Below are 71,522 nucleotides of genomic sequence, written 5' to 3' on the forward strand. Positions count from 1 at the left end.
AACAATGCATTCCAGGCAAGTTATTTTTGCTTCAGTAGATCAAAGTGTTTCCTTTTACTGGACCAACAAACAAAGTGTCAGGCCCCCCAAGGTCCATTCTTTAGCTCTGAGGACTCTATCCTTGCTGGGTATTGAATTCTTGCCACTAAAACCAATACAGGTTTAAAAAGGCTTAGGAGCTCAGAGACCATTCAGGCACCACAGGGCAAGACCTAGCACATATTTCCCATCAAGTGCTGAGCCTTGAGTACACAAACAAACATGGGCAAAGCACATACTTGGCATAAGACACAGAACAGTATGTTCTTGCCCAGGGCACAGTACAGAAACTTGCACTCATGGCCTGGCTGGGGAACAGATGAACTTGAGTTTTGAAACATCTAACAAGGATCTAATATATTTAAATAGAAAACTGATCTACAAAAGTGTCAAGTCCTCTTTATGGCCGTTTGATGGGTCTTTAATTCAGACACATATATTTCAAAGTGGCTATAAGACTGAGATGTGTTTCAGCATCAATTATAAATGTGGTGGGAAGACAGGGGGAGTTTTCATTCATTTCTCTTTCTAGCAAGAAACTTAGGTTAGGCCTAACCTTCTCTCACTGAAATCAATAGGAATTTTGCCAGGATTTTAACAGGAGCAGGATTGGTCCCTATTGTAAACATGCAACCAGTCTAAGTTAAATACACACACACACGTACGTGTAAAGTAAGTGCTGAGCACAGGATTGGTGTTAGGCTTTTCTAAGGTGCCTCTTCCCATGTATGCTGGTATTACTGCATATTCCCTACAAATGAAATGTAAACCCTTAGAGCTAGTCTGGTTTCAATAAGTGATGTCAGTGAAATGAAATGCTGTGATTTAATAATAGGATCTAACTGCAAAGAGAAAGACAACAGATATTAAACCTTAAAACAAATCAGAGAGATATTTTAAATGCAGGAGCTTATTTTCCAGTCTTAACATCAAATTCCATCACCATTGTATTAAAGTGGGTTAATATACTTATTTTCAAAATAAGATATAAGATGATCCATGTATCTAGGTTCAGACCCATAGCACTGCTAAACCACTGGGGATGGCTGCCTCGACTAAGCTCTGGGTTGGAAAAATTTGCATTCCCTAGGATCACAGTTCAAAATCCTGGTGGAAATCAACTCAATACTCTGCCCTTACACAGCAGATAAAATCAGTTCCAAAGTTTTCTGTTAATAGAAGTCTTTCAAAGGAGACTTTAAATACTGAGTTACCATTAGTCACACCCACACACACTTTTACAGAACCTAGATTTCATAATGGTAGATAGATGTTGCCCCAGAATTCTTGACCAACTTCTCCCCCACATCACTGCTGGTTACTGCCCTCACCCAAACATACAGCTCCATTTCATGGGAACCAGATGGACTGTGTCTGGTTTTTGGGGTGATCAGTGTAAAACTAAGTACTTTAGTTAAAACATTGGCTGAGGGAAGAGCTTTGTGCTGACTTCAGTCAGAACCAGATGAGTGTCGATTTCCAAATTCTTGATTAGCATCCGCCACTTAGCTCACTTGATCTCTATTATTGATTGGCCGTTTTTTTCCCCCCAATCAGTAAAGTGGGTCAGGATAGGGCACTCTAATCACTTGCACTAATATTTGCCAAAAGGGTACTTACCAGAAACGTTATATTACAGTTATAGAGATTGGAGAGTCCCATTTGCTTTCAGCTGTACTTTTGTTTTCTATTTGGTGCTATACACATTTATCTCAAAGTGCTAAACATAGGCTGTAGCCTAAAAAGAGCAGAGGTAAAGAAGGCAGGTGTTGGTGGGATCAACACTACCGCACACAGATACCCTGAAACTGGAGATTATTCAACTGAGAGGGAAAATATTAGCCAGGACCTTTGTGTTATCCTCTTGTCTCATTCTGTGCCTTCTCCCTAGGTTCAAGCAGGAGAAAGGACCTTATATCCAGAACAAGAGAGGTAAGTTAGTAGGCTGCAGGTGAGTGCTCCATTAAGTTTTGCTTCAGAACCTTTGAAGTCAATGGGAGTCTCCAATGGGTTTTGGATCAGACCCTTGTCCATGGTAGTTACATTCCTACAATCTCAGTCTTCATATACAAGGAAACACGATGCTCAGCCCACCTTTTTCTCCATGTACCACTGGAAGGGCCACAAAAGAATGAGGGGAGAGGGAAAAAACCATCCTCCAAAGCCCCAATAGTCTACAATGAATCCTGACTCAACCCTAGGCCCCATAGGTATCAACTTGTCCTTGGTCCACTGCAAAATTGGAACCTTTGGCCAGATAGGGTTCTGGAACACTGCACATGGATGAAAGATTTTTAACCACTACACGTCTCAAGGGTGATGGAGAGGGGAGATTGAAAATATTGCCTCAGCCCGCTGTGATCTAATTGTAGCACAGGGGCCACATATTCTACTGTCGCGGTACACGATGGGAACCTGCACTAATGCAAGGCCCCTTCCTTGCGAGGGCCTGCTAAACTACCCTTTGCTAGACTAGACTGTGGTGGGCATACTGTCCCTAGAGCCGCCGCTAGGGGTAAGCGGACTAAGCAATTGCTTAGGGCCCTGAGCAGCTCAAGGGGGCCTCCTATTTGCTTATTATAGGGGGGGTGACTTCCTTCCCACCCCAAAAGGAACAGGGTATTAAGAAATACCATTGCAACAAACAGAAATTTCATAAGGGAAAATGTATTCCCTAGGAAAGTGCTTTTATACATCAGTTTTTTAAAAATAAACCACCTCAAAGGAGTTTCTTTCAGTGCAGTTAATTGTTACAGGGGAAACAGGAAAATAGTTTTGATGGAGGGGAAAAAAAAAATCAATCACATGATTTTAGAAGTGTTGTAAGTTAGTTTTGCTTAGAGGGAGAGAGAAGTGGGGGGAGGAGGGAAGATGTTGGATTTTTTTTATCGCTAGATAAGATTAACAACATTTCTTCTGCCCCCTGCTGCTCACAAAAAGGAATGCTACAGGCTTCCTTTAAACGCTAGTGGGCTCAATTCTCCATCAGCCTGTACCTTGTACAATCATTTACACCAGTTTAAAATCGGAAAGATGGTGTTTTGCACCAATGCAAAAGACCAAATCTTCAGGACAAACCTAGCATTCCAGTCCTAAAAAACCTCAAAGACTTAATAATATTGGGACATTAACAAATCTAGTTTGCATTTCCTACCTGTGCAATAAGATAAAGTACTCCAAAGCAAATGAATGTATTTCAGATATTGAAAGTCCCCCACTCCCAGAGAAGTATGAATGGCTCTGTGGAGCTACCGTTTACACATTTCTGCAATGCCTATTCAATCAAACTACAGCACAGCATCATCCTGTAAATACAGTCACTTTGCTCAACAAGCTTTGGTTGAAATCCTACTAACAGTGAACTGAAAGTTTCCTTGCACTTAAAAAAAAAAAATCAAGATTTATAATACTTCTGTTAGCTCAGACACTGATCTATCAAAATTTCAACTGGACACAAGCGTTGTTTTTTTCCAGCCAGTAGAAACAAAAGACTACTCAGCTATTTTATCTAGGGTTTTATTCCATGACATCAATACCTTACTTATCCTCCAATAGTACCAACAGATTCAACCTTTAAGGCAAGCTCAACTTGCGATCCCTTCTATACCATAGTCCAGCAGTGGATAAATAACGGGCATGAGTGTTGGTTTGATATAATTGTGCCTTATCTGGATGCCACCCTCTCTTCAGGAAACATGATTCCATAGGAATTGCAGCAAGGAACCCTTTGGGATGAAAAGTCAGCTCTTTTTTGGGATCCTGGCATCTGTGTCTAGGAAAGTATCAGTCAGCTTGGCCCATGAAGAAAAACACAAATCCAAACATACTAGCTCATTAAACATGCAGAGGTCCTTTACTGTTTTGCTGTCAGGGCTTCTATTTCTAATTAATAATAGTTAGCTTCATCCTTTCACAAGCAAACAAAAGAAGTTTCCACTTAGTTATTTCCCCAGAAGAGGGAATATATATATAAAAAATTATAGCCATGCTTCAGTTTTTCCCAGAAGTCCGTTTAGACTAAGGAGAAATCATTCCAAGGACAAAATATTTGTATCCTAAAGTTGTATGTGGTGCAACTGTCCAATGAAGATCACTAATTCTATTTCCACATTTAAGGCTGCACACCAAGAAGCTGAGCTGCAAATGCCAAACAGTGGAATAGAATTGGAAGGAAGCCACTGTGAAATACATAACGCTCCATCTTTCCCCACTGTTTCAGTTTTCATGACTGAACAAAAAATGACTTCAGTAGGTGTTTGAGACAAGTTTATTTTTTAAAATAATCCTCTCTCCTGATGTTTTTCACCCAGTATTTTGAAGGTAATTTCTTTCTCCTTTATATATAAATACACTTGGTATTTCCTGAATCCTGGAGGGAGTAGGGGGAATGGTTCGACATGTTCATTCCCCTCTGTTCTCTTTGTCAATAAGATTTCACTGAGATCAACACCATGAAGGTTTAGCCAACAGCTAACAGGTACTTAGTGGTGCAAGTGTGGGGTTTGTTTTTTTTTTTGTTTTTTTTTTTGAAGAAAAAAAGCATAGAATAGAAGATAGAGATGAAGATGATGTAAAAAATTATATATATTTATATATATGATTCATATCTATTTACAATGTGGCTGGGACAAACAAACAGCAAGACATTTGAGGAGATTATACAAGACACCAGTAGCTTTTCCCCCAACCTTCTCAGATTGCTTTGGAACCTGGACATAAGGCATGAGGAGACGGAGACTAAAGAATGAAATTACACATTTACAAAGAAGGAGTTCCCCACTCCCGCTAAACCCGGTCTCCTTTTCACTCTGGTGAAATTGACTTTTTATTGACCAGTCTCTATGAAAAGAAAAAAATGGTTCTTTACAACCTCAGAAACATGGATGTTGATTTGTACGATGTGTCAGGCTTGGCTTTTTACTTCTTTTTTGAAGCAGGACTCTTAGGAATACCCTGATTAGCTAGATGCAATACCATGCTTTCCCATTTAGAATCATCAGCAGCAAAACATGGTCAACTGAAACAGACCTTTGTATGAATTACTTGGTAATTTTTAGTCCCTAAAGTAAGGCATAGTAGAGAATGTATGTAGACAAAGCTACATCAATTATGGAGTTTCAAGTGTTAACTTTCACTTGGTTTTCTTCACCTTGATAGGGTATCCTATAGAATGAACTGACTCAACAGATTCCCTCCCCTGTCCCCAAAAACAAAAAAACAAACCCAAATCTTTAAATTCTGGACTTAAAACAGAGATTCATGTTTTCTTTTAGCACAGCAAGCTGCATGCTGAAATCTTAAAGTCATCATTCCAGTGAAACACCTTTTAACCCAATACACTATTGCATCTCTGCTAAAATATTCCTTAAGATGATAAATGCAGTCCGATCCTCTGTTCCCAGTGAAATGCTGTATTTTCTATGCCACACGAAGACCATATTTGACATGCATTATCAGTTGTGATCTTGCATTCCACAGGCTGCATCCATTGAATCAACATGGTTTTCAGGCCTGAAACAGACACAGGCAGGAAAAACAAAACAAAAAACCAAGCTACTAATGTGTTATGTCATTAATGCAAGTTTGCTTTTATGCTTCTTTCCACTCCATCCTCTCAGGTGTTTTTTGTTTTTGTTTTTTTAAAACAGGCTGGTGACCTTCTATCCTGAAATCCTATATCTTCAAAGAGAATTTCCTCTTCCCCACGCATCCTCATGTGTTTAGAAGGGTCATAATTATTGTCCCATTTTTCTGAACTACAAAAGCCATGTTTGCTTTACACTCTTCCTAATCCTTTCCAACAGACTTAAAAATATTTGTATTGGTAACAGGCTGCAGTGCAGAGTTAGTTATTCTGTAATTTCAGCTATTAGTTAAGGGGCTAGCCTAGGACTCAGAATTATGGAATCTATGAATGAATCTAAGGTCAGAAGGGTCTACTGTGATCATCTACTCTGACCTCGTACAAAACATAGGCCATAATACTTCCCCCAAATAATTCCTAGAGCAGATCCTTTAGAAAAAAACCTAATCTCTATTTAAGAAAGGTCAGTGATGGCGAATCCACCATAACCTTTGGTAAATTGTTCCAATGGTTAATTACTCTCACCGTTAAAAATTTACACCTTATTTCCAGTCTGAAACTTGGGAGATACAGGTTCAGTTCCTTGCTTGGCCTCAGTCGTCCTTCGTGACAATGAGCAAATCACTTAGTCTCTGAGCCTCAGTTCTCCATCTGTAAAAGGGGGATAATAGTACTGCCGTGCCTCACTGGGGTGCTAGGAGGATCAATACATTAAGGATTGTGAGGTGCTCAGATACTACGGTGATCAGGGCCATACGAGTTCCTGAGACAGAGCGATTTAGTCACAGGTACAAGTTCTGATTGAAGGTAAGCAGGTGGTTTTAAATGTTGACAATTAAGAACACTGGATTTTCAAAGAGGAAATCAAAGATTAAAAACCTGCTGATTCCAGGAAGTAGAACTTGAGAGTCTTCTGTCAAGAGGGCTTACTCTAATTTTGCCAAAGCACATTGGTTCCTGTGACTATGGAACAGTTCCCAATTTGCTCAGCCAAGCAGAATAGGAAATCTTGACATTTCTTTAAAAAAAACCAAACACACATTTTGCTGAATTACTTTCTGTATTCTCACTAATTTCTTGTTCAGGAGTTCCACTATTCATTTAGCTCAAGCATAAAACATATACCCATGGGCCACCTGTTTACTGGTTATCCTAGTCCTGGCCAATTCTCTGATTGCCTTCTGTACAGTCACCATACCTCTCAGTACCTTGGACCTAGTAGCTGAACGGCAAGAGGCCCCTAGAGTCTCAGGACTTGCATTCCAGTTGTGCAACCAAGCTGAGAGCCAATAGTGGACTGATCCTTTAGTGCAGTATTCTACTTTTATAAGCTTCCTTGCTTGTATAGTGAGGTGGCAAAGTTCAAACACTTCTGCTATAACTCCTCTGATACCTGAGGGATTTGAGCTGCATGCAAACTAAGGCAGCAAACTGACTTTGTATGGAAAGGATCCACTCAGCTGACTGATCACCAGCTGTAAAAATCTGCACACACCCAGGACTATAAACACATCTCACTTGCTTTTCCTTTTGTTTGATTACTGTAAGTATTTGAATAATTACATTAATTCCGATCATCCCAGCCCTATAATACAGTGAAGTTCAATCAGTTTGACACACACACCCCCACAAAAAAAAAAAAAAAACAAAAAACCCTCAACAACAACAACAAAAACAGAAGTGCAGGTTTACCCTGCCAGCTTGCTGGTTACAAGTGATGACTTTCTTGGTGGAAGATCTTGTGGTGTCGGGATATGGTCTCCTGTCACCAGGTTATTGTCAGGCCCGGTGCTTGGCAACTGCTTGTTCTTCATCTTTGCCTTGGCCATATTGTAGTCACCCGAGTCAAAATACTTTTGCTGAAAGAGGGACAGGATTTCAGGTTACTTCGGCAAAGTCTTAAGAAAATATACTGCCCAAAGACTTGTTGGAATACTGTGAACATACAAGACTTATCTAACCATGAATGTATTTTCTTGATTTTAGTAGTAGCTTGGTCAATGTACACCATTGTGTCACTGAATTTGCAGACTCGTTAGATAAGCCTAGCCTGCACTTAGAAGTTCCAGTAAAGCCATAAAACTATAGCTACCGCAGCAGAACCCTGCTACTATAGACAGAGGGCTTTTGCTGGTATAGTTCATTCGGGTTCGGTGCGCAAAATAAGCTACCCCAGCAAAAGCGCTTTTGTGCTGGAATAACCACATCTAAGCTAGGGTTTTTGCTGGCACAGCTATGTTGTAAACAAACAAACCCAAGCAAAATAACTCTCACACCCCTATCAGGCAAAGCTATGCTAGCAAGATTTATGTATAGCCCTGGCCTAAGAACAGGCACTAAATCCTCACTTTAAAGAAACAGTTACATAACACTTGAAGCCGGACAAGCAGGCTCCTTCCACACAAGGAAATCCACCTTCACATTTTATACACATACTTTTAAGTAAGTTTGTAACACAACCAGTCACCCCCAACGAATTTTAGGCCTTTCTGTAATACTTATTTTAAAGAAGTAAATGATCATGGTTATCACTTTACTAACGTGTACTGTAAATAAATACAAGTCACCAAGTACAACAGCAGTTGATAAAGCTTTAGAACAGAGAATCTCTGTTGTGTTTACTAAGTTCCTTAAAGGGACTTTTAAAGCCCAAACACTTGACCTACTGTCACATGGCTGGTTTCAGAGTAACAGCCGTGTTTGTCTGTATTCGCAAAAAGAACAGGAGGACTTGTGGCACCTTAGAGACTAACCAATTTATTTGAGCATAAGCTTTTGTGAGCTACAGCTCACTTCATCGGATGCTGTAACCCTAATGGGGAAAGACCCTGGGACCCAATTTTCATTCACACCATTCTGGTAGCATAAAAGAAGCCTTAAAGTGGGTGTAAATGTCATGTCTGCCAGAGCACCATAAAGGGGCTTTGGTGTAAATGAGAAGGGCCTGATTTTGCTCTCCCACTGGTGAGAATTAGAGGAGAATCAGGCCCTAAATATCGGATTTAAAAACAAAAACCCCAACTGCTTCCATGCCAAGAAATTAAATAATCATTATTTTTGTGCTTGCCCTGCAGGCTGTTACCTAAAACAATATTAGCAGAGTAACATCAACAGCAAGAGATAATGCTGGCACACAACCATGTTTTGGCAGGATGAAAGGCTATAAATAAAAGCTATAAAAGGAAAACAATGATGTTAATTCCAGTGAAGCAAAGCAGAGGCAGTGGGCAGAATCCCTGTGTTCTAAATGGGAAAAAAGAGCAAAATAGTTGCGTTTTCCCAGCTTCTCAGAGGATTTTTATACAACCTGAAGGGGATAAGACTGTACCAGACTGCTTTACAATAGCTTTGTAAAATATTACAGCTATAAACAAGATGCCAGGCTTTGCTTTACTGAATTTCAGCGAGGGCTTTAACAAATTCCTCAGACGGAGGAGTCATGAGGCCTAATATACCATTGCCTTGAACCTTGGCCAGTCGTACACCAGTCCGGAGTGGGTGTAAAATGCTGCCATTCTGAGCTGGTGGCATTTCTACACCCACTTTGCACAGGTCTAAGTGACTGCACAAGGTGCAGGGCAATGGAAAAATCAAGCCCACAGTTTCTAATTTTGCATCATTGTTCTTTAAGAGTTCTACTTTGAACCCACATATGAGATTTGGAACATCTGATCTGCCAGATCACTGGCTGGTGCACGACCAGCCCCACAGCGTTAAGGTAGATCCCAGGGAGAGGCCCAGGTGGCACAAGGAAGTCAGTGCACTAGTTTCTAAGTATCAGAGTCCAAAGCATGATGGGTCACAATGTGGAGAAATGGGAAGCCACTGAAACAATATTCACATAGCAAAATCCACCACACAAAAGACAGCATTGCTGTTCATGAAAGGCCCAAGACAAGAACAGCCTGGGATGATCTAGATCAGGAGGTGCAGAGCTTGGGAAACAGGGGAATGTGCCACACAGACATCTACTATGGCGACTTCAGTGGGTTTTAGATGGGGCCAATCCCAAAGAGCTTTAATCAGGTCCTACAGACCCCTGGCACAAGCTTGCATCATCAATAACATTCATAAGCACAAAGTCACTCAAGGTACAAGTAAACTCATTCATTCTGGACATTTACATCAAAATTACATTTGTTCCTACATTTGAATACTTTTCAAGTGGTCTTGTCCAACTTATTTCATGCCTGATATATCCCCAGGCCACCAATGGTAATGAATATAAACGGCATAACAACAAGTTCAGGTCACTGGCCCGGTTTGGTCAATAGATAGAAATATAAGCACCTTAGGTACATACTGAATCCAAATCTCTCATTCAATTCAGTCTTTACTAACAATGTCTAGACTACTTTAAATGCTACTGTCTATATCTTATACACTTTTCTTTACACCATCTAGTGATGATGACGCTTAGCTTCCAAGACAAGAGCATTTGAGTAGGTAAGTACCCCTTTCTGCAGTCTTTTCATTAGGAAGTCTGACCCTCCTGGCTTCTGTCCTAAATTAGGATATTTGGCTTTTAGTTTTGCTTCTTCTGCTTTCTCAGGGATGACTGCTTCCTTCTCCTGTGTATCCTGAAAAACAAGAAACGGATTAAAGCTATTCAACCCTATGAAAGAGGACACCTTTATTTTACCTCAGAAATCTAGTTATATAATGTTTGTCCTATAACTACAAGCCTAATGTTTCGCTAATTGAGGTGTGGCCCCTTAAATGCTTAAACATACTTTGAGAACACTGTAAACTCAATTCTAAACCCATAGGGGGAGTGGCTTTCTCAGAAAGCCTGTGGGAAAGCGGACAGATAAAATGAGCCAGGTGAGAGATACAGTCATTGATAAGGAGCCATCAGTAAGTTCAACCCAGGCAATGAGATTCAGCAGGGAGTCATCAGTTTCACATCAAGTCCCACCAGTTAAATGTGGCACCATCTCTAACTCTTCTAACCTTTCCACACAGCAGCAGCCAATTGGCTTAGCCAATATGGGTGATGGCTAGAAATTCAACCAAGCTTTTATACTCAAGCGCAAGCAACATGCCAGAAACAGCTCCCAGATGGGTCACAGAGATCAAGTTCTGCTGCTTCAACATGGAGTAGTTATTCACATGTATCCAATGCATCAACATTCCCCAGTGCCGTTTCCTAGCATTGCTTAAAGATAGTTGTTTTAAACAATTGAGCTCTCTGATCACTAAGAATCATTAAAAGGACAAGAGGCAAATCAATGTTTTTAGTGCATATTTTTTCATAAAGGGGAATTCCATAATGCTGAAGAGTGCATGTAGACAGCCCAGGAAGCCAGAAGGTCTCTGTATCCATACAGCACAGATCATATCAGAGAGGTTTACCCTGAGCCACCCCACCCCTGTGTGTGCCTCAGCCCTATGCTGAAGAGAAAACCGTTCCCGAGCAAGATGTTATTTCACCATCCAAGACTCTTTATCCTATGGACTGCGTTACACAGGTCAGACTTGCAGTCCTTTCTGGCCTTAAGATCTATGAATCTTTGGCCCCTCTGCAGAGATCCCCACCAATCCCTCAGGTGTGATGGTTTTTGCAACATGCACACCTGTCTACTAAGAATTGGACTGAGACTTTGCAACTTGTGTCGTAAAAACCAAACAATGCCGACTCAAGTCAGTTTCTACCAAGGCCAAATTCAAACTGGCAACTCCAAACCCATTATCGATCATCTATGCCATCCAGTATTGCGGACGCAGCAAGCTCAGCCCCAGGGGCAGAACACCACATACTATATATATCATATCTCTGGTTGATCAAGAAGTGGCATTGACTTGTTCTGTGGCAAGTTCCTTCTCATCCCCCTGGGCCCAAAGGCTTCTTGCCTAAGCACAGAGTAGATTAGGCAAGGTAAAAACAGGGTTGAGATTTTCCATGTCCTTGCTGGAGTCAAGGGGAAAAAAACAAAACACCTTTATCTTCAGCTTGGCATGCAGGTGTCAATATGGTCACGAAGAGAGTTGCTAGAGCAAGATCATGGAGATAGAAGAAACAGGATTCTGCTCAATGTCACTAGAGGGACCACGAGTTTGAGCCAGACTAGCTACTCCTATGTTCCGATTACATTTAGTTCCTCTTGCTAAAAGGGCAGGACAGAATCCATCCAATTAGACAATCTACATTTGATTTTAGTAAAGAGAACAGGCAAATTTCTGCCTTAACGGTTAGGATTGGGCACATTATTGTTGAGTTCAAGACACCTTTGCTCAGAAATATATAGATGGAACACTACTGAAACAGACATGTGAAACTTTAAAATTGGAAAAATTAACAAAAAAGAAATAAATCAGTATCCTAACCTAGAAAATTAGTGGAGGCCTGTAAATATCTGATAATGTAGACTGGTTTTTAAGTGACAACATCAGGACTATTGTAAAGAAGTTGCTGTACAAGAGCAGAAATTCTTGATGGCTTCAAAATTGATGCCATCTGCAACTATTTGTCTCAGCACAGTGGTAGAGGAGGTTTGAGGGCTGCCTTGGATGTATTACTCACTAACGCCCCTCCAATCACGTGCGGAAAGAGGAATAGAAGGATTGTCACACTTCTGTCGTCCAAGACAGTGCTTAACCCAGCCCTATTCTTTAAGCGGAGTTTGCTTAAGTAAAGAGGACTGTGTAGACATGAGTCAAGCAGAGCGTGGATGTCAGCAGAACCACAGAGTGACTACGTTTCTCAGTTCTTTCAGAATTTTTAAATACAGCTTTGAGAGCAGACTCAATGGTATAAAAGCCCTGAGAATATGAATTACCAAATACAGTAAATTCCATTTCCTAGAGCTATACTGCTTATTACACCAGAGGGTCAACAGTAGCTGGCCAGAAATAGAATGGCACAGTCCATCCTAAGAAATCTTGCTGTTCTGTTATTCTTGAGAAGTCAGCTGTTGGAAGGCATTTCAGTGGTCTCTAAGTTTTTCAAAGATTTAGAACAGAGGCCACTGGCCTGTTTAAGATCTGGATTTAGATGATTTTTCTCTACAGAGAGCAGCCTAATGGGCTGTGTCAGCTCTCTCTCCCTGCTGCATTCACTTTCTGGAAACCTCCATTCCTGCTAGTCACTATTGCCACCAATTCCAGAAAAGTAAGATCTTGCACAGTGAGAACTCAGTTCAATTTAGAAGGCCTGTGCAGCATATCTAAGATCCTCAGATTTTATTTGTTGCTGGCCTGCACCAACCTGTGATATTTGGTCCATTACCAGGCAACACACTGGAAGGAGAGGCAACATATTTCGAGAAGCCACTGCAAAATTAATAGATTAGCCAACAGAAAGTGAAGGCAGGCGTGCTCACATCTCAAAATCCACATCATCATAACTGTTCATTGTTCACTGTCTCAGACTGATCGAGCCATAGACAGACACTGAAAGCTCTCAGTCTTGGGTCTGGTCCTTCCAGGTAAGGAGAGAAGTACAGGAGGAAGTTGGTACTGCTGGTGGTACCAATACTGAATGTGTATTTTGGCAGTTAGAGTCCATGCTGGGTCGAGAGGGAGGTAGACTGATAGCATCCTGGCTGATAGTTGAATAGCGGGTTGGAGATAGGGGGTAGAAACCATGTTTCCTACCTGCGTAGGTATCTTATTCGCCAATCTATCAAGCATATGAGAAACTGGGATGGAGAGGCTTGGAAGCCAGGAGGCAAGATATGTGCCTGGCCCAGCACAGACAGGCACACTGGAGGATGCTCTGTGGATGACAGGTGGTGGCTAGTGACTATGTGTAGCCCAACTAGAAACATACAAGTTGGTATCTGGTCTATTAAAGGCAGTTGACAGCTGCTGAGAAGTTGGCTGTGGAACCTAAGCCACAAGTGTTCTCAGATATTTTCTGCTATAGTATTCATTCCAATGGTGTTAGGGTTAATGGAGATTTATCGCTCTGGCTGTCTTAATGAAGTTCTCTTTTCTAGGAAGTGGATACAGGTAGACAGATGCCACTCAGCCATCTACAACTCAAAGAGACACTGTCCCAAGAAATAAAGAGATTCTTTACTGTCAGAGAATTAGAGAGAGAAGCACAAGTTCCAAAGCGGTGTTTGGTGTCTCAGCAGGAATTCTGGCAGTGTTACCCATAGCCCAATAGTTCTTACCAGATACTCTCAATCCCACCTCCTCCGTTCAATTATTTATTTTTAAGTCATATCTCCATACATGGCCACAAAGGCTATTTCCCTCCCATTATCCTAGGTACGCGATCTTAAACTGCTGATCAGGCCCTTTACAGTCAATGGCTTTGTGCTTTACTCTACTTATTGGAATAAGATCAGTGGCCAACACCATAGCTGGGAAATTAATACCAATTAGCATTTTTCGGACAGCATGGCTATATGTGCAGCACTGCAATACACCTGAACAAAGAGACAATGGCACCTTTTCAAAAGTGTGATGCCACTTGCCTATCAAGATAGATTAAGCCACCAGGATCCACATAGGACACACTTATGTCCTGCCACTATATACAGACTGCCACAGAGCTGATGTTAATGTTTAGTCACTGTTCAAAATTAACGGTGATACACAGCTGCCACTTTTCCCAGAGGACGTGTATCACTGAACACATGTGCCCAGATGGCCAGCAGGTTTTAGCTGCATGACTGTTAGCCTGTATTTTAATACTGTAAGAGCCGGAAAGCCTATTGTTCTGACAGATCCCTGTTGTACTGGTGCCACCATAGTTTGGGCAATAACCAGTTTGGCTGAGAGCTGGCCATGTGTTTGTATGAGAACACCTGGCCTGTGCTAATCCTGCTCCAGTTCTGAAGCTTGAGATGGCAGCGCTGTGTATAGAAACTCTGAGACAAAACAGGCTTCAAGGTGTTCTTGCAAACTCTATTACCCAGAATGCTCTTCCGCTTCACAACTATTAGAGATGGGGTGAGAGCTCCGAGAAAGCATTTAGATGCGAGTGTTACAGGTGGTTAAAATGTTTCTTTTGTGTAGGATTTGTGTGCCAGAGTAGTAGAAAGATTTTAACCTCCAGGCTGCACACCATATAGCTGTTTGTGGCAGCACAAGTAAAAGGGTCAAAGATTTTCTGCATCACGGGAACTCAATCTTGTGGCAGTGATCTAGCAGTGGCCGTTAGTAAGTGGTTGGACGGTATCATTGCTGGGGTGAAAATGTCTAGCCAGCTGTCACAGTCCATTTACTTAGTATAAAACTTATTCTGGACCCTTGCAGGCACAAATGCAGTTCTCTTTTGCATAGCTTCCCAACTGGTCCTATATAGGGCCCGATCCACAGTCCATTGAAATCAATGGGAGTCTCCTACTGACTTCAATGGGATTTGGATCATGCTCATACACAAGCTTCAGAAACATTTAGATTTTTTAAAATTAAGTCTGATGGTGGAGTGGCATTTGATATTCAGGGTCCCCTGCAAAAGTCATTAAGAGAAACGATGCCTTCTGAGGTTGGGAAGTTACATCCTCTGTTGTACCCATTTTAGCATTTTAAAACGAGAGACTCTTTAGGAGCAAGTATTTCCCTATATTAAAAACCAAGAGTTAAAAGAGTTAATATTTAAAATTAAGGTTTCAGATTGGAAACACTTTCTCCCCCATCCCAACATATATGATTTCTAGGACAGACGATGCCAAGGCATTTTGGAAGAGACCATTTAAGTCACGTTTCTCCTTTCCCTAAAGCTACCGTCTCCTCTTTGGTTACCAGCCACTTAAAGAGAATCAAGAGAAAAGAACAATTGGAAAGACAACGCGTCTTTGATAGGACAGTCTTTAAATAAATATCCACTTTAAATAAAGTGGATAAGTCTGAGTAGCTGTTCCCCTCACGACACCGTGGGCAACACTCTAAGGATGTCGATGACTCAGGGGAGCTGCACACCATGAGGCAAAACAAGAATTTTTGTGCAGAAGGGTTATGTGGGATAATTTTAAATCATTACTCACTACAGTTCACTCCTGCAGTGTTAATACAAAACCTCCACTACAGTTTAAAACCACCCCCGAAGTAATAATTTTGCCTCTTCTCATCTACTGCAGCTGCATTTTCGGGCCGCCCCCCTGAATTCTGCTTTAGCCTAAGGAACTTTATTACCCTCAAATAAATCAACAGCTTGTGCATGTAACTACAGAATTGGCTACAACAAAGTGGTTGCTTTACTGCAAGCCTGAACTGGTATTTTGAGAGAAACATCTCTCCCCCTTAATACCAAAGGGAAATTCCCTTACTTCCTTTGAAGCAGCCGTTATTATATAATCCTAATTTACCTCCACCTCATGCAAACCTGATCTCGCCTTGCCTGAAAAATTATTTACGGAGAAGTCATGAAACTGAGGTGAACTGACATGATTTATACTGAAACCACCAAACCATCTGCTTTTAAAGCAACTCCTGCACTCTTAATGCTTCTTGTGGCTGTCAGTGGGCTGGGCAGTCAGCTTTGTCCCACCATCGGGGTCTTAACAGGGGGGAGAGGGATACTTATTATAAGCCATTTCACATATATGTTCGCAGAGTTGTAGCTGTGTTGGTCCCAGGAGACACGCATGGGTACGTGTGGTAGTATTTTTCACTGGACCAGCTTCTGTTGGTAGAAGATACAAGCTTTCATCTACAAGCTTTTCGATTCTTCAGATGACCTGATGGGGCAGGTGAGCTGAAGAAGAGCTCTGTGTAGCTCAAAAGCTTGTACCTTCCACCAACAGACACTGGCTGGTGCAATAAAAGATATTACCTCATCCATCTTGTTTCGCTCCACAACATGTAATCATGGTTTCATGGAGACCTGTAACCTTAGCCCTGCTCTACACTTAAAACTTCCACCCCTGAGCACCCTAGTTAAACCAACCTGACCCAGGTGAAGACACAGCAAAATCAATGGAAGAATTCAAGCCCCCCAAGCTCCAACTAACAGTGGAGCCCCCCATGCTGAAGTCCAAAGCCCAACCCAGCACTCCCAGATCCTCCCTCCACCATAATCCCCTGCCCCTAGTGGACCCACCCCGAGCCTGGATTCAGACCAGGAGCTCCCCCAAAATCACAATCTCCCCCCATTCCTCTGACCCTCTCCCACCCCATGGCTGCCCCCTTGCTCCAGAAGCTTCCACACCCCCCCAGTATCCCATCACCCTGCTCTGACCCAACCCTGTCCCGCCTCAGAGCTGCCCCACGCCCCAGAGGCCTCCACACCCCCCGCATCCCACAATCCACCACCCCTCACCCACCCAGACTCACTCTGCACTTAAGCCCTATCTACCCCTCGACTCACACCCCCCGGAAGTACCACCCCAGCAGGCCTGTAGCCAATGACCAAACACCATTACCGGGAGCGACGAATACGGCAGCCAATCACAGTGCGGCGGGCGCGTACGGGCAGTCCAAGTGGCCAATCGGAACCCAGAACGATCCCGCCGCGACTCAGCCCTCACCTGTTTCTCGTCGCCCGTCTGTTCGCACCGGCTGTCGGTACCGAGCTTCTCCGACATGGTGGGGCAGGGAAGGGAAGAGGGACGTCACTGAGAGAAGGGCCGGTGTTCTGCTTCCCACACTCTCCCCGGCTCCTGTCACTTTCACTCTGTAACCAAAATGGCCGCCGCCGCCGCCCCCTAACGTTTCTGCCTGGTAACTGACAAGCAGAGCAGCCAATAAGAAAGCTTCGGAGGCCGGGGTGACATCATAACCAACCAATCACAGCCCTCAGAAGACGGGACGAGGGGGGTGGGATACTGAGATGGGACAGATGGGGCAAAGGGCCAATGGAGAGTGAGGCAAGAGCAAACCGGGCAGGGCAAAACTTGGGAATGACGAAAACTGAGCGGGACCAATAAGAGGCGAAGAGGAGGCCGTGGGGCGGGGAACCAAAATAGGGGGCGGGGTGAGGCGGGTCCTGGCTGTGGCGGGGGAAATTTCATTGGCTGCCCTGAGCTCCGTGGCGCCCGGTCCAGCCCCTGGCTCGAGCAGTGGCCTGGGTGTGAGGGCGGGGACTGGCGTGAGCCCCGCCCCCTAGGCATGGGGCCCCGCCTCCAACCCCCCGTTCGGGACCCGCCGTCACCCACGGGGACCCACCCCCCGGACCCTCTGGGACTCACCACTGCCCCCCCGGGACACGCCCCCCACATCACCCCGGGATCCAGCACCGCCCCCCAGGAACCTCTGGGACCTGCACCCCTACATCAGCCTGGAACCCACCACTGCCCCCCCCCGGAACCCACCCCCCATCACCCCAGGACACGCCCCCCACATCACCCCGGGATCCAGCACCGCCCCCCAGGAACCTCTGGGACCTGCACCCCTACATCAGCCTGGAACCCACCACTGCCCCCCCCCGGAACCCACCCCCCATCACCCCAGGACACGCCCCCCACATCACCCCGGGATCCAGCACCGCCCCCCAGGAACCTCTGGGACCTGCACCCCTACATCAGCCTGGAACCCACCACTGCCCCCCCCCGGAACCCACCCCCCATCACCCCAGGACACGCCCCCCACATCACCCCGGGATCCAGCACCGCCCCCCAGGAACCTCTGGGACCTGCACCCCTACATCAGCCTGGAACCCACCACTGCCCCCCCCGGAACACACCCCCCATCACCCCAGGACACGCCCCCCACATCACCCCGGGATCCAGCACCGCCCCCCAGGAACCTCTGGGACCTGCACCCCTACATCAGCCTGGAACCCACCACTGCCCCCCCCCGGAACCCACCCCCCATCACCCCAGGACACGCCCCCCACATCACCCCGGGATCCAGCACCGCCCCCCAGGAACCTCTGGGACCTGCACCCCCACATCAGCCTGGAACCCACCACTGCCCCCCCCCGGAACCCACCCCCCATCACCCCAGGACACGCCCCCCACATCACCCCGGGATCCAGCACCGCCCCCCAGGAACCTCTGGGACCTGCACCCCTACATCAGCCTGGAACCCACCACTGCCCCCCCCGGAACACACCCCCCATCACCCCAGGACACGCCCCCCACATCACCCCGGGATCCAGCACCGCCCCCCAGGAACCTCTGGGACCTGCACCCCTACATCAGCCTGGAACCCACCACTGCCCCCCCCCGGAACCCACCCCCCATCACCCCAGGACACGCCCCCCACATCACCCCGGGATCCAGCACCGCCCCCCAGGAACCTCTGGGACCTGCACCCCTACATCAGCCTGGAACCCACCACTGCCCCCCCCCCGGAACCCACCCCCCATCACCCCAGGACACGCCCCCCACATCACCCCGGGATCCAGCACCGCCCCCCAGGAACCTCTGGGACCTGCACCCCTACATCAGCCTGGAACCCACCACTGCCCCCCCCCGGAACCCACCCCCCATCACCCCAGGACACGCCCCCCACATCACCCCGGGATCCAGCACCGCCCCCCAGGAACCTCTGGGACCTGCACCCCTACATCAGCCTGGAACCCACCACTGCCCCCCCCGGAACACACCCCCCATCACCCCAGGACACGCCCCCCACATCACCCCGGGATCCAGCACCGCCCCCCAGGAACCTCTGGGACCTGCACCCCTACATCAGCCTGGAACCCACCACTGCCCCCCCCCCGGAGCCCACCCCCCATCACCCCAGGACACGCCCCCCACATCACCCCGGGATCCAGCACCGCCCCCCAGGAACCTCTGGGACCTGCACCCCCACATCAGCCTGGAACCCACCACTGCCCCCCCCCGGAACCCACCCCCCATCACCCCAGGACACGCCCCCCACATCACCCCGGGATCCAGCACCGCCCCCCAGGAACCTCTGGGACCTGCACCCCTACATCAGCCTGGAACCCACCACTGCCCCCCCCGGAACACACCCCCCATCACCCCAGGACACGCCCCCCACATCACCCCGGGATCCAGCACCGCCCCCCAGGAACCTCTGGGACCTGCACCCCTACATCAGCCTGGAACCCACCACTGCCCCCCCCCGGAACCCACCCCCCATCACCCCAGGACACGCCCCCCACATCACCCCGGGATCCAGCACCGCCCCCCAGGAACCTCTGGGACCTGCACCCCTACATCAGCCTGGAACCCACCACTGCCCCCCCCCCCGGAACCCACCCCCCATCACCCCAGGACACGCCCCCCACATCACCCCGGGATCCAGCACCGCCCGCCAGGAACCTCTGGGACCTGCACCCCTACATCAGCCTAGAACCCACCACTGCCCCCCCCGGAACCCACCCCCCATCACCCCAGGACACGCCCCCCACATCACCCCGGGATCCAGCACCGCCCCCCAGGAACCTCTGGGACCTGCACCCCTACATCAGCCTGGAACCCACCACTGCCCCCCCCCCGGAACCCACCCCCCATCACCCCAGGACACGCCCCCCACATCACCCCGGGATCCAGCACCGCCCCCCAGGAACCTCTGGGACCTGCACCCCTACATCAGCCTGGAACCCACCACTGCCCCCCCCCGGAACCCACCCCCCATCACCCCAGGACACGCCCCCCACATCACCCCGGGATCCAGCACCGCCCCCAGGAACCTCTGGGACCTGCACCCCTACATCAGCCTGGAACCCACCACTGCCCCCCCCCGGAACCCACCCCCCATCACCCCAGGACACGCCCCCCACATCACCCCGGAATCCAGCACCGCCCCCCAGGAACCTCTGGGACCTGCACCCCCACATCAGCCTGGAACCCACCACTGCCCCCCCCGGAACCCACCCCCCATCACCCCAGGACACGCCCCCCACATCACCCCGGGATCCAGCACCGCCCCCCAGGAACCTCTGGGACCTGCACCCCTACATCAGCCTGGAACCCACCACTGCCCCCCCCGGAACACACCCCCCATCACCCCAGGACACGCCCCCCACATCACCCCGGGATCCAGCACCGCCCCCCAGGAACCTCTGGGACCTGCACCCCTACATCAGCCTGGAACCCACCACTGCCCCCCCCCGGAACCCACCCCCCATCACCCCAGGACACGCCCCCCACATCACCCCGGGATCCAGCACCGCCCCCCAGGAACCTCTGGGACCTGCACCCCTACATCAGCCTGGAACCCACCACTGCCCCCCCCCGGAACCCACCCCCCATCACCCCAGGACACGCCCCCCACATCACCCCGGGATCCAGCACCGCCCCCCAGGAACCTCTGGGACCTGCACCCCTACATCAGCCTAGAACCCACCACTGCCCCCCCCGGAACCCACCCCCCATCACCCCAGGACACGCCCCCCACATCACCCCGGGATCCAGCACCGCCCCCCAGGAACCTCTGGGACCTGCACCCCTACATCAGCCTGGAACCCACCACTGCCCCCCCCCCGGAACCCACCCCCCATCACCCCAGGACACGCCCCCCACATCACCCCGGGATCCAGCACCGCCCCCCAGGAACCTCTGGGACCTGCACCCCTACATCAGCCTGGAACCCACCACTGCCCCCCCCGGAACCCACCCCCCATCACCCCAGGACACGCCTCCCACATCACCCCGGGATCCAGCACCGCCCCCCAGGAACCTCTGGGACCTGCACCCCTACATCAGCCTGGAACCCACCACTGCCCCCCCCCGGAACCCACCCCCCATCACCCCAGGACACGCCCCCCACATCACCCCGGGATCCAGCACCGCCCCCCAGGAACCTCTGGGACCTGCACCCCTACATCAGCCTGGAACCCACCACTGCCCCCCCCCGGAACCCACCCCCCATCACCCCAGGACACGCCCCCCACATCACCCCGGGATCCAGCACCGCCCCCCAGGAACCTCTGGGACCTGCACCCCTACATCAGCCTAGAACCCACCACTGCCCCCCCCGGAACCCACCCCCCATCACCCCAGGACACGCCCCCCACATCACCCCGGGATCCAGCACCGCCCCCCAGGAACCTCTGGGACCTGCACCCCTACATCAGCCTAGAACCCACCACTGCTCCCCTCCGGAACCCACCCCCCATCACCGCAGGGCACGCCCCCCACATCACCCCGGGATCCAGCACTGCCCCCCAGGAACCTCTGGGACCTGCACCCCTACATCAGCCTGGAACCCACCACTGCCCCCCCCGGAACCCACCCCCCATCACCCCAGGACACGCCCCCCACATCACCCCGGGATCCAGCACCGCCCCCCAGGAACCTCTGGGACCTGCACCCCTACATCAGCCTGGAACCCACCACTGCCCCCCCCGGAACCCACCCCCCATCACCCCAGGGCACATCCCCCACATCACCCCGGGATCCAGCACCGCCCCCCAGGAACCTCTGGGACCTGCACCCCTACATCAGCCTGGAACCCACCACTGCCCCCCCCCGGAACCCACCCCCCATCACCCCAGGACACGCCCCCCACATCACCCCGGGATCCAGCACCGCCCCCCAGGAACCTCTGGGACCTGCACCCCTACATCAGCCTGGAACCCACCACTGCCCCCCCCCGGAACCCACCCCCCATCACCCCAGGACACGCCCCCCACATCACCCCGGGATCCAGCACCGCCCCCCAGGAACCTCTGGGACCTGCACCCCTACATCAGCCTGGAACCCACCACTGCCCCCCCCCGGAACCCACCCCCCATCACCCCAGGACACGCCCCCCACATCACCCCGGGATCCAGCACCGCCCCCCAGGAACCTCTGGGACCTGCACCCCTACATCAGCCTAGAACCCACCACTGCCCCCCCCGGAACCCACCCCCCATCACCCCAGGACATGCCCCCCACATCACCCCGGGATCCAGCACCGCCCCCCAGGAACCTCTGGGACCTGCACCCCTACATCAGCCTGGAACCCACCACTGCCCCCCCCCCGGAACCCACCCCCCATCACCCCAGGACACGCCCCCCACATCACCCCGGGATCCAGCACCGCCCCCCAGGAACCTCTGGGACCTGCACCCCTACATCAGCCTGGAACCCACCACTGCCCCCCCCGGAACCCACCCCCCATCACCCCAGGACACGCCTCCCACATCACCCCGGGATCCAGCACCGCCCCCCAGGAACCTCTGGGACCTGCACCCCTACATCAGCCTGGAACCCACCACTGCCCCCCCCCGGAACCCACCCCCCATCACCCCAGGACACGCCCCCCACATCACCCCGGGATCCAGCACCGCCCCCCAGGAACCTCTGGGACCTGCACCCCTACATCAGCCTGGAACCCACCACTGCCCCCCCCCCGGAACCCACCCCCCATCACCCCAGGACACGCCCCCCACATCACCCCGGGATCCAGCACCGCCCCCCAGGAACCTCTGGGACCTGCACCCCTACATCAGCCTAGAACCCACCACTGCCCCCCCCGGAACCCACCCCCCATCACCCCAGGACACGCCCCCCACATCACCCCGGGATCCAGCACCGCCCCCCAGGAACCTCTGGGACCTGCACCCCTACATCAGCCTAGAACCCACCACTGCTCCCCTCCGGAACCCACCCCCCATCACCGCAGGGCACGCCCCCCACATCACCCCGGGATCCAGCACTGCCCCCCAGGAACCTCTGGGACCTGCACCCCTACATCAGCCTGGAACCCACCACTGCCCCCCCCGGAACCCACCCCCCATCACCCCAGGACACGCCCCCCACATCACCCCGGGATCCAGCACCGCCCCCCAGGAACCTCTGGGACCTGCACCCCTACATCAGCCTGGAACCCACCACTGCCCCCCCCGGAACCCACCCCCCATCACCCCAGGGCACACCCCCCACATCATCCAGGGATCCACCACCGCCCCCCAGGAACCTCTGGGACCTGCACCCCTACATCAGCCTGGAACCCACCACTGCCCCCCCCCGGAACCCACCCGCCATCACCCCAGGGCACATCCCCCACATCATCCCAGGATCCACCACCGCCCTCCTGGAACATCTGGGACCTGCACCCCTACATCATCCTGGAACTCACCACTGCTCCCCTGGGACTTGCCCCCCAGGACCCACCCTCCACATCACCCTGGGATCCACCACCACCACCCCGGGATACGCCCTCACATCACCCCAGGACCCAGCCCCTCCATATCACCCTAGGACCTACTGGCATCCCCCCCCCCCCCCAGACCACCCCCCAGGAACATCTGGGACCTGCACCCCTACATCATCCTGGAACTCACCACTGCTCCCCTGGGACTTGCCCCCCAGGACCCACCCTCCACATCACCCTGGGATCCACCACCACCACCCCGGGATACGCCCTCACATCACCCCAGGACCCAGCCCCTCCATATCACCCTAGGACCTACTGGCATCCCCCCCCCCCCCAGACCACCCCACAGGAACCTCTGGGACCTGCCCCTCCACATCAGCCTGGAACCCACCACTGCTCCCCTGGGATCTGTCCCCCAAGACCCTCTGGGACCTCACGGTACCCATATCCCCACCACTGCCCCTGAGGACCCACCCCACATATCACCCTGGGACCTGCCTCCGCCCTCCTGGGACCCACCCCCTCAGAACCCCCTGGCCCCCCCATCACCCCAGGGCCTGCTCCCCGACCTCAGGACACACACCCCCACACCATATTACCTTGGGTGCCATACAGTTTGTGTCTTCTGTGGTGATTCAATGCTGAGTCCTCCTGTTCTTGGGAATTTGGGATGGGTCCCAACTTGGATGAAAATGATGTTTGCACAATTAGTGTGTAACCATGTGAATGGCAGTCGTTAACATGTTCTGATCCCAGTTTGGAGTGAGCAGCCTAGCTTGCATATGGTTCTTTAATCCAGCCATTCTTTATGCCCTTGGGGACAGCTAGAGCCTGAATTTAGGCCCAAAATGTAGATTTTTGTTCAGGTTAAGGGGAAATTTGCACAATATAATATAGCTAGAAATGGGCTCCTCCAGCTGCATTTAAGATCTGAATTTCAAACACACAATACTGAATACTGCTTGCAGATGTGGTCGCCCCATCTCAAAAAAGAAATATTGGAATTGGAACAGGTTCAGAAAAGGGCAACCAAAATGATGAGGGGTATGGAACGGCTTCCGTGTGAGGAGAGATTAATAAGACTGGGACTTTTCAGCTTGGAAAAGAGATGGCTGAGGGGGGAGATGACTGAGGTCTATAAAATCATGATGGGTGTGGAGAAAGTAAATAAGGAAGTGACTGGGCCTGGGAGTGGCTGGCTCATTACAAAAGCAGCTTTGCCTCTCCTGGAATTGACACCTCGTCATCTATTATTAGGAGTGGACCGCATCCACCCTGATCGAATTGGCCCTGCCAACACTGGTTCTCCACTTATTCCTTCACCCTCTCACTTCCCTGGTCCTTCTTGCATGAACAGAGAGCAACAATACCCGAAGTCCAAAGGTGCAAACAATTCAATGTTTATTGGGGTGACCTTCCAGCAAGCTTAAATCCAAGTTCCTTTTTCCTTATTTTTGAATCCCAACTTACTTCCTGTTTTCCCCTAATTTATATAGTAATAGTCTCAGCTATACCTTAACCAATCATTTTACTGAAATTTACCTAACCAGTCCTAACATACTGTAACATATTAGCTAACCAATTATATCCCACCACCTTAATTAGTTTACACCCAGCAAAATTAATTATACAGCAGGCAGAAACAATCACAGAACCAGACAGAGACCATGCCAATAAACAATAGTAAAGGGGGGACTATAATAACAAAACAATACAAAAGTAAGAATTTTACAACTACATCTATAAAGACATAAGGGTTTCCCAGCTGTGTCTATTAATAAGTGAGTTCTTATCAGACAGAAAACTATCAAACTAAATTTCCTTTTACATCTTCTAGGCTCTTCCCTTTCTCTGGAGGTAATAGATCGAATCACCTTTCCAATAGCCCCAGATTGCCTTATTTCAATATAACTAGTTTGAAATGTAAGAATGTGACCGTTTGCTTCCCAGCTTATGGCTGCCTCTGCTGCTTAGCCACAGCCTAAGCCTTAGCCTAAGACCAGGGCCTCAGACTGTCACAGTGAGAGAAGGCCCTTACACAGATTCTTTCTTTTATAACTGTATAACTAGCTAAATAATAAACATATACCTAAATTCTTAAGGTATAGGTTTTTACAAACAGGCTTAAATAGCTATATCCTAACACAAGGTAACTCCCTTCCCTTCATGTGTCATTATATAAAGCCTGCATCTGTAATTTTCACTCCATGCATCTGAAGAAGTGGTGTTTTAGTCCACGAAAACTTATGCTCAAATAAATCTGTTAGTCTTTAAGGTGCCACCAGACTCCTTGTTTTTGTGGATACAGACTAACACGGCTACCCCCTGATACTTGACACCATGCAAGGCACTACATTTAGCCGTATGGAGTGGAAATCCATCAACCTCAACAAAAAACTTGCACAGATACAGACAGACATCATCTTCCTCTCCAAGTGCAAACAGATGGACATCATACCAAATGGACTGAAGGTAAAAAATCCATTGCAATCGACATACTACACTGACTATGGTGAGAGACTGTGCCACACACTCCCAAAGAAACTGAGGAACCTCTTGATCAGCATCCTGTACAGCAGACAGGAGAAGTTCAAGAATGAGCTCTCAAAACTGGAGACTCTCATACAAAACCAACCTTCCACATGAATTTCTACGTGGCTGAACTTTACAAAAACGAGACAAGCCATTTACAACACACACTTCACTTCTCTACAGAGGAAAAAGGACAGTAAACTATCTAAACTCCTACATGCCACAGGGGGCTACAACAGTGGTACCCTCAACTCACCTAACAATATTGTTAATCTATCCAACCGCACACTTAGCCCAGCGGAGTCTGTCCTATCTCAGGGACTCTCTTTCTGCCCTACCACCCCCACAAACACGATACAGTTCTGCAGTGATCTGGAAGCCTACTTTTGTTGTCTCCGACTCAAGGAATATTTTCAACACACCACTGAACAGTACACTGACCCACAGGAACCCTCCTACCAACACTGCAAAAAGAAGAATTCTGTGTGGACTCCTCCTGACGGTTGAAATGACAGACTGGATTTCGACAGAGAGTGCTTCCGCAGATGTGCACAGGCTGAAATTGTGAACAAACAGCATCACTTGCCCCATAACCTGAGCCGTACAGAACGCAAAGCCATCCACAGCCTCAGAAACAACTCTGACATTATAATCAAAGGGGCTGACAAAGGAGGTGCTGTTGTCATAATGAACAGGTCGGATTGTGAACAGGAGGCTGCCAGGCAACTCTCCATCGCCACATTCTAGAGGCCACTATCCTCTGATCCCACTGAGGAGTACCAAAAGAAACTACACCATCTGCTCAAGAAACTCCCTGCTAGAGCACGGGAAGAAATCTACATGGACACCCCCCCAGAGCCCCGACCAGGGGTGGTCTATCTGCTACCCAAGATCTATAAACCTGAAAACGCTGGACGCCCCATCATCTCAGGCATCGGCACTCTTCTAGCAGGATTATCTAGCTATTTGGAATCTCTTTCCTCAGACCCTACGCTACCAGCACTCCTAGCTATCTTCGAGACACCACCGACTTCTTGAGGAAACTACAATGCATTGGTGATCTTCCTGAAAACACCATCCTGGCCACCATGGATGTAGAAGCTCTTTACACCAATATTCCACATGAGGATGGACTACAAACTGTCAAGAACAGTATCCCTGATGAGGCCACGGCACACCTGGTGGCTGAGCTTTGTGACTTTGTCCTCACCCACAACCATTTTGGATTTGGGGACGACTTATACCTTCAAGTCAGCGGCACTGCTATGGGTTCCTGCATGGCCCCACAGGATGCCAACATTTTTATGGCTGACTCAGAACAATGCTTCCTCAGCTCTCGTCCCCTAGTGCCCCTCCTCTACTTGCGCTACATTGATGACATCTTCATCATCTGGACCCATGGGAAGAAAGCCCTTGAAGAATTCCACCTAGATTTCAACAATTTCCACCCCACCATCAACCTCAGCCTGGACCAGTCCACACAAGAGATCCACTTCCTGGAAACTACAGTGCAAGTAAGGGATGGTCACATAAACACCACTCTATACCGGAAACCTACTCACCGCTATGCCTACCTACATGCTTCCAGCTTTCATCCAGACCACACCACATGGTCCATTGTCTACAGCCAAGCTCTGCGATACAACCGCATTTGCTCCAACCCCTCAGACAGAGACAAACACCTACAAGATCTTTATCAAGCATTCTTACAACTACAATACCCACCTGCGGAAGTGAAGAAACAGATTGACAGAGCCAGGAGAGTTACCCAGAAGTCACCTACTACAGGACAGGCCGAACAAGGAAAATAACAGAACACCACTGGCCATCACGTACAGCCCCCAGCTAAAACCTCTTCAACACATTATCAACGATCTACAACCTATCCTGGAAAACGATCCCTCACTCTCCCAGACCTTGGGAGGAAGGCCAGTCCTCGCTTACAGACAGCCCCCCAACCTGAAGCAAATACTCACCAGCAACGACACACCACACCACAGAAACACTAACCCAGGAACCAAACCCTGTAGCAAACCTCATTGCCTACTATGTGTAAGGGGACTGTTGCCCCTTACTAACATTCAGTGGGGGTGTTTTAGTTGCTAGTTCCTAGTACTAAAAGGGGAAGGGTCTATGGGAAACCAGGACCCTGAGACTGGTAGCCCCCAGGAACAATGGGGAGAGGCCAATGCTCCAGGTCAGCCTGAATGACAGGGCAGGCAGGCTAATCAGAGAGTCAGGAGGCCAGGGAGGTCCTGTCCTCCATGTGAGTTGGATTTGCCTGGGTCAGACAGAGTGGGGCTGAGCTAAGAAGAAAGCAGGGGCCCAAGCTGAGCTGGGGAGCAGAGCTGGGCCAGATCCCGAGGGACCAGAAAAGCAGCCCAGAGAGAGCAGACCCTGTCCTGGGAGCAGAGCTGCAGCCCCACAGCCAGAGGCACAGCCCAGAGAGAGCAGACTTGCCCTGGGAGCAGAGTTGCAGCAACCAGAGCCAGAGGGGCCAGAGAAGCAGCCCAGGAAGCAGGTCAGTGCTGGGAGCAGAGTCACAGAAGCAGCCTGCAGAGCAGACCTGTCCTGGGAGCAGAGCTGTAGCAACGAGAGCCAGAGGAGCCAGAGAAGCAGCCCAGGGAGCTGGAGGCAGCAACAGCAGCACCCGTGCAGAGACCGAGCGGTGCAGCTGGGGCTGAAGCAGTCTGGAGCTGGGTGCGGTGAGCAGCTGGGGAGAGCGAGGGGGACCCTGGGCAGTGGGCCCAGCACAGGGAGACGCCTCAGCCAAGAGGCTCTGCAGGCCCGGCTTGGATCGTAACCCCGACAGGGCGGGGGCGACACTGGGCAGAAGGGTCCTGCCACTTAGAGCCTAGAGCGTGTGGCCACCACCAGAGCAAGTGTCCAACCCACAGCATCCCTGCACCACAGCCAGAGCCTGAGAAGAAGGCCTGGGACTTACAAGGGACAGACTGGGAACTGCCCTGACGTTCCAGAGACACCGTTTGTGATGTTCCCTGCCACAGAGCAGGGTGATGTGTTTCCTTTAACCTTTCCCATTTTCCTTATTCTTTTTAAAATTAATTGTTGATTAAATAACTTGCATTTGCTTTAACTTGTATGTAATGGTCAGTGGGTCAGAGAAGTGCCCAGTGCAGAGAGAGTACCCTGGAGTGGGGACACCCTAGCCCCTGTCCTAGGTGACCACAGCAGGGTTGGGGGTCGAGCCCCCCAGGAATCCTGGGCCCAGCCTTGTTGGGGTTACGAGGACTCTGCCAGACAGGGGAGTGGAAGGGGAGTCCTCAAGGGCAGGGAGGCCACTGGGCAAAGGAAGTGAGAGCGAGGACTCAGATCCTTTCGCTAGCCCACTTCACCGGGGTAGTGAAGAAGCCAGGAAAGTTCCCTACAATAGCGGGACCATTCCCCTGCTTATGTATGTCCCCATATCTATTCTAGCGACACCATCAGAGGACCCAACCACATCAGCCACACTATCAGAGGCTCGTTCACCTGCACATCTACCAATGTGGTATGTGCCAGCAATGCCCCTCTGCCATGTACATTGGCCAAACCGGACAGTCCCTACGTAAAAGAATAAATGGACACAAATCGGACATCAGGAATGGTAAAATACAAAAGCCAGTAGAAAACTTCAATCTTCCTGGACATTCTATAACATTTAAAAGTAGCTGTACTTGAACGAAAAAACTTCAGAAACAGACTTCAAGGAGAAACAGCAGAACTAAAATTCATTTGCAAATTTAACACCATTAATTTGGGCTTGAATAAGGACTGGGAGTGGCTGGCTCATTACAAAAGCAGCTTTGCCTCTCCTGGAATTGACACCTCCTCCTCTATTATTGGGAGTGGACCACATCCACCCTGCTCGAATTGTCCCTGTCAGCACTGGTTCTCCACTTGTGAGGTAACTCCCTTCTCTTCATGTGTCATTATATAACGCCTGCATCTGTAATTTTCACTCCATTCATCTGAAGAAGTGGGGTTTTACCCACATAAGCTTATGCCCAAATAAATCTGTTAGTCTTTAAGGTGCCACCAGACTCCTTGTTGTTTTTGTGGATACAGACTAACACAGCTACCCCCTGATAAATAAGGAAGTGTTATTTACTCTCTTTCTCATAACACAAGAACTAGGGGTCACCAAATGAAATGAATAGGCAGCAGGTTTAAAACAAATAAAAGGAAGTATTTCTTCACACAACGCACAGTCAACCTATGGAACTCCTTGCCAGAGGATGTTGTGAAGGTCAAGACTATAACAGGTTTCAAAAAAGAACTAGATAAATTCATGGAGGAGAGGTCCATCAAGTGCTATTAGCCAGGGTGGGCAGGGACGGTGTCCCTACCCTCTGTTTGCCAGAAGCTGGGAATGGGTGACAGGGGGTGGATCATTTGATGATCCCCTGTTCTGTTCATTCCCTCTGGGGCCCCTGGCATTGGCCACTGTCAGAAGACGGGACACTGGGCTAGATGGACCTGACCCAGTATGGCTGCTCTTACGTTCTTACAAATGTTCAGGGATGTTTGGATCCAGGTTCTTCAGCTAAAAACAGGGATGAAATTGAAGGGGAAAAGTAGTGCTATGCTCCCAGGCTCCACCCTCAAACTAAGCCCTGCCCCTTTGAAGTGCCACAATGAATTGTGCAGCCCTTCCTAATATAGTTTTCTTTTTTTTTTTTTGCGCTCTGCAGCACAGCGAGAGGAGTTGATCATCATCCATCAACTTTCTTGCATTCTTTGCACAGCAGTGAAGTAGTTTGCAACATTGCCAATCAAACGATCACCATTAGGTTTCAGAGTCAACAGTCTACTGAGGTTAATTGAGGCAAGTGACATCTCTCAGAGTGATTGTTTCAGGCTGGCTGCAGGCTCGGGCAGAAAGCAGTGCAGCGGTTTACACTTGGTTCGCAGTTTGATGATTCTGTTTGCAACTAGAAGCTTAATTTTGGTTTGGAACAAAACTGGGTTTGTTGGAGAACAAGGTGACGAAAAAACTAGGCCAAACCAGCCCACTTTGATCCTCTTTGTCATCCTTGTAAGAAAAGTCGGTGAAAACAAATGTTTAAGAATCTTGCTCTGCAGGGTTACCATCTCAAACGTGGCCACCTGGTGCAAACAAGAAGAGGGTTAAACTCAGAGCCTACGAGTGACAGGTTCACCTTTGTGCAGCGCCGAGCGCCATGGGGCTCTGGTCCGCGAGTGAGGCTCCAAATGCGACTAGATCATTACTGAGAATAGGAGAATAGCAGCGTGTTTTGGTTGCTATTTCCCCCCTAGAGATCAGGGCAGCTCCTCCTTGGGCCCCTTTCCTGTATTTGGGCCAGGAACAGGGATGGGAGGGGAGGATTCTGGTGGCTTTATGCTGCTTTTGTGCTCCCTGTACTGTGAGGCTGTGCAGCCTCAGGGCTGCTCTAACTTACACTCTGCTCCCCATGGACCCTGGAGAACAGTCACAGTGCAGCGGGCCCCAGCCGTGCCCCCAGTCCACCCTCTGTACTGAGGGCTGGGAGCAGGACCAACGCAGAGGGCTTATGCTAGCTCCACTCCAGCCAAGGCAACACCCAGGGAGCCATTTCCACCCATTTTAAGACCCATTTATGCTGCTAAAGTGGCATAAACAAGGCCTAGCACAAGGCTTAGTCAAGGCCTTGGTATTGAATGGTGCAGCAGAAACAATCACAGGGCTGGCTGTTACTGTTATTTTCCCTGGAGAAGGGTATGATGAAGTGGGAATTTTGGTAATACCGTATATTTGTGAGTCCTGCGTGTGCCTCAGTTTCCCACTGTGCATCGCCAGGCACAGGGTGTAAAGAGTTAAAAAGCTGTTTTTGGGGGCACAGCAGGGGACAAGAGGTGATGTATCATGTACGGACCATCTGTGTCATTAAGGACAGGGCGGAAACCAACCCATATTACTGGAGAGACAATGGGAAAACCTCCCGCCTCCCTGCCAGGCGTTTCACGCTGACCAGCTACCACCTAAGAGGAAGGTATTTCCCCCCACCTCCCTGCAGGGAAGCAGGGCAAAGACCCCAGCTGGACAACAGAGGGGAAAGGTGTCGCTGTGAATACTCCCTGACAGCCCCGGGGCCTGGAAGGGGCCCAGTACAAGCCTCCCACAGGCGTCTGGTTGGGCTCGATTTGCTGCAGGGAGAGAGACCGGGAATGCTAGAGCCGAAGGCCCAGTTTCAGGCTTGGAGGACACAGGCCTGCTGCTGTAGGTCCTGGGGGCCCGGCCCACGAATGGGGTCACTCCCAAGGGACTGGTTATAGGCTGGGACACAGCGCTGACCTTGGGACTCCGGGAAAAAGGTTTAAAACACCTTTGGCGTCACTTGAATTCAGATCACTCCAACAGCAGCATTCGCTGCCTCTTCAAACACCCCGCTAGTGACATTCCTCTTTTACTAAACATTCAAGCACTCCCCATTGCTCCTTTTGATGTCTGCTACCCGGACGGCACCATGCCTCCGCCGGCCCCGTTAGCAGAGCCGTGCTGAATGCAAACCAACCAAGAGCTCGCTTAGACACTCCGTTGGGGATTTCAGGGATTCTTAGGGTGACCAGACAGCAAGTGTGAAAAATCGGGGCAGAGGGTTGGGGGTAATAGGAGCCTATATAAGAAAAAGCCCCCAAAATCAGGACTGTCCCTATAAAATTGGAACATCTGGTCACCCTAGGGGTTCTTCCTCTCTCTAGTGGCCTTGAGTGCCGAGTGTGACATTAAACAGCCGATGCAGGAGTGGCATGAAACAAATCAAGCTGGGAAGATGTGTTTAACCATCCAACTTATACCTGGCACTTGCAGATTATTTACAGCAGAGAGAAGGAGGACTTGTGGCACCTGAGACTAACCAATTTATTTGAGCATAAGGGTTCGTGATGCATCCGATGAAGTGAGCTGTAGCTCACAAAAGCTTATGCTCAAATAAATTGGTTAGTCTCTAAGGTGCCACAAATCCTCCTGTTCTTTTTGCGAATACAGACTAACACGGCTGCTACTCTGAAACCTGTTATAGCAGAGAGGTTCTTGTCTTTAACCAAGGCCCAGTTGTCCAAAGCACGAAGATCACTGAGCTTGTAAATTCTTTGGGGGAAGGGACTGTCTTTTTGTTTGGCGTCGGCACAGTGCCTAGCTGGCCCTGAGTGGAATTCCCGGGGTGTTACCGTAACACACACAATAATGTAACTAGAGAAATCTGAGCTGGGAACCCCTAGTCCCTCCTTTATTCTCCAGTCCTGTTTGAACTTCCCCTGGTAATGTGGCTTCCCTAATTCCTCTTCCGCTGCTCGGAAATGCTGCTCCCTGAGGTTCAGCCAACATTTCCCTTTGCTGAAGGACTCCAGGCATCTGAGGAAGTGGGTTTTTTACCCACAAAAGCTGATGCCCCAATAAAGCCGTTAGTCTTTAAGGTGCCACCAGGCTCCTCGTTGCCTGCGCTGAAGGGAAGCCACGCTCTGCAAGGCACTTGGCATGACACATTAGGGCCACTAGATGCCACTGTTGACACATTTTGCAGAGACTTTTACAGGCTTGGCTGAGGGCTGCACTGCAGTGGGGCAGCAGTACACATCTTCGCCAGGCATTCGGGGCAAGTGCAGCTACCCAGGTGGCAGATGCCCCAGTGTAGGAGATTGCTGACTGTGGAGGACAATCCTAGTTCTGCCGTGAACTTTAAATCCAGGCTTCTGGCCAGCCAAGCAGCGATAAGACCTCTCCCAGAAGACACATACGCTCTCAAAGTCACCGCCAAGAACAGGGCCGGTGGGAAGATCCAAGCAGAAGGCTTTGAACAGGGAAGCAAGGCAGACTGGCTCTTGGCTGGGTTTCTTTTTCAGCAGCAGCTTCATCGGGCCAGGCCAGGCTGATGGGAAGGGGATTCGCCTTCTCACCTTGCTATAAGTATGATGCTGCTTCACTCCACAAAGGGCTTCCCCATGGACTTGCCTGAGTGAGTTTCATTCATTCATTCATTCGTGCCAATCCGTGACTGACACCTCCATCCAATCTGTAGTTACTTGAGGCCTCTTTAGCAACCACAGAGCTGGGCAGAGTTGCTGATTTGAGGGGAAGAGGCAATCACACTTTTTTCCTTTGGCCTTCAGCTCCCACACCACCTTCAAAGGGCTCACATGCTGTCAACTCCTCCTCCAGGTGTCATCTCTCACACAGCATGAAGGAAATCCGTGGAACTCCCTGCTGCAGGAGAGCAGAAAGTCAGATACGGTGGCTGGGCTTGAAAAGGGGGTGAACAATGTTATGACCGATGCAGGCTACGCTGAGGGAATCAATTCTCACGTTCCAGGGCAAGAGTTGATCGCCATGAGGGTCCAGCAGGAATTTCTGCCTCATGCACAGAATGACCCAATAGGCCAGGTGCATTTTGGGAATCTTTTTTAACCTTCACCCGGGGCCCAATTCATCATTTGTGCTGGCTTTTATACCAGTGTAAAGTGGGTACAAAACTCCCAGTCACTTTGCACTGCTGTAATGAATGCACAAGGTATCAGGCAGCAGAAAATTCTGGCGCAGCTATCAACCACCAGCATTAGGAGTGACGGGCATGAGCCTTCCCTTGTTTGTGGGCCCGGGACTGTACTCTGATGCCTTTTAGAGGGAGTGGGCTTAGCTTAACGGGCCCTCCTTCCAGTAGGTTCAAATTCTAGCTGAGTTGACCTGTTGTGGTAGCTAAACGTGAATTCCATGCAGCAGGCTGGGTGAGAGTTTCTCAAAGAAAACTTTAAAAATCCAGGCTCTGTGCGGACTTTCTGGTCCCCTTGCCCTTCTTCTCCGAGTAGGGCTTTATCCATGGCCAAAATTCCACCCCCACAAACCCCATTTTTATGCACAGGGCTGCAGAGCTGTTGAAAGTTTTCAGCAGTTCACCAGTATTTCCAAATAACGTATTTCAACTCAAAAAAAAAAAATAGGGAAAAAAGCTGACCCGTTTTCACAAATTCTCCCTCCACCTTCATTTTGCAACTGACTCTAGAGCTGGGTCAAAATTTGGACAGAAGTTTGACACACAAAAAAAGCCCCCCAAATTAATTTTCCCCCATTCTACCCGACTGCTTCACTTCACCCCAGACATGGCTGCATTTCTGTGGCACTGTACAGAAAGCCAAGCAGATTATAACAATAAGGCCCTGAGCCTGCAAACACACACATGCTTTACTCCTGTGAGCAGGCCTGTTGAACTCAACAGTACGTTAATAAGAAGACCTAGCTCTTGTGTGGTAGCTTGTAGCTTCAGTAGATCTCAAAGCACTTTATAAAGGAGGTCAGTATCATTATCTCGATTTTACAGATGGGGAAACTGAAGCACAGAGAGGCGCAATAACTTGCCCAAGGTCAGCCAGCAGCCCAGTGAGCAAGCCAGGTATAGTACCCAGGTCTCCTGAGTCCTAATCCAGGGTACTAGCCGCTATGCCACACTGCTTCCCTAAAGTAGAGTATCGTTGAAGAAGTACAGACATCCCTAGTGTGAATGCAGCTATATAAAGGGGCTTTTTACCAGTACAGTGATTCCAGTATAAGCTGTACTATTATAAGGCACTGTTATACTCATGGCGCTGGGTCCACTCTTATGGTAAAACTATTTGTTGCAAATCGGACTCCTTAACCGATAGATTGTACAAAATGTGTGTCTAGACCAGGCCTTAGTTCAGTGGTTCCCAAACTGGGGTTCGTGAGCCCCTGGGGGTTCACAAAATGTTACAGGGGGTTCTCAGGGAAAAATTCCCTAATGGCGGACAGAGCTGTCCTTAGGAAGCATGGGGCCAGCAGCCCGGAGCCCCTGGACTGCCTAGAGCTAAGCAGATCAAAGTGAGCATCTCTATCACACTGAGGAGATTTAAACTTCAAGACTCCTTATAAGAAATGGAAAGGGAGGTTGATATTTTTTGCTGTTTTTAAAATTAAATAGGCAGCTAGTGTTGTTTGTAAAATTATCATGATGAACAAGTCTAAGCTTTGTTGTAACGTATGTTGTTTGCCTGGACTGCTCAAGACCTGAATGCTTGTGTAAGAGGAACTCTTTGAGTTGGCTTCTTAAATCCCTTTCACCTCTGATACTCCTTGATGACACCTAGGAGCCTTGTCTTATAAGAGGCTTATTCAAAGTGATACAAGCTACAAAAGTGAGATCTTGGAAGAGTGTTGCCATTTTCATAATGTAATAAAAATACTGTAATGATAAATAATAATTAGTGTGTAATAAGCATGTCATTAAAAACAAATTTTATATTTCCAGGATCACTGCTTTTATCATTTATACTCAGGTAAAGGAGAAAATCCCTGGAAATATTCATTTTTAGGAGGGGATTTGCGAGACTTGACATTTTAGTGAAAGGCGTTCACAGGTTGTTAAAGTTTGGGAACCACTGCCTTAGTGGAAAAGAGAATCCAGCCTAATTATGAATAGGGCCCTCTACGATGCACTCAGGGGTCAAGGTATTTGTAAAACACCCCAAATGGTAGACTCACGGCCCCACATGAAAGCAAATTGACCGAGCCTGGAGCTTTTCAATAAAGGACATTTACTTTGTGGGTAACATATCAACACAAACAGGTACAGACTGAGGTATCCAAGAAAAAACTTTGGTATAAAATGTACATGTCTTTAAAATGTTTACAGGCAAAGAGACTTTGGTTAGTTAGCACAGTCAACAAAGAAGAAACGAAGAAGAAACATTCAAGTGAATATATAGCAATGCACTGCTTTTCACACATGGTCACAGCACGCTACCAACGGGAAAGGAAGGAAAGGGCTGGTCGAGTTTAGCGTCACATATTATTTGTGAGTGGCTTCCGGTGGGGTCATTGCTTGGTTGGGTGTTTTGTGAATCGGTGCTGGTCGGCCAAAAAGAGAGAAAGGAATTCAGCAACAGAATTCAGATGTAGGTTTGGGGACGGTGGCCATGTGTTTGCAGTGGGATGGCACAGGGCCCAGTTCTGGACAGCGATCAAAGGGACCTGACGCCCCCTCAGCAGCAGCCACACGGATCCAGGAGACTCCTTGGCAGGGCAGCTACGCTCAGGGGGCTAGTCCCATTCCCACCCACCTTAAGGCCCCCTGTATGTTACCAGTGTGGCACAAAGAGGCCTGCATGTAACTGAGAATCAGGCCCACCGTTCTGTATGAATCCGTGTAGCCTGCCACAGCCAGAACGTGGCATCAGGGAAATGAAGGAAGGAGTATCACAGCAGTTGTTTGCATTGTGCACAGATAGGAACAGAGGGCAGGGTGCTCGCATGGCTAGGAACAAATGATGCTCAGAGCTGCTGCTAGATAATTCCCAGTTCCCCACTGTGGAGAAGAGGCCAGGCTGGGCTGCAGAGAATATAAAGGGGATTCTTGACTGAGGCTGCTGGACCCAGCCAGACCCTGTGGTTCTCTCTGACTGGCTTCTGCCAGTTCTGCAGCAGAGATGTGCCAGGGGCTGGCTGACAGAGGCACCTCTCAAAGTTGGACTGCAGTAGTGGGTGAGAATCTTACCATGCCTGACTCACAAGAGGGCACAGAGAGCTTCCACAGCCTTTTCCCTTTATCCCCATATTCCCACCAGCAGTCCTGTGTAGGGGAAACAGTTCCCCTGACCAAAACCAAAAGGCAGGGCTTAGAGGTAAAGTCAGCAGGTAGGTGGTCTTGGGATGATGGTATCTATCATCACAAGTTTAGGGATGGATGGGTTCAGAATCCCACTTTTGTGCCCTGGGGGGTGAATTGTCCAGGTCTTTTCTTTCTCTCTTTGATGTTGCCAATTCCAGTGTAAATCTGGACGTTAAAAGAGATGCCCTTTAGCCTCCCAAGTGGCAGACAAAGCCGCTGTTTGAGAGACACCAGTGGGGAGTGGGCGAGGTTCGTGTCCTTAGAATCACCAGCATTTCCCAGCAACTGGGATTACTGGAGAGAGACTGGGATTTCCAGTGGAATCTAAGGGAGTTAGGCACCCAGCTCGCACTGCCATTCAATGAGATGCCTCAAAGCTCCTTTGAGCGTCCCCACCAGAGAGTCAAAGGGCCAGAGGGAAATCAGGGTACTAAAGTGAGCGGGAACCTGGACCCAAACAGCTCTGATCCTTGGGGATCCCCATCTTGACCTTCCCGGCTTGTGGTGAAGTAGCTCGGGCAGAATAAAGCCCTGCCTGAAACGCAATCAAAGCCCCTGAGCAGAACCATTTCAAAGTGCTGGATTGTTTCCTGCTCCCGGGGGATTGTCTGTGTTGGCGGTGACGGCTGTCTCACCTGGTTCCACATGAAAGCACCCCCAAAGGGCTTGTGTAACCCAAGCCAACGGGAGCTCCCTGCCCCAGCCCCCGTGGCCAGACTGCGTGTAGAGTTTCAGCAGCCCACTAGTCTCTCTGAGCCAATGGATCTGAGGCAAAATCCTGGCCCCACTAAAGTCATTGGCAAAACTGCCGTTGATTTCAAGCTTTCACCCTTCATTCTCTAATTCAGGCAGGGGCAGCTCAGGCTTTCAGATCCAGCGGTTCTGTATTCGCTCGTGACCCACCCAGGGACGCCCACTAGGAAGCCTCCTGCTGTATTTGTCACCTAAATGGAGACAGAGTCCCCTGAGAAACCTCCCAAAGGGGCCTGGATTTCATTCACAGGCAGAGCAGAGGGTTTGGGTCTGTCCCAGGACTCTGGGACGCTGATTCGGGCCCAGCCGTCTGGGGTTTGCCCCTTGCTCTGACGGGAATGTTGAGAGGCTGTCCCCAGGGGAGTCAGAGATGCAACTGCAAGAATGGGTTGCGGTCCTGCTCAGTAGCTCTGCTCCCGGGGTGCGTTCAGGCTCATAGCAGCTGAACTGAGGGGCAAAGGGATGTTTTTAATGTTCCCAATTGCCCTGCAGGCTGTGGGAGACGGAGCCAGGTTCTAGCCTGGCTTGGGCCTCATGAATACAGTTAGTTCCTAGGTTCCCATTGCAAATCTCCCCCACAGATGTAGGAGCCAGCAAAGGTCCTAGGCACTTGTGCAGCCAGGGAAGCGTGTGCTGGCTGGAATGACATGGGGGCACGCTATGCAATGGAGACAGCAGAGCTGCCCAGAGCAGGATTTTTAGCGGGCAGAGGTTTTGTGACTGGGGATGATTCCCAATTCAAAGCGAACCCAGTTTGATTCTCAGAGCTCAGCAGGAGTTTGCAGCACTGACAGCTTGTGAGGAAACATCTTTGCCCCGAGGATGTTTCTTGCTCAGTTAAGGGGGGGCGGGAACGAGCAGAAAAATAATCTTTGGCTCTTTTTGCACAGCAGCCTTGTAAACCAATCCGGAGCCCCACTAAACACAGATCCGGCTCCACCATCCTGCTTTTACGGAGAGTGACTCCTTAGCAGAACAGCACCGGTCTGTCCCTTGCTTGGCCACGGCTGGAACCTAATCACCGTTGCAGGTGTCTCACTAAAGTGCATTGTATTGGTAACATCCAGAGAGCCGGGACCGTGGGGAGAATGGTCCCAGAACGGTTGTCTGGGTTAGGACAGATGATGCATCTAGGTCAAATCACTAACTCTGCAGGGTGACAGTCCGACACCATAGAGCACTTCAAGAGACAAGCCATGCAAAAAATATATATCTATAAATATAGCTATCGCCAGACGCCTGCAGGCCCACATAGGCGCCCACACGGAGACGCCTTGCAAAATCTTTGGTATCTTTGGTGCAAGAGACAAAGTGAGGTAGAAATTTGCCACAGTTTGACAAAACAATAGATTCGCACAACACACATGAGGACAAATTCGGGTGAGGAGTGGCTGGGCAGGCAGCGGGATCCCGACTCCTGGGAGGGGTCGCTCCAGTTTGCGCTGGCGACGGTTTTCAGACAGCAAAGGGGAGATGGAGCCAGCAGAGTCTCGGCCGGGTCTGATGCGTTCATGCAGAAGCCGGGGCAGGGTTTTCTAGGTCAGATCCTTCCTTATGTGCAACTGATTCCAAGAGTTGGGGGTGGATTTCCCAGGGCCCTGGTGTAGCAGATGGATGGGGCAGGGTCTCAGCTGGGGGAATGAGCATCACGCCAAAGAAGCAGAGGCTCTGGCCGGTGCTATTTATCAGGACAAGCGCACACTGTGTCGGGAGGGCTGAGGCCTTTCAGCACAGCCGCTTGGTTATTGATTCGTGACCGCGGTCGTCCCAGCTTGGGATCAGCCCTGCTCCATAGAAACGGAAGCCTGGCAGCGCCGCACAGGAGGGGTTAGTGGAGATCATTAAGGACAGGCTGCCTCTGGCTCGCTCGTTTCACCCCAGAAGCATCAACCATTTGACAAACCACTCAGATCAGAGCTTCACGGGTCAACCGCAGGTGCGATTTTGAAACCAGTTCACTTACACTGGTGCACCTTCGTGTGTGTTGACGCTCTTGCATGGCTTTAAGCCTGACCTCTAGCGGGTTTAGTCTGGCCCAATGTGCCAGCTAAACCAGGTTGAACTGGATAGAATATGTCCATACGGTGGTCTAGTTAATCGAGTGCAAGCATGCGTGTGTGTAGACAAGCCCTAAATCACACCCGCATCTTGTAGAAGCAGGCAGCATGCCTGCCAAGCAAAGATCTCGGGTGCTGGGGTAGACGAGGGAAATTGGCCCAGGTTGCAACCCCCTCCTGCAGCCATGCTGCCCTGTGCAAAATGGGGCTCCCACCCGCTGGAGGGACCCTGGGAGCTGATCGGCCTTATGCTGGCGCCAGCCCCGTCTTACAACAGCACAACGTGTCCACCACCAGCATAGTGACGCTGGTCAGAACCATCCCGGGTGAGAGCCCCCCCAGCCCCTGGGGAGGTCGGGCACGAATGTCAGCTGTGCCAGGATTTCAGTCCTGCCCCAGGCGCGTGCTCTCGACTCCCAGAAATGGTCTCAGGGCATCACCTCGCCCCGCCACCCACAGGGCGCACAGATACCAGGGTGATGGGCACCTTAGTCAGACTCTGATTCTGTTCCTTGCTGCATCCTGCTTCCCCTTGAGCTCTGCCGAACAGGGAACCGGAGGGTGTCTGTCATGCACAGACAGGGGCAGGGCAAATAAATATAAGAGTTGCCACCTCCCCGAAGCAGGGGAGCCGCTCTGGACCCCAGCGAGGCGCCGGGGGGTGGTGGTGGGCAACTCCAGAGAGGGCAGGTTGGAGACGCTGGGTGGCAACCCAAGGAGGGTTTTTAAAGCACCCGTTCTTAGCTATGAAGTCGAGCTCCAGCTCTGAACCCTCCCAAGGCTCCCGGAGGGGGTTGGAGCCGGTTTTTTGGTCTGTCCAGGCTGTACTAACGCCCTTAGCCCAGGCGCTAGCAGGGCAGGGGAGAGGGGGCGTCCGTAGTCCTATAAGCGCCCCCAAAACCCAGATCCCCCTTGACTTGCATGGGTGCTACGGCCCAGATCCTTGGCAGCTCTGCACCTGGGAAGCTTTCAGGATGGGTTTGGTTCATCTACATGCCCAGGCCTCTCCAGCGCACCAATCCCCTCTAGGCCAGGCAGAGATTGCCCATGGCTCTTATGGGCCCAGAAAACCCCCCTGGACCCACCCCCGCAGAGGCATCCATGGAAGGGACACAAGACAGAAGACCCCTTGATTTTTCCAGGCATCCTGGTTGTGAGGAGGAGGGGGATTGGGCCACGTTTGGGCAAAGCTCAAAGCCAGTCTGTCTTATCCAGATGGGGTCAAGCTCCCCCCTGCAGGCAGAATGGGCTCCTTGCCCCACTCCCCCCGAGTTGATTTCCCCATCGCTCCGCACCCCGTGTGGTCGCTGCATCAGTGCAAAGCGAGCGTGAGACCCCCCTCACTGTTCTGTCCAGTCATGCACCACGAGCGCATCAGCACGGGAGTGTTTCACACTCACTTTGCACGAGTGGAAGTGATGGCACCGAGGCGACAGAATCAGGACTCGGGATTTCAAAGCGCCAAGACTCAGATCCTCAAAGGCATTTAGGTGACTAACTCCCCACAGGAAACCAATGGGAGTTGGGTGCCTATATGCCTCTGAGGATCTGGGCTTTAGGTCACAGATCTTAGCAAGCGGTCAGCTGATGCTGTTGGGCTGTTCACATGGGGCAGGACCACAGGGGAGCTGGGTGCAGAGCACTTGGCTGCCAGCCATCCCCCCTGCAGAAGGGACCACTCGTATTCCCAGGGATTTGCTGTTTAAATGGATATGCCAAAAGCTCCCTGGGAAAACCTCCACATGTGCACTGGGGAGAAGCCACTCGGGGAGCCGCACCACGAGGCGTGATTTGCAATCCAAAGCCCCCCTGCCCCCCGGCGCCTGAGCCTGAGCAGCACCAAGGATCCCTACCTCCCACTGGTGTTAAGAGAAGCTGCAGCTCTTTGCCACCACACACTGGGTTCAAGGCTTCATTTGTACAGCACCTTGCGCAGCCATAAACGGCAGTGCCGAGCGGGTGGACAAGGCCGCCCTCTTTGAGCATAGTAGTGCGTTGAATGCACTTTGCACCTGTGCAAACAGCAGTACAAGGTGCTGGGCATGGGGGAATCAAGCTCACACAGAAACAGGCCCACAGTCTGGACACTTAGGCCAGAAGAGGAGGCAGGTTTGTCTACACAGGAAAATTAATCCAGATTAAGGTAGAGCATGAATTTAAAGCAGAATAGATATCCTGGAGTACCTCACCTGTAGATAAATCCTTAATTAAGTTGCCAGAGATAGTTTTGATGGATTGACTTTACTGCCAGTCAGCAAGAGAGGGGGAGCCAGGCTAGGGGAACGTCCCATTCGCCTTGGGACTTCTGCCCCTCAAACCTCCACCCAAACCAATCATCATATCCCGGAGGGGGATCTCCAGAGCACCTTTCCTCTCACAACACTTGACAGACACTGGCTCATTCAGCGTTCTGGCACCCCAGAGAGGTAGGGCAATTGTAAGGACTCCAACAGGTGGGGAAACTGAGGCACAGGACAGGGAGGCGATGTGCCCCAAGGTCACACACCAAGTCAGTGGCAGAGTCAGGAACAAAACCCAGGGCTCCTGACTTATCTTCTGGTGATATTACTAGAAACCTTGTCAGAGCCACATGTAGAACCCAGGAGTCCTGGCGCCCAGTCAGCTGCTCTATCCATTAGATTGCATTTCCCCTCCCAGAGCCAAGGACAGAACCCAGGAGTCCTGGCTTCTAGGCTATCGTTCTAACCATTAGACATCACTCCCCTCTCAGAGCCAAGAACCAAATCCAGGAGTCCTGGCTCCCAGATAACTCTCCCCACTACCCCACCCAGCACCCCTCTCAGGGACACAAATAGGACCCAGGACTCCAGGCTCTGCTTCTCACCTCTGGGCAGCGCCACTTTCCAGAAAAAGGAAACAACCATGGGTTCAATCGTCAAGAGGAAACAAATGCTCTTTAAAGAGCCACGACCTCCCCCAGGCACCCAAATCTTCAGCCATGGGCTTCCCCTGCCTCCCAGGCAGTGTTATTGGAACCGGAGAGAGGGGGCCCAGCTCCCCAGCCAGCGCCAATCAGCGTGGCCCCATTTATCCCAGCTGAGGATCTTGCCTGTGATTATTTAAGCTCCGATCCCCAGCTGGGGTAAATCAGCAAGCCCCCACTCAATGCAAAGGAGCTGATTTATGTTAGCTGAGGATCTGGGCCATGTGGGTTCTGTTGAAACAGCTGAAAAAAAAACTCGGGCAGGGGAAGGGGAAAGAAACCACCGAAGAGGAGAAATTAAAAACAACCCACCCCATTAAACCCCACCCCATTGACACCAGCCTGGCGTGGTGCCCCCTGTCCAGCACCCTGGCTTCCCCTCATGCTTTGGTGCAAGTGATGGCAGAAGAGGCGTGGGTGCCCGAGGATGGGGGGCGCCCCTCTTCCATCCACTTGTCCAGGCTGCGGCGCCGTGCATTCATGAAGAAGTTACTGACGGTGGAGAGCTCCAGGCCCAGCTGCTGGGCGATGGTGACCTGCAGGTCCTTGGAAGGCCGCTGGTTCTCATGGAAGATGGCATGAAGCGTGCGGCGCTGGATGTCCGTGAAGACCAGCCGGTGCCGCTTAGGGACGTGGTTTCTGTCGGCTTTGCCTTGCTCGTGCTCTTTCCTTTTGCAGGCTGCGGCAGAAGGAGAGAAGAGGAGACGCGATCAGAGAGGTGGGGAGTGGCTGCCCAGAGGCACTGAAGCTAGGCGGGTGGGGTGGGTTTAGAGCCAGGGAACCAGCCCAGCCAATAACCCCGGAGACTGGAATCCTCCGGCTACCCCCAGCCCTGGCAAGCTTCCCACATGCTGCTTGGAGCCCCCGGCCCCACTCCAGATCCTCAGCCACAAGCTCAACTCGGGGGGGACCTGCCCGACTGGATTAGCGCAGGGGCTTGTCCAGCTTCCCAGCTGCTAAGAAATCCTGCAGCAAAGGGATAACCCGCCCCACGGGAAGTTTCCTCCTGACCCCCATTTGGCGCTTGCCCTGAAGGAGGAGGGTGTCTGTCCCAGCAGGGCACGCCTGATCCCCTGGCAGGGGATGGGAATTTCATCCGGCCCTGATCCAGGTTTCCTTAACCACAAGACCAACCTCATGGGCTCATAGGGACTGCCTGGCTGGATCAGAACCAAGGTCCAGCTAGCCGGCTATCCCACCTCCCACAGGGGCCAGTACCAGCTGCTTCAGAAGAAGGGGTCAGAACCTCGCAGTTGCCGATGGGGGAATATATGGGATATAAGTTTGAACTGGGGTAAATGACTGCATAAGGTGCAGGGCAAAGGAGACTCGCCCCCGGCATTAGATCATGTCCCAGTCTCCTTCCTCTCTCCTCCGGGGATGAGTCTCCTTTGCCCTGCACCGTGTGCAGTCATTTACACCAGTGCAAACTTATATCACACAAGCCTGCAACTGGGCTCAGGACCCCGGGGTGCTGGGCGCCGCATGGACACCCAGCGAGAACCGGGCCCTGCCCCAACAACTCACACTCTGCTGCCATAGCCGGGCCTATGAGTTTCCCCTAATTGTCAGCTCAGCTGCAGGGAGTGAACGGGAGCTCAGAAGATGTCAGGACGACCTAAAACAAGAACCGCGGGTGGGCAAAGGGGCAGAAGTGAGACAGACGGAGACTGAATTTGTCCAAACAAACAGGTCTCCTGATATAACTCAAGGACTGAGTTCAGATCATGCCCGTTGAGCCAGAGCTGTGTAAGACTGGACCAGAACTTGTGTAGAGATATTAGGCCTAACTGGGGGATAAAAGAACACCCATCCAACTCTTCATAACAACTCTTCCACACATCGCTCCCCCGTCGGGGTCCTCAGAAAGGGACTTTGGGAGGAACGCTGGCTGCGGCGACACTGGGTCGACACATGGAAAATGTGTCTAAATCCCTTGTTTAGAATGAATGGAAAACCCATCTAACCCCACCAGGACAGGGCAGCTCTCAGCTGGGGTTCAGTTTGTGGGCACGGTGGGCTCCAGGCTGCAGAAGTAACTGGGGATGGGACACCCAGTTCAGAGACAACCTGGCCTGAACCTACAACCCAAATCGCAGGTAGACGGCCCACAAAACTGTGACCAACACCCCCTTCCTCCTACCCCATATTCAATGTCTCCCACAGGGAATTCCCCTGCATAGCAGCTTCCCCAGCTGGCATTGAGTTGGTGGGCCCAACCCTTCAAGGTCTCTGCTCTGGCAGCGTAAAGGGGCCTTAAAGGGGATGGACAGGACCCCAGTGCAGGGGTCTCTCTGGCCAATGTGGAGCTGGCATAAGGGGAGGCATTTCAGCGTGGCTATTCTCTGCTTCCCAGGGGCCACAGGTAGCAGCGCGCAAGTTAGAGCAACTCTGAGGCCGCTCTAAAATACACCTAGCTGGAAAAGGCTCCAGAGTACGGGGGACGCAAAGATGGCTTTAAACCATTGCAACGCTTCCATGAGCATAGGGACTGAGTGACTGAGACTCAGGCCCATTGCCTCTTTCTGGGGATGGCCACAAAATTACAGCTGTTGCAAAGAAGAAGAAAAAAAAGACGGTCCTCTCTGCAGATGGTTCACTCAACTCCATCACAATGTTAAACCCCCAGGGTATTTTTGCAAAGCCAGAATCCATGCCAGAGACCCAGACAGAGCTGGGCGCCTGGCCAAGGAGTCCAACAAACATTAACGTGAACGAATTTGATTGCATGTAGTAAAAGCCTTGCGCACGTTCATTTTAAACAAATCTTCTGTTTTCATTAACAATCCCTGGATGGCTGAAGCTTTAAGATCCCTGCCATCTTCTTGGCAGCCAGCAGGGGCAGTGGGGAGAAACAGACCCCATTGCGCTTGGTGCTGTAGGAACACTGAACGAAAAGACCCCACAGAATTTACAATCTCTTATTGGTCTGTGTTTGGACAGCCCTTAGCGCAACAGGGTGCTGCTCCGTGACTGCAGTGCGGGGTTGCTACTGTAATACACCTAGTAGCAATAACAATGTACAGCACCTAACACAGTGGGATCCTGGTCTGTGATTGTGGCTACCAGGTGCTAATACAATACAATTAATAATACGAGTTATTATTATTAATCATAAGTGGGAGGCGGAACCTTTCACCTCGAAGCCAGTGGTTCAAATACAGCCCCATGCTGGAGTGACCAAGTGAGGAGCTGGTTGGATGGGGTGCAGGGGTGGGTCAGGCTAAGTCCCAGTGGGCGGGGGTCTATGTTAGTGCCAGCTGTGTGGATGGTTCATCTATTTCACCCCCTGCCCTTCCCTTGTCCACCTCGGTAGAGCTGCCAGTGGCTGACTGGACCAGAGAGGCTGGTGTCTAGGGCAGGGCGGAGGGGAGTTGTCAGAACATGGGGCCTAGCAGGCCTACCCCAGATATGAGCTCAGCCGCTGAAGAGCAGGTAAAATGAACACATCGGGGGGCAGAGCGCTGAAGCTTGCCCGCCCACTGCCCGTACTGGACATTGACTTGTGCCCGACCTTGCTACCAAGGCTGCTACTCCGGCTAGCTGTGAAAACACAGAACCTGGTGAGCGCCGGCAGAGGGCCTGCAGACTATTTAAAGGGCTACCACCCTCTCCCTCCACACCCCATGCAACTGCAGCCTGACACATATTATAGTGGCCTCCCCACCCGCTCCGAGGGAGTAACCGCAGCCCGGCTTCAGGTCAGGCGTCGATAGCCGTTCACAGCTCAGGAAACCAATAATGCATGAGAACCGTCACTTCACTTCACTCGAGCCTAGTCCGAGCAGCCGCCCGCAATGAATATTGCATCAGGCACTTTAGGAGGCGCGTTGTGGGTGATGGATGGGATGGGCCCAGGGAGCCCAGTAATGAGCAAGAGGCCGACGGGGGTGTGTGTGCGTGTGGGCAGGGGTGAGCTGTTAAATGCTGCCGTATTCAGCCACAGATCCTGTCTGAAAGACAGGCAGAACTATTTTGGGAGTCCTCAGTCCAGTGCTTCATGGGCCAGGCTCCTGGATCGACAGGGCCCAGCTAAGACCAGCTGCGACCCAGCAAGGCCAGCTAAGCACTTATGACTCCATATCCTACAGCACAGCTGAGGCTAGGGGACGTCAGGCAAACGTCTGAGCAACGCAGAGGGTCACCGGGCCATTGTCTCTTATATCTGCTGCACCACTTCTATACCCTAGTATCTGAGTACCTCGTGATCGTTAATGGCCGGATCCTCCCAACCCCTCTGTGAGGCAAGGCAGGGCGATCACCCACTTTGTGCAGATGGGGGAAACCGAGGCACAGAGCGGCCAAGTGACTTGCCCAACTCTGCAGCAGAGCAGGGAATGGCACCACTTGAAAAGCAGGCGTGTGCCCTAACCACTGGGCCAACCTGAAGGTCACTCATAGAATCATAGGTTTCAGAGTAGCAGCCGTGTTAGTCTGTATTCACAAAAAGAAAAGGAGGACTTGTGGCACCTTAGAGACTAACCAATTTATTTGAGCATGAGCTTTCGTGAACTACAGCTTCATCCGATGAAGTGAGCTGTAGCTCACGAAAGCTTATGCTCAAATAAATTGGTTAGTCTCTAAGGTGCCACAAGTCCTCCTTTTCTTCATAGAATCATAGAATATCAGGGTTGGAAGGGACCTCAGGAGGTCATCTAGTCCAGCCCTCTGCTCAAAGCAGGACCAATCCCCAACTAAATCATCCCAGCCAGGGCTTTGTCAAGCCGGGCCTTAAAAACTCTAAGGATGGAGATCCCACCACGTCCCTAGGGAACCCATTCCAGTGCTTCTGGAACCCACCACCCTCCTAGTGAAATAGTTTTTCCTAATATCCAACCTAGATCTTCCCCACTGCAACTTGAGATCACTGCTCCTTGTTCTGTCATCTGCTACCACTGAGAACAGCCAAGCTCCATCCTCTTTGGAACCCCCCTTCAGGTAGCTGAAGGCTGCTATCAAATCCCCCCTCATTCTTCTCTTCTGCAGACTAAAGAAGCCCAGTTCCCTCAGCCTCTCCCCATAAGTCATGTGCCCCAGCCCCCTAATCATTTTCATTGCCCCCACTGAACTTTCTCCAATTTGTCCACAACCCTTCTGTAGCGGGGGTCCCAAAACTGGACGCAGTACTCCAGATGAGGCCTCACCAGTACCGAATAGAGGAGAATAATCACTTCCCTCCATCTGCTGGCAATGCTCCTACTAATGCAGCCCAATATGCCATTGGCCTTCTTGGCAACGAGGGCCCACTGCTGACTCCTATCCAGCTTCTCATCCACTGTAATCCCCAGGTCCTTGTCTGCAGAACTGCTCCTTAGCCACTCAACCAATCCTGTTCTAAGGCTGGCTCCGGGACCTGAGCACAGCTGTCCTTGGACCTGGTTTAGTAGCCAGGCATGCCCAAAGTCAGGACCTCAGTCAGTTGCTAGAGGATAAACAGGTGACTCTGTAGTTCCTAGCGGGACAACTGCAGATGGAGGCTGCAGCTGGGCTGAAATCAGCGGTGAGGATGACGAAGGCCTGGTAGAGACAGGAAGGACTAGCTGGAGGGCTGGATGCTTTAGTTTGAGTTAAACTTCCTCTTTGTAAAGCCAGCCACAGAAGGGAGCTAGTGCCCCCCAGCAAACCCAGCCCATGCGGGTAGAACCTGCCATGGCACTGAGATTGCCTTAAAAACCATGAGATTTTTAAGCCAGCAACAAGCCCGAGGCTCTTCTGATTTGGCTCCTGTTGTCCTAGCCGTTCGGGGTCCCATTTTCAAGCATTTCTCTGCAGCTGACAGAATCACCTGACTCCAGGAGCTGGGACTTTAAGCACCAAACGGCATGGGAGCTGGCGACACTGCCCTGCATGCCAAGCACACCCACCCAGAATGCACCTGCTGGTTTACCGGTGTAAGCGGGGCCTGCACACGTCTCTGTCAGCCCTGGCACACCTGTGACCCAGTGGCACCAGGGCACCGGTGGCAGCATACCACGTGATGCAACACCCCCTCGCTCCCCCTCCAGCCTCCTACCCCACGCGCCCCCCCTGCCAGCTGTACAGAGGCTTCTCTCCCCAATGGCACCACTGTATCCAGCGATGATCTATGTGTCTGTCTTACGGCTGTGAAACATGAGGGCCCTGCCTTTCCCTCCTCCCCCACCCAGTTCCTGCTGTGCCCCCACCCCCAACCAGCCCCCACCCCACCCCACCCCCGCTCCCCGCCTGGCTCCTCGTCTGGGGCCGCGCGCTGATAGAAAATATTGATCAGATCCAAGCAGCGCGTCTGCAAGCAACAGCCTCTTTCACGTTAACCCTTGCCAAGCCGGGCTTGAAGCAGCCACGGATGGAATTGGCGGGGGGGGGGGGGGTTGGGGTTTGCTCAGCAGCCCTGAGGGACGCTTGAAAGGAGCATAGTCTCCTTCAGCAGGGGACCGGGGGCTGAGCTCTGCTGGTTCCGATGAAGCCCCTGCTCTGCCAGTTGTAACCCAAACCTCTCACTGAGGTTGCAGCAGGTTCCAGAGTCAAGCAGAATGGGGCAGTTCACGGGGCTCATGCCTCCTGGAGCTATCGTTTCAGGCTGGCTGCGAACTCAGGCAGGCATCAGTCACGTTTTCAAGCTTCATTCCTGCTCCCTTCGAACGATGGCAGGAGCTGGGGCCCATCGCTCCTCTGCCTTAATCTGGCCCTGAGGGTGCCTGATTCGAGCCAAACCAGCTGCTCTAGTGCACAGGGGCAGCCGTTACCCTGTCACCATCACACAAGGCATCCTCTTGCCAGATGCCCCTTTCAAAGCCAAAGAGGCCCCGAATAGGTGAACAGCTATTCTGTGTGTGTGTGGCGGGAGGAGGGGGTTGTCTCCTGTCTTAGTACATAAAGACCCCACCCAAGACTGGTCTGACACAAGATGGGTGCCAGCCACAAAAATTCAGATCCAGGCTTTGAACACCCTCAAACTTCGATGGGGAGGAGTTTGGGTCCGGGGTGGGTGGAGGTGATACTGGTGACAATCCCTAGTTCTAACTAGTAACAATGGGATGACAGGAATTGTCCATCTGGACCGATCTCCTCCTAGCCAAGTAACCCAGCCTCCCCGCAACGACCAGCCCCACTGGCTCCAAAGAAAGAGAGAGCCCAGGGGACAAGATTTTGTTTCCAGGACATCTTCCATCAGAAGATCTCAAAGCCCTTGGCAAAGAAACTCTCCTGCTTTTCTGTCTCTCTCCCCACCTCATTTTGCGTATTGCTCTTGTTAAGAGCCGATTGCAACCCCAGTCTCACTCCCCCCCGGCCCCCACTTGCTCCCCCTCTCTCACCAGCATATTCCCCATAACAGCTCTGCTGGTAATGTCACAATGGGCCCACAGCTGGAAATTCACAAGATGGCTGGATAGGCAGAAATTCAAAGGCCTCATTTTTCCCTGGTGTTGGGCATCTGCGACTCCCCCTGGGTTTGGCAGGAGCTGGGGGGAGGCTCAGCATCCCTCGGAAATCAGGCCCAAAGGTCCTGCGCCCCACTGAAATCAACGCAAAGTTCCTGTGGAGCTCAGCGGGGCAGGGTTCCCTCTGACTGCGGCACTGGCTTGAACACGGGAAAGGATGAGCCGCTGAGCGCCAGGTCTAAAGCCCTGGCAGGTCGCGAGGCGTAGGGACACTGAATGTACTTAGGGGCTGAGGGTCAGCCCTGAAAGCCGGACTCAACCCAGCGCCTAGCGAAGTCAGGGCGAGTTGTTTGACTAAAAGCCCTTAGTCTATAATACACAGCAAGTCCCCAGCAGGCGCTTGGCCTCGTGGTGATGGGGCTGGAGTAGAACTGGGAAACCAGGGCTTGATTCCAGCTTTGCCACAGGCTCCCCTGGACGAGTCACGTCCTCTGTCTGGGCCTCAGTTCCCCAGCCGCTAAAATGAGTATAATAACCCTTCACTTGTCTGTCTAGACGTCAGGACGGGGACGTGGCTGGGCAGGGCCCGGCACGACGGGGCCCTGACCTCAGGCACTGTGTATCTGGGCAGGGCCCGGCACCATGGGGCCCTGACCTCGGGCACTGTGTGTCTGGGCAGGGCCCGGCACAACGGGCCCCTGACCTCGGGCACTGTGTGTCTGGGCAGGGCCCGGCACCATGGGGCCCTGACCTCGGGCACTGTGTGTCTGGGCAGGGCCCGGCACGACGGGCCCCTGACCTCGGGCACTGTGTGTCTGGGCAGGGCCCGGCACGACGGGCCCCTGACCTCGGGCACTGTGTGTCTGGGCAGGGCCCGGCCCCGTGGGGCCCTGACCTCGGGCACTGTGTGTCTGGGCAGGGCCTGGCACGACGGGCCCCTGACCTCAGTCAGGGCTTTGAGCTCCCTTCAGTTTCCTGGGTGTAAGGTCACTGACTTCCTCATTTCACGGGTGTGACTGAGAGGGGGATTTTGGCCCTAAGATTCCAGGCTGGGATCCCAAGATGCCTACGTGATTTAGGTGCCCAAAGCCCATTGGGTCGGCTCCAGTGGTGGCCCTACTGCTACGATTCACCCAAAGGACCAGAGCAGCCTGTTCTCTCGGTGCCCCTCGTGCCGGGGCGGGGTGGGGGTCCGGCACATCGTCCCTGCTCTAGTCCTTGTACCTAGACACCAGGACAGAGATGCTGGGAGCGGAGCAGGTGACATCAAGGTTAACGCAGGCAACGAGGGAGCGTGGCCATGAATCACGCTGCCGAGATAAATCGCCCACCGGGGGTTGCCATGGCAATGGGAAAGGCCAGGCAGATCGGCAGGATCCTCTCTGGACACAGGGGCACCGGGGTAACCGGCCCCCACCCTCCGGGAAGGGCGAGGGGCTGGGAGAGTCAATGCCCAAGGAAAGGATGCAACCTTTCCCCTTCATGTCTGGGAACGTTTGGCTGCCCTGCTCCTCTCGCGGGCATTTATACTGGTGCTGGGGGGGTACGCTGCTCCCCAGTCAGCATCCCTCCTACACACACACTTTGGGTCAGGGCAATGGTCACCAGGTCCCAAACCTTCACGCCCAGGAGGGCCAGTTCTGCTCTCTGGGGCAGCCCCCTGCACTCAGTGGTGGATCATGCTCCTTCCATGTGGCCTCTTTTCCCGATTTAATTTGCACCTGCTTCCGCTGTTCCCACACGACCTGCTGTCGTTTAAGGTCACGTCTCCTGCTCTCCCTGGCCCCGCCCCCCGAAAACCCCATGGCCAATCCTTTCCCAACTGGATCCAGCCCCCAAGCCTTAAAAGACCCATAGCTGGGGGAACTTCCCCAGCCCTGAAGGAGAACAAACACTGGGAACAGCCAACACTTCCTTTAGGCATCTTCGCTAGGATACGAAACCTTACCGAGCTAAAAAACAGCCGCTGGCCCACGGAGAAGATATGGCTGAGTCCAAAGGGCCTGATCTCTCTCACAGAATCATAGAAGATTAGGGTTGGAAGGGACCTCAGGAGGTCATCTAGTCCAACCCCCTGCTCAAAGCAGGACCAACCCCAACTAAATCATCCCAGCCAGGACTTTGTCAAGCTGGGTCTTAGAAACCTCTAAGGATGGAGATTCCAGCCCCCAGAGGAAGGCTGGCTGGCCCGGGACTCCAGCAATATGGCCTCCATCATGGCTCCGTGGCTACCCGGCCGCCATGGCCAGGTTGGGTTTTAAGGTGTCTGAGAGGAAGAATCTCTGCTGACACTGTCTCTCAGCTGGGCCCAGTTCTTATTCGCCACTCCTGTAAATACACCCACTCTCAGGCCGCTCCCAGAGCCACCGTGTGAACGAGAATCCACTTCCAGGGACTCGCCTCCGTAGAGAATGTTGCTCTCGCTTTGCATAGAGGATAAACACAGGCTGGGGGAGGGATGCAAAAAGAGGGGGCGAATTTTGGCAAATCCAAAATCAATGCTGCCCTTGCAGAAAAGCCCCCCTGGGGAATCGGGCGCAGGGAATTGTGGGCTATTGAATACTAGCTTGTGACTGTCACTGACTGACTGACTGCAAGGAGGAGAGAGAGAAAGAAAAAAATCAATGGCTTCCCTTAAATAAAGCACCCCAGGGGAGGTTGGAAATCAGCCAGGAATTCTCTCCTCCTCCCTTCCCCCATGGCAGCCTGGGTCTCTGTGGCATGGATGGGCTCTGGCACCTGCCTTGCTCGCCAGTCTGCATCCCTGCCACGTCCATCTGGTACCCAGCCCCCAGCCCCGCCGAAACAATGGACCCAGGTATTGCAACATTACTTGGTGCTTTCCATGGGAATGTCATGGAGCTTCCCAGCCCCGCACTGTGGGGTGTTAGGAGAGATGGGTAAATGGAGGGGGATGCTCCTGCCTGAGGGCATGCAGAGACTCAGGGCCAGGAATAAAACCCGGGAGTCCTGGATCCCAGGCCCAGACGCTAGTTCATGCTCCCCTCAGGAGCTGGAAACAGAAGACAGGAGTCCTCCAGCCCACGTCTCCTGCTCTAACCATTAAATATTCATGGTAAATACGCCCAATGGCCTGTGATGAGATATTAGATGGGGTGGGATCTGAGTTACCCAGGAAAGAATTTTCTGTAGTATCTGGCTGGTGAATCTTGCCCATATGCTCAGGGTTTAGCTGATCGCCATATTTGGGGTCGGGAAGGAATTTTCCTCCAGGGCTGATTGGAAGAGGCCCTGGAGGTTTTTCGCCTTCCTCTGTAGCATGGGGCACGGGATTCTCTGCTCCTTGAAGTCTTTAAACCACGATTTGAGGACTTCAATAGCACAGACATAGGTGAGAGGTTTTTGGCAGGAGTGGGTGGGTGAAATTCTGTGGCCTGCGTTGTGCAGGAGGTCAGACGAGATGATCATAATGGTCCCTTCTGACCTAAATATCTATGAATCTATGAACCACTAGGAACCACTCCCCTCCCAGACCAGAGACTAGAACCCAGGAATGCTGGCTCTCCCTGCTAAAATCACTAAACCCCGCTCTCTTGCTTTAATGGGGCACTGGGGATCGCCCGGCTGCAGGAGCTGCTCTCCATTCAGTGTGAAGCCACCAGGCCAGAAATCTGCACCGTGTCCCTCCATGAAATTCTCCCGATTGTGGGCTTCTCTTTGCCCAATGTTCAGAGTTGCTCTGGCTGGGAGCAGCTGCCACTTTGATGGAGGGCTGGGCAGATTTGACTCATTGGTCCTGTCTGCATCCTCAGCTGACATGGGGTGCGTAAACCTCTGCAGCCACCCCGCCCCCCCCCCCCCAGGAGCTAGATCTAGGTGCGTCTACACTGCATTGTGAAGCTGGGTCAGACTCAGGTTTGAGCCCCAACCACCTATCCATCGCCACACAAATCAGTCTGATGTGGGTCAGCAACCCCTGAGGACCCATATCCTATGGCCCGTCTTGGGGGGTGTCTGAGCCTGAGTCCCGCTGAAACTCTGATCAAAGCCCTGCCATTTTGCAGTGCGGACGCAGCTCAAGCCGCAGACCCGAGCCAGAAGGTTTGCACAGGGCAGTGTGTACGCTGCAAGACGTGGGTCCAGCAGCTGCAAACCCAGGTTTACAACGCAGCATGGATGCTTGAAAACACCAAGTCCACAGGTCCAGGTCCCACAGATACAGGTTCACAAGGCAGGGTAGACATCCCAGAGGGTACCCGCCCCCCCAGCCTGGTTTCAGAACCTGAGCAGGAACGGCCACACAGCTATGTTTAGTGCCATTGCAAGTCTGTAGACCCAGTGCTGAGGCTGGTTGCCATGGTTTTTAGGGGTTTTTTGCAGTGTAGACGTACGCTTAGGGTAGACCTTCGGGTGAAGGCTTCAGCCCAGGCTCTGGGACCCTCCCACCACTCAGGGTCTGAGCCTGAACATCTGCGTAATAGTTAAACAGCCCCTGAACCCGAGCCTAAATCAGCGGGCACGGGCCGGCCACGGGTTTTTCACTGCAGCGTAGAGGTACTCTCAGTGACTGGCCCAGGGTCAGGAAGTTTGTGGCAGAAGGAATTGAGCCTAGCTGGGACGTCTCCTAAATGACAGGCTTGTGGCCTAAGCCCCAGCCCCAGCCCTAGCCCCTCTCCCTCTCTTGTCTCTGTTTGCACCCAGCCAACATCCTGACTCGACCTGCCCGTCAAATCTAGAGCAGCTCCCCTCTCGCTAATTACCCGGCTCCCTGAAGTCCGGCTCATGGCTCCCCCAGCTGGAATTGGCACAGATCCTAAGATGACAGAGCAGCAGCCACTGCTAGCAGGGGACATTTTCTCACTGGTAACGTGCAGCCCAGCCAGTCCCCAGCTGTCTGACTTCATTCTCCCACGTGTCGCCCCCAGCCCCTGAGATTTTACCCCAGCCGTTTGGTCTAGGTTACAGAGCATCGCCTCATTCAAACAGGAGAGGAGTCAATTGCTCTGTCTCTCAGGGACATGCATGTTTCATTTACATTTTTGATACTAGACTAGGGAGCGCGGTTAGTGGTTAGAGCAGGAGGGGACTGGGAGACAGGACACCTGGGTTCTATTCCCAGCTCCAGGAAAGGGGTGTGTTTATAATACCACAAATAGCAGCTCCTTTCCAGTAAGACTCTCAAAGTGCCCCCCCCACCCCGCAAGGTCAGTATCTTTTGCCCCATTTTGCGGAGGGGGAAAGTGGAGTTCACAGAAAAGAAGCCACTGGTGCACGTGGGAACAGAACTCAGGATTCCCAGTCTCATCCCCTGTGTGGGTTTCCTATCTCTGCAGCCGACCTCCTGTGTCCCTTCAAGCAAATCCCCTCCCCTCTCTGTGCCTTAGTTTTCCCATCTGTAAAATGGGGGTGCTGACCCTCCTCTCCTGCAAATGACTATATTAACCGATGCTAGGAAAGTGCTACGAGACCCTGCAATCACAGGCGCTCCTAGGGCGAAGGATGACAGCTGTTAGACTGTTTGCTCTCTGAGTGTGTTTGAAGGTGGCCCAGAAAAGACCCTAGTGCTACATGACTTCTTCTGACCGACCGTCGGGCAGAATTCAGATACTCCTCCAGCCTCAAAGAGCTCCAGCAGGGAATATTCCCGCGCTTCAAAATAATGCTGAGCGACCACTGGATCTTTTGGTGCGGGGACCAAACCAAAACCTCCCTCCCCCAAAATCCTAATCGTTCCTAGCCAAATACTATTTTTTCCATTGAATCAGAAAACTCAACGTTCATTGGACATTTTGAGTTGCCTTGAAACAAAGATTCCCATCCCCCGGTTTTTTATTTCAATTCAGCCATTTCAGGTAGTTCCCCCCTCCAAGGGCATCATCATGGTGCTGGATGTTTTTGTCTCTGATAACAGGGGCTGAGACCCAACAAGTCGTTTCACACAAAGCAGCCATCAGAGGGAAACAGCTTTGGGTCACTGACGACCAGGCTGTGGAGCCCAGACCTGGACCCCTGAAGGGGGTGAGTCGTGTGGGGAGGAGAGATGTGTGGGGCAGGGGAAGCTTGACCTGAGCGGCACCTGGTTTTGGTTTCCAGGGGGAAGCCGATCCAGAGATCTCTCCAAAGAGCAGGGCTGACGGACTGGGCTCAGTTCTGGTCTCTCCCTGGTTTTATGCTAGCAAATCTCCAGGGTTTTCAGCGGGCTCTGGCTCGGATCCTCGGTGGAGCCACACCGGCATTAGCCCAAGAATTGGGATCCCTGTCTCCATCCACCAGGCTGCTCCCCTTCAAACCAGGGGCCTGGCTCCAGTGGGAGCAGGGGCAACTCGGTTGTTTTCCAGCTGGTTCTGTTTAGCCCCCGTTGCATCTGCAGCTGCTGCTGCTCGCCCCCCTCCCCCCCCCGTTGTCGATTCCCAGCCTCGCTCTTCGATTCCTCTGCAGCAGCAAGGCCCAGTGTTTTGTCTGTGGCTCACGTACTGGAGCGGATTCTGCAAAGGGGACGCGCCGTGCCACACTGCGGCGGAGGTGGGGTTGGAATGCCCAGCCTGACTCCCCCGGGGGGCCTGGATTTCTGCACCGAAACACACAGGCCAGGAGGCTCTGGAAGGAGTGTGCGTGTGTGCGTGTGTGTGGGGGGGTCTATGCCCTTCTTGACCTGTGCACCCCCTAATGCAACACCCCCGCAAAGCAGCCCCCTCTCCCCTTTTCCCAGCAAAGCTGGAACAGCAGAGTGTTCATACCGCTATAGCTTCATCACACTTACCCATGATACCACAACATTTTTACTCACCATTCAGATCTAAGGGCTAAGACACTAGACTGGGTCTATTCCTTGCCCTGCCGCGGGCTTGTTTGAGTGACTTGGGGAGTGGGACGTCCACGCTTGGTGCCTCAGTTTCCCTCCCCCCCCCACACCTTTCGTCTGTCTTGTCTAAGTTCTCTGGGGCAGAGACTGCCTCTCACTCTGTGTCCGCTCACAATGTCTCCAGGCTCTAGTCCCATACAAGTAATAATGCCTTGCGACGGAGCGATGGTCTCAAGTTGCAGGGCGGGAGGTCTAGGCTGGACATTAGGAAACACTATTTCACTAGGAGGGTGGTGAAGCACTGGAACGGGTTCCCTAGGGAGGTGGTGGAATCTCCATCCTGAGAGGGTTTTAAGGCCCAGCTGGGATGATTTCATAGAATCATAGAATATCAGGGTTGGAAGGGACCCCAGAAGGTCATCTAGTCCAACCCCCTGCTCGAAGCAGGACCAATTCCCAGTTAAATTTAGTTGGGGTTAGTCCTGCTTTAAAATGGGGTTGGACTAGCTGACCTCCTGAGGTCCCTTCCAACCCTGATATTCCATGATTATCAGTATTTGACTACCCCCTGCAGCACAAAGTACAGTTTGTTAAGTAGCGGGGTCTCAGGCCCGGGAAGCTGGGCTTTGCGTGTGGATCCCTGCATCCGCACCGAGCCCGGGTCACATGAATGGGGTTCGGGGGCGGGGTTCTACAGCACGGAACGGCTTGTGGGACGGACGCCTTGCCAGCACATTTGTTACAGAGCTAGACCGATGTTTCCCCCTCGATACATCATATCAGGGGGATTGTTGCTCTCCTGCTCCCCAACACGCTCTCCAGAATTAGGGCCCAGCCGTCCGAGCCCTGCGCCTTGCGAACGCCACCAAATCAGGACAATCGCGCTTTGCACCCCCCGTTTTGGGCTCCTGAAGATGGACGGGTCACAGAGACTCAGACCTGAACACCAAGGGCAGGAAACACCGGTTGATTGAAAGGCTGCTGGGCCAATCCCATAGTTTGCCCCACCCCAGGAGGGACCAAGGGAACATATTGATGTTTGTAAAGCACAGTTAAGGTGAAAAATGGCTACAGAACTGCTGTGGGAGGTAGCTAGGGTCCTGGGAATCAGGACTCCTGGGTTCCATCCCTAACCTGCCATCTTGCCCACAGCCTTGCTCTGTGCCTCAGTTTCCCCATCTGCAAAACAGGACTAACGATACTCACCTTCCTTGGAGAACCACGGATGAGACGTACTATCCACTATTGGTGCGTTAAAGTTTCTACTGATTATGAGTTGCCAGCATATGGCTCCATTTGGCCTGGGTTTGAAGTCTGGGGCGGTATTTGTTTTCACACAGCTAAGGCCATAAGTAAATCAAAATCCAACTCTTACTTATACAGCAATAGCCTTGGTCTGTATTGCTTATAGAGTCAAAGGCCAGATGGGACCCACCGATCATCCTCCCTGATCTCCTGGATAGCCATGAACACTTCCCACCTGCCCCCACATTCATCCCCATAACCAGAGTTACACCAAAGTATCACAGCCCTCAGGAGACTAAACAGAGGTAGCACCCAGGGCGGAGAGTTGACTCAGCAAGCAACATACATAGAACATAGAGTATGGACGCACTTCAAGCTGGTGGCGTGATTCCCAGCTTGATACTGATGCTAGCTGCCATCGAGCTTGCGTGATAAAAACAGAGCAGAGGGGCTGGGGGCCCTGAGTATTGCCTCCTATCTCAGACAGGATCATATTGGGGCAGTTGGCCCCTCCTGGCCCGTGCCCAGCCAGGCTACACTCTATTGGGAGTATGCTAGCTCAACCACACTCCCTTCTCAAAGGACAGACGTAGCCAGAGACGTATTACAGTAGTGTCTACGGTCCCCAGTCAAGACTGGGACCCTATTGCTACAGTGAGAGAGAGAGAGTCCCTACCTCAAAGAGCTTACAAGCTAAAGAGACAAGCCAAAGGGTGGGAGGGGAAACTGAGTCACAGAGAGGGTCAGTGACTCGCCCAGGAGGCGAGGCAGGATCCCTGACTTCCTGAACCCCCGTTCAGCGCTCTGGCTGGCTGGACCCCAGCCCCCACTTGCTAGGTGCTGCACACGGGAACAAAAAGACACTCCAGTCCCAAACCTTAGGCACCAGACCAGTCTGAGTTTCTGGAGGCTCAGGCTAGGCAGGGTACCTGCCCCTTTGACAGCCTCGTCACAATTGCATGTTGTTTGTAAATCCAAAGCACATTTATCTAAGGAAGCTGGGAAAAAAGCTCAAACCGCACATTAAGGTCTAGTGTGGGCCGACTTTTTATTATGTATTCTTCAGGCAGAGGAGCGGCCTCTAAGTATTACTGTATTTTTCCTAACAAGCGCTGTCCTTCTAGGAGCCCTATGTCAGATCACCTTCAGTTTTGGAAAGGGGCTGCCTTAGGTTGAAACAGAGAAAGTCCCGCAAGTTCGTTTTTAAATTTAGTCTCTAAAGGGTTGATCCTGCACTCCTTAGAGTCAATGGCAAAACCTGCATAGACTTTAATGGTGCAGAATTAATAAGATCTCAGCTGATGTCTAGTTGTAATTTTCCCACTGTTTCAGGAAAGCTATTAATTTATAGGGAGTTAGTATTGCCCACCACAAGCAATCAAACAACATGAGTTAATGCCTTCTCCCCAAAAAATCACGTGATTGGATCTAAAGGCGTGGAATTTTAACTAGAATAAATCCTGGGTTGTTTTTATTTGTCATCTCCTCTTGGAGCCTTTAACAGCCACATTTGCAAGCTTCTCTCTACAACTCCAAAGGTTAGAAATAATAATAAAAAAAGTCATCGGCAATGCAAGATTCTTACATCATCACCTGACTCCAGGAGCTGGGGCTTTAAGAAAACCCAACAGCATCGCAATAAAATTGCAAAGAGTTGGCAGTACAACAGGTCAAATCCCGCAATCTTTGTTCCTGCAAGTAATCGCAGTGGACTCAGCAACGCTACTCTCAGGAGTCCGGGATGCTGGATCTTGCGACAGCTAGCCACCATTGTAGTCAACAGCACAACACTTACTGACTTCAGCGCGAGCAGGATTGGACCCTGTGTATCTGCCATGTACCTGTAAAGGGACTCAGTTTCAAATCAATAGGAATAATCTAGCTACACTAAAGAGAGACTCATTTCAAGTTAAATCAATATTTAAAAAAAAAAAACCCAAACAACCTTCCCTGCAATCCCATAGTATGGTAACAGCTGATTGTACTAAAAGTGACACGCTTAAGGCCGAGAATTTTGCAAAAGGGACTAGCAAGTTTGGAAGCTCAACCTGAGACATCTTACAGGGGCCTGAGTTCCCACCTTCCGAAAACAAGGTCTCAAGATGGGCGTCTGAAAACCAGGGCACCTGTTACTGACTGTTTGTATTGGGATAGCACTTAGGAGCCCCAGTCAGACCTCAGGAGCCCATGGGGCCAGGTGCTTGTGCCTAAAAGCATTCGTCATCTTTTAAAAAGGCCCGGGGACAGATTTGTAAAGGTTTTTAGGCACCTGAACATGCCGGTGGGCACTTTTGAAACTCCCCCTAGGCGCCAATCTGCATCTTTCGGCACCTAAATGTATTTAAACCAGAGGTTCCCAAACTGTGGTCCGCGGACAGTTCCCTCTAAGGTGCCTGTCTGGGCAGCCGCACACAAGAATGAAGGGCCACCCACCTAATTAGTGGAGCCGTGCTGGCGAGGCTCCACTAATTAGGTGCCTGGATCCTGGAGAAGACGCACATGTAAGGTGAGGTGGTGGCCTGGGGGGGAATAGGGAGTAGGTGGGAGGGGGTAGTGTGGTGAGAAGAGGGGGCGGGGGGAATTTGGGATGTGCAGGGCTGTGGCGGCCAGAGAAAGAGGCGACTTTCCCCAGCTCCAGGGTTATGGCTGCCAGGGAGAGAGCCCCCCCCCCCACTTCCCTGCCCAAGCTCAGGGGCTGCTGCGGCCAGGGAGAGACCCCCCTCCCTCCCACCCCCAGCTCAGGGGCTGCCGTGGGGGGGGGGGGGGGAAGAGGGCACATCCCTCGTATTAGAAAGGTAAGACTGCTGCTATTAAAATATGAGTTGTGTGCTTTTATTTGTAGAACAAAAAAAAGTTAATTAATATTCATTTTTTTATGTAGCGCTTTTATCCAAAGCCCTTTACAATAGTGAGCTAACGGGACAATCAATATTTGGAAAGATCATTAAGTGGCTGGCCGAGACCCTCAGCAATTTTCAAGTGGTCTGCGGGAAAAAAAGTTTGAGAACCACTGATTTAAATAATCTCCCTCTCTTTTTCTGTTTAAATATATCACGCTATTGATTTTATGGGGAAGGTGCTCTGATGTCACAGTGATGGGCAGCAATATAAAACCCTAGGACACACACACCTCCTCCCCCCCCCATTGACTTTCATCACGGATGCTCTGATTTCGACTTCACTCAGCTTTGGACAGCAAAAGTAGCTTTACCTAAGTCTAGCCAGTTTCATTTGCTGGCTCTCAGGCCCAGGCTCCATGCTCCTGTCCTGACACAGCACGGGAAAATGTATATTAAAAAGCATGTGCGCGTGCGCAGGGGGGAGATCCCATTAAGTTTTTGTTTGGTTTTAAAATTTCATAAAAACTTTTCTATTCCTCCCAGGTGAAGATCGCCCTGCCTCAGGGGCGTGGCACAAAACCTATGCTCCATTTTCATCCCAGGGCCTTAAAGTGCTTTACAAACGTTGGTCAGCCTTCACCACCCTTCCGGGTGAGTGATCATCTTCATCTGGAGAGGAGGGGGAAGCAGAAGCCCAGAGAGGTGAAAGTGCCCTCCCCAGGGGGCCCCACATGCCAGGGGGAGGAACAGAGCCCAGGAGTACGGCCCCACTTTATTACAGGGAGTGACACATTCTGGAAATGTGTCACTGCGTGTGGTGCAACCGGATCTGTGCAAAGTTTCCGATTTACATTGCAGGACAATCCCTGTGCAAAACCTGGTACCTCGGCACGGAGGGCCCCCTTTCACAAGTCAAGATTTCGCCATGAACCCCGGCGAGCCCGGCTTCTCTTGGCAAAAAGTACCTGGCAAAAATACCTGATGTTGAGTTCCCTCCCCGGGCCCAACGATCTGCAGCCTCCCCCAACCAGAGATCTGGAGTCTCGCCTCCTCCTGAAATAGGGATTGCCTCCATACCCCAATCCTGATCCCCCGGAATGCCTCCCTGCAGCTCACTTCCCACCGGTAATGGCGCCACGTGAGCACAGCTGCTGGTGGGCCGCAGGCAGAGGGACGTGTGTGCTGTTGCATAAGGGCACAATCCCACCAGGCCCCACGCTGGGCACAACTTCAAAGTCAGCAGCACAGGAAGACCCCCAGGTCCTTTCTGTCTCCCACGTTCGCTGAGCCAGCTCAGAGCCCAAAGCACAGGGGCTGATCTCATGGGTGGCTCTTACTCAGTGGAGGCAACAAGACTGGATTGGGGGCCGGATCCCGCTCTTTGTTCCATGTTTGTCCAGGACTGGACACTGTGGGGGCCTGGTCCATGACTGGGGCTTCGAGGCGCTACGGCATAACCAAAAATAATAACATAAATCACCGGTAGGCAGCCACCTCTGGGGTGGAAACAACCGTCTAGCCTGCAGTATGCTGAACAGTGGCGGAGGGATCAACTGAATCCGCAGAGATGAGGCCATAGCTATGGAACGGGGCTCTGAAGGCAGTGACTGAAAAGGATTTAAGGATCATAGGAGACAAACACTTGGACATGAGCTCCTACTGTGATGCTGTGGAAAAAAAAGGGCTAATGTCATACTTGGACGTAAACACAGGGAAGTAGTGAGTAGGGATGGGATTTCCCTGCTATGGGGATATTGCAGCCAGTTCTGGTGACCAGAGTTTATAAAGGATACTGAACACTTAGAGAAGGGGCAAAGAAGAGACACAAAAATTATTTGAGGACTGGAGAAAATGCCTTATGGGGAGAGACCAAGGGTAAGTCTACACTGCAGACCAAACCCCACAACAGTGATTCTCAGAGCCCAGGTCAACTGATTTGGGCTTGCGCTGGGGGGCTAAAAATTGTAGTGTAGACATTCCTGCTCGGGGTCTGAAACCCCTGTCAACTTTAGTTTGTACTGACTTCGCTAGTGATTTTTATGTAGCCTGTTGTAAAATTAGGCAAATATCTAGCTGAGTTGATGTACCCCTTGGAAGACCTCTGCACACCCGCAGGGGTTTGCATACCCCCAGTTGAGAACCACTGGTCTTGTGGAAAAAGGCAGCATGAGAACCAAATGGCCTGAAGCTGAAGCTAGACAAATCCAAGCTCAAAAAAAGGCTCCCATTATTAACAGTGCAGATGACTAACCATTGGACCAGCCGGCCAAGGCAAGTGGTGCATTCTCCATCTCTTGATATCTTCAGATCAAAACTGGCTGCTTGCCTGGAAGAGATGCTAGAACTCAGCTGTGCTCCGGGAGGTCAGACTGGGTGATCTAACGGAGCCGTTCTGGCCTTAAAATCTGTGAGGGCAACTCTCCTTCTCTGGGCGGGTTTTCTCATCCATGCAGAACAGACCCGGGTTTCTCTGGGGATCATCCAAAGGGCGACAGGCCCCGTAGAGCTCAGTGTGTCTCTCCCAGAAGGGTGGAGATGAGTCAACTCTATTGGGGTTCAAACTTGCAAGTCCAGGGAGCATAGGAATTGCAAACTGGAGGTTTACTGCCCCAAGCCTACCCCTCCAGCCAATGCAGCGGGAAGCCGAACACTTCTCTTAGCCCAGCCAAACGGCGTTGCTAACACAGGGCTGCAGCTAACTCCCTGGTGCTCACCAACTCCGCCCTAGCGACAGTGGCTGCCTGCATGCAGACCAGGGTCACCGTCCGCAGGCCAGATCACGCAACACAAGCCCACAGGAATGCACTCACAACATTCACCACTGCTGGGTTAAGCTGGGGGCTGGTGTGCAGCGGGGCCTTCTATACCCTTCTCTGCCCCCCACGCCTCTTGGACAGCTTCATTCCCGGCTGCCCACCCTGCTACAGCAGAGGGGACACAATCGAAGACAGCCACTGCTGCCCGATGTTAAGCAGCCATGAGGCTGCTCTGACAGGTCCGGGGACAGCAGCTTGCATGGCTCAGTAGTCGGATCAGGACAACACAACCAACCACCCCTCTGCCATGCTTTCGGCATCACAGGATCTGGTCCTCGGCCTTCACGGTGCTAACCTCAGGGCCTGGGCGCTGTGACAAGAACCCCACGCCAATGGCTTTCTTAGTCAATGCTAGAAATCAGAGGTGAGGAAAGGCCTCATGCAGCTAGTGCAGCCCCCACAGCCGTCCCCAGCCCTAGGATTTCTCTGGGGAACCGCACCCAAGAGAAGCCCTCTGCTTTCCCACGAGCCCCGGCAGGACTAAACACTGTCAACGTCTCGCGCCGCGATCAAGGTAAAACGAGAGGAGCCGGAGGACGGAAAGCACAGCACACAACTGGAGCGAGATGCCTCTGAAAATAACTAAACGCTGGATCTAAAGCTCACGGCAGCCACCGGGGGACTTGACGCTATGGCTCAGTCCCTGAGCCTGCCCTGCTTCCTATTGCCCAGGCCTGCTCCTTCTGCTAAGAGACGGCAATAAAACTCGGGGGTTGGGAGAGTCCTAGGGTGTCTAAATATCATTCCCACCAGCCACAAACACCCCCATTTTGTTTCCCCTTTCCCAATGGAGCCATAAGCCTCCCAACAGCATCATTAGCGGCTAACGAGCAAAGAGAAGCTGTTATCGCAGGGCCCTGCTGTGTCATATGATGGGGCCAAGGCCGTTGTCACATGGCTTTTAATAGACATACGCACACAACCAACGCTAACTGGCTCACCGGGAGGCAAGTCAGAGAGATTGGGACCAGGCTGAGAGCCTGAAACACAGCCAGTGCCTCGCATTGGATTTATCTTTTAACCTTCGTTTTTCAACCGCACCATCCCTTCTGAAGATGACGGGAGAGCCTCGCAAGCATGAAGGAGAAAGGAACATAAAAGAAGCAGAATCATTCCGAACAGCCATGCAAACTCATTGAACTGCAGTGATGATCTGAAGAATCACCAGCCACCAAGATTTGGGCCAAGATTTTTCAAAATGAAGGACGACAGTTAGGCTCCTAGATCCATATTGAGGCCACTAAATAAATAGTCTCATTTTTGGAAGCGCTAAACGCTCACCAGCTCCCAGCGGTAACAGCTGGGGGAAAAAAAATTTAGGCCAATTATTTAGAAGCCTAAATAGGGATTTAGGAGCCTCGCTTTGGATAAGGGTCAAATCCTCAACTGGCCTCAATTCAGCAAAGTCCCTCCCTACAAAAGGATATTAGTTAATGTTAGATATTAGATTTTAATGGGACTTAAGCACACATTTAATGATAATCGTATGCTTAAGAGTCTCCTGCTTCAGGACTTAAGTCAAGCTCTAGACTATTAGGGGGAGAAGCCCCTACGCCAGGTTGTCACATCACTGCAGGGTTTCTTACACCTCCCTCTGAGGCATCTGGTGCTGGCCCCAGTCGGATACTAGGATAGATGGGCCTTGGGATTGATCCAGCCTGGCTTGCCTAACCAGGACTCTGGCGTAAATCAGGATTGTGCCATTGAAGCCAATGGGAGTCACGCTGGTTTATACCAGCTGAAATTCCGGCCCGCACTTTAGAAAATCTTGGGGGTTTTGGTCAATGAAAAAGGCCGTCCCCTCCCATCTGTTGCAAGGGGGCAGCACTGTAAATCCTCCATCTGTGGAGATTCTCCCCTACAACTTCCTCCCACTGACCCTACAATAATAACAGCAGCGCAGAAACATCACTGTCTTCAGTGCTATTTGGACCCCATCCAAAGCTCGCTGAAATCAGTGGAGACTCCCATCAGCTTTGGCTCAGGCTTCCACGCCATGGGATATGGTACACCACCATTGAGAACAAGGTCTCCATCTTGATCGCGCGGCTGAGACATTCAATCACACCATGGCAACACGAGGAGCAGGGTGAGGTGACAAAATGGCTTTACCAGCATAAAGGGCAGAAGGCAGGTGAAGAAAAAACGATGAAGCCCCTTGTGTGTATGTTGAAACCACCCCGAAACAATACAGGGGAATGCAGGAGAGGGAAGGCATCCGGAGATTCCTTTGCAACCCAATCACCCCTACCCCCCATAATGTGGGCGTGTACATTGCAAGTTCTAATCAATAGCTCTGATCTGTATTACCAAGCAATAAAGGCTCGGGGTGTAATTATTCGTGCATTGCGGCTTCATTCAGGCCTTCCAGTTTGCAAAGAGATTAGCAGAGTCTCAGAGCTGGTGACCTTTGCTCTCTTTCTCTCTCTCTCCCCAAAATCAAGAGGCAGCTCCATATATCCCTGTATTGTTCCAGGCTCAGTTCCTGACCATGCTCATAAAAAATATCTTACCTTCTAACCTTAAAGCTGCCATTCTCTGAAACTCGGGCTCCTGCAGCCAGCGCCACATCCTTTTGAAAGTCTCCCTCCCGGACTTGAGCTTGCTCCAGGGCTTAGGGTTCCTGAGAAGGTCTGACAAGGTGCCTTGAGACCGGCACAGCACCCTCTCGGCAAAGATGGCCTGGGGGATGCTGTATCTCTTGAGCTCAGCGATGATCCGCTGGGCCACTTCTTTGGTGTTGATCTCCTCCAGCTGGCTGGAGAGGACGGTGGTTTGGGTGGAGATGGGCTGGTTGGGTCTGGAAGTCACGTCCGGCCGGGCATGGACATAGTGGTGCTGGCCCATGCTGTTGGGGGATCCCATGGTGGAGTTCTGGGAGGGGGAAAGCTCCCTGGAAAAGTGCTGGTCGATCCTGCCAAACATGGCAGGGTGGGCTTCGAAGCTATTGGCCGCCACCATCTTCTCGTTGCCCAAGTGTCCGGCAGAGTGGCTGTAGCTATGCATGGGGGTCAGGTTCGGGCTGGGCAGGGACGACAGACTCTGCCCCATGCCAAGATCCTTGTGGTAAGGGCTGTAAAAGTTAGCGCCGGAACCCAGGCCCCTTTCTTCCCTCATCAGGGTGAAGCTCCCAATCACGTTGCCCACCGGCAGGCACTGGGGGTGATGGTGCTGGTGGTGGAATTTCTCGTGCAGCGGCTGCAGAGGGGTCAAGGTGGTGTAGCTGTTGGCGGCCCCGGTGGGCGAATCCCCCCCGAAGCCAAGCCCCGGGTGCAAAGAGGTGGCCAGGTGGTGCTCGGCTCGGTGATACTCACTGCCGTCCAGCACCGAGGCCACCAGAGACGGTCTGGAGAGAGCGGAGTGTAAAGCTCTGCCTTGGCCATGGATCAGCTCCTGCTCCTGGCTGGACATGTCCCCGGTGTTCTCCAAACCCAGCTGGACATTCATGGCTGCCGGCTAGTGCATCCTCTCTTTATCTACTTTGCGACTCATTAATCTTTCGGTTCTTGAGTGTGGGGAAGGGCTTGCCAGATTTCAAGGGGGTCTGAGGAAACCTCTCTGCCTTTATCAGTGGGGATGGACAGCCAAAGCGGGAAGTCCCCTCTGTATTCAGCGACCAGATCTTGTCTCCAGTGTGGGAAATCTAACATCCACTGGTCTCGGCTGCAGCCCCAGGAAGACAAGGGCTCATCATTTCTCCCCAGCCCCCACACAAGCCCCTTTCAAACTGATCAGAAACTGGACACATTCTAACCCAATGCTGGATGGATTTGGGGGAAGGAAGGGGGGGGAGAGGAGGGAGGCTGGAGGATTCCCCCCACCCCCTCCCTTTAAACCCCAATCAAAGTGAGAAAGTTCATGAAGAACCTGGCTTACCTAATGCCGGCTGGTGCTTTTTCTAGGCATGGGGGGGGGGATGTAAAAATATAAACAAATAAAATAAAAACAACAACGACAAGAAGAGTAATACTAAAGAAATGAAAATCAGCAGCAGGGGTTCAGATCCCCCCTTCCTGGAGCTTTCAGCAGAGGGGCTCCTGTGTCCGGGAATGTGGAGGGGAAGGAAAGGTCTCCTCTTCCCTGATCATTCAGCCCTTTTAGGGTAGTCCAGGAGATCTCCAGCAAAGTGCTTGCAAAGCAGCAGCGGGCTCCAGCAATTAGCTACCGGCTGTGTTTTGGTGGTGTGGGGGGACGGATTAGATCTCTCGCTCCCTCTGGTTTTAATAGGTGTAGCTCAGAACAGTTCCATCCTCTTTGTGTCTGCTACACACTCACACTCACACACACACACACACACACACACACACACACTGATCTCCTCCCTCCCTTCCTCCCTCCCGAGAATACTGCCCTACTCCAGCCCATAGCTACTCTCATCGATTTCACTAGCAAACACTCCGCTTTCCTGCTTCTCACACGTCACCAAGCCTAAAATCTGACAGATGTGCAATCAGCAACCAACCTGATTTAACCCGATCGGGCCCGGCTTCGACAGAGCGAAAAGGGGCGTGGGGGGGGTGCGGAAATCTAGATTATATTGACTTTGCAGTTTGTTGCAATACTTCGTGGCTCAGGGTTAAAATGTATATTTAATACTTCCCCCAAAATATTTATATCTTTATCTATCCAACTGAATAAATACACCATATCTGTCTAGCTTTACACTGCTGCCCATCACCGTGGTATCTGAGCCCCTTCCACGTCGAACCAACAGCGAAGTCCCTCGTGGATTTCAGGAAATCTCTGTCTCTCCTCTGTATACTACCTGTATTTTTGTAATGCCTCTCTCTTATGTATGAGATCACAAATAATCTATATAGAGTCTGTATTTAAATATAGATGAATCTATACAAACCCACTTAGAGAGTCTATGTGGAAGCTTGGGTTATAAATCTATATAAAGCCACACAACTGTGTACATTCTTATATTTTTGTGATTTACCTACCTTATGTAGGAGATCATAAAAACCCCATGTAAATCTAAATAGTATAGAAATTGCAAATGCATGTTCCTATATTTTTGTGATTTCTCTTATACAGAACTCACCAAAAAATCTATATATAATATATACAAATCTAAATATATAAATCACACACATATATTCACCTCTCTGCCTTGCTTATATGTAGACGGAAAAAGTGTGACAATCCAAGCTATGAGAGTTTCATAACCTTTCACACTGTATAAGGGGACACTTAATTAGCCACAGAGCTGAAATGCGGTTTAAACGGGACTCATCCGTTTTAAAATCATTCCTGTCCGACCAATAATGATCCCACGGAGCCAATAACGCGAGATTTTTTTAGCTTTGTGCACAATATTAATAGCTTCTAAATCTTGGTAAGCCTCTGTATCTATGTTCTGCAAAATGCAGATGTAGTATCCGAATCCCCTCCCCTTATACTCACAATGATTTCAACCGAAACAATTACAAAAGTAGATACCGGCGGCCCTGGGACAAAGTAAAAACTCTCCAAGAGTCCCCCGGTGTATAGATTAATTGGGGGAACATCCTCACCCCCTTTTGTGAATGGATCTCAGACCCAGTGAAATGGGAAGAGATTCATCCTATTGTCTGATCTAAGTAAGTGTATTCAAATAGGCATCTTAATAAAATGACGATAATGATAATAGGCGAGCAAAGGGGAGTCCGGGGGGCTACAGACACAGGAACCAAGAGAAATCAGTTCATGGTTGGCAGTTTCTTCAAAGGATCTTAAAAGCTCCAGTTGCAAGGGAGGGCTGGGGGGTTTCCATTAGGATCCGCAGCTGCTGTATCCTTCTCTCCAGCTGGAGCCTTTATGGTTCACAACCTGGAAAACGCCAAGTATTAAGTTCCATGGAACATTTCTGAATATTTACCCTCTTTTCCTCAAAGAGACATCACTGAAGTAATCAATGCAGTATGCAGCAATCTACGAAGCCAGCGTAGAAAAAGAGAGAGAGAGAAAGACTGGGGAGACTGGTTGTTTAGTGAAGAGTGGGGAGGAAGTCAGGATTTGGTGGGCGGGGTGGGGTGGACACACCACAAATGTGTGTGTCGTCCCCCCCGCCCCAAATCTCACCAGGTGCGCTCTGGGAAATTGGATAATCTGCCCTGCATTTTAACCGGGCCAAGGAGGCAGGATTGTCCCTGTCCAAAAAAAAACAAACAAAAAAACCCCCAACCAACCAACCGATTTCCAGCCGCTGGATTAAAAGATGGGCTCATCTCCCTGTTTAAAAACAAACAAAACAGCTGCAGAGAGTGGACCGGGAACTGCACGTGTTCCTGTGGGGTCAGTGTGAACGGAGAAAGAAGGGGAGTGTGTGTGAAACAGACGAGCTAGATCTGTGCACTAACCTCTTCCATTGGGCTCGCCTGCTGTAGGGCTAAACTGGGGGAGCTGGGGTGTGTGTGTGGGGGGGGATTGTTAGAAAGGGAAGAGGCTACATGAGAGATCCGGGTGTTGTACTGGGAGGGAGGTTCATGGCCACACAGGGAGGGGAGAGGCTTAAGGGCTACTACTGTCATAGGCCCTGCTGGTCGAGGTCAAGGGTAGAGGCTCACAGCCCTGGAGTCAGGCTCCCTAGATCGCCTGGGTTCCAGCTGGTAACCTGAACTCAGTCCCGCCTGACTTCCTCACCTCCCAGGGCAACGCACACGCTACCCACACAACATTACACATTTCAACCTAGTGCACAATGCGTCTCAAAAATGCCCCAACCACCCCCCCTCCAAAAAAACCCCACCCACTGGCCCAGAGAGGCAATGCCCCGCTTCCGCCCCCCCTCCCTCATAATCCTCTCTCCTCTGTGGTTAATGGTTTTGTTGTGATGGTTTGAGAGTCCGGGGGGTTTTTTTTCCCCCTCCAGTTGCACTTTGTGTGTCTAGCTGCAAAGCAAAACAGGCCCCATGGAGGCCAATCGATGCGCAGCTACTGGCAGATTTTCCAGAGAGATCAGTTCGCGTTTAGACAGAGGCGGCTCCCTGGCTGGGGTCTGAGCCCGGGTGGCGGTAATTTTCCTCCCTCCCCAAGTGCTGAACCGAGAAAGTTTTTTGTAGGCTGCCCTGTGGTTGAAGTGACTGCCCCCTCG

General features: G+C 51.4%; 2 protein-coding genes and 1 long non-coding RNA gene across 3 annotated transcripts; 1 reads left to right on the plus strand and 2 right to left on the minus strand.

Annotated features, from left to right (window-relative positions):
• Positions 1 to 1,925: 1,925 nt before the first annotated feature.
• On the plus strand, positions 1,926 to 10,946 carry LOC140902465 (uncharacterized). Its single transcript, XR_012156071.1, has 3 exons — positions 1,926 to 1,971; positions 10,028 to 10,069; positions 10,589 to 10,946. It is a non-coding gene; the product is annotated as an uncharacterized LOC140902465 (long non-coding RNA).
• Positions 4,289 to 17,218, minus strand: ENSA (endosulfine alpha). The gene is made up of 4 exons (XM_073322558.2): positions 17,047 to 17,218; positions 10,078 to 10,203; positions 7,316 to 7,482; positions 4,289 to 5,550 (listed from the first exon to the last, which is right to left on the minus strand). The coding sequence occupies exons 1-4, from the start codon at positions 17,101 to 17,103 to the stop codon at positions 5,493 to 5,495; spliced, it is 408 nt and encodes a 135-aa protein (XP_073178659.1). The 5' UTR covers positions 17,104 to 17,218; the 3' UTR covers positions 4,289 to 5,492.
• Positions 17,219 to 43,799: 26,581 nt separating this feature from the next.
• LOC140902911 (hepatocyte nuclear factor 6) lies at positions 43,800 to 67,891 on the minus strand. The gene is made up of 2 exons (XM_073323498.1): positions 66,958 to 67,891; positions 43,800 to 44,098 (listed from the first exon to the last, which is right to left on the minus strand). Exons 1-2 carry the CDS (start codon positions 67,889 to 67,891, stop codon positions 43,800 to 43,802), a joined length of 1,233 nt encoding a protein of 410 aa, XP_073179599.1.
• Positions 67,892 to 71,522: the final 3,631 nt, after the last annotated feature.

This window comes from Lepidochelys kempii, chromosome 24 (genome assembly GCF_965140285.1).
Source record: "Lepidochelys kempii isolate rLepKem1 chromosome 24, rLepKem1.hap1, whole genome shotgun sequence".
Lineage (NCBI taxonomy): Eukaryota > Metazoa > Chordata > Testudines > Cheloniidae > Lepidochelys > Lepidochelys kempii.

Excerpts from the sequence above, each read along its gene's own strand:
- LOC140902911 (XM_073323498.1), bottom strand. The coding sequence starts at position 67,891 with ATGAATGTCCAGCTGGGTTTGGAGAACACCGGGGACATGTCCAGCCAG. Across the intron at positions 44,099-66,957 it reads GGCAGCTTTAAGGTTAGAAG|CCTGCAAAAGGAAAGAGCAC; the intron begins GTAAGATATTTT and ends CTTCTGCCGCAG.
- ENSA (XM_073322558.2), bottom strand. The coding sequence starts at position 17,103 with ATGTCGGAGAAGCTCGGTACCGACAGCCGGTGCGAACAGACGGGCGAC. Across the intron at positions 10,204-17,046 it reads AGACGGGCGACGAGAAACAG|GATACACAGGAGAAGGAAGC; the intron begins GTGAGGGCTGAG and ends CTTGTTTTTCAG. Across the intron at positions 7,483-10,077 it reads TGAAAAGACTGCAGAAAGGG|CAAAAGTATTTTGACTCGGG; the intron begins GTACTTACCTAC and ends TCCCTCTTTCAG.